At 41.1% G+C, this 72,089-nt stretch overlaps 1 long non-coding RNA gene across 4 annotated transcripts; it reads right to left on the bottom strand.

Moving 5' to 3' along the window:
* Window positions 1–28,737: 28,737 nt before the first annotated feature.
* On the bottom strand, window positions 28,738–71,586 carry LOC138105128 (uncharacterized). Of its 4 annotated transcripts, XR_011148393.1 has the most exons (6): window positions 71,320–71,586; window positions 70,234–70,313; window positions 67,531–68,656; window positions 41,409–47,806; window positions 39,414–39,635; window positions 28,738–32,493 (listed from the first exon to the last, which is right to left on the bottom strand). It is a non-coding gene; the product is annotated as an uncharacterized lncRNA (long non-coding RNA). The 4 variants fall into 4 exon arrangements; XR_011148392.1 differs by lacking the exons at window positions 67,531–68,656; window positions 70,234–70,313; window positions 71,320–71,586 and adding exons at window positions 58,950–59,096; window positions 60,125–60,220; XR_011148394.1 differs by lacking the exons at window positions 67,531–68,656; window positions 70,234–70,313; window positions 71,320–71,586 and adding exons at window positions 37,544–37,644; window positions 58,950–59,476.
* Window positions 71,587–72,089: the final 503 nt, after the last annotated feature.

The raw sequence follows: 72,089 nt of genomic DNA, 5'->3' as shown, positions 1-72,089 counted from the left end.
AGGTATGACTTGTCGTGTTGGAACCAGGAGCCATTTTTACTCAGAAGTCTCTTAAATAGATAAGAGATGGAAGGAAGGGATTGATAATGATAAATTGAGGAAAAAATCCACCCATCTAATTGAGTGTATGGTGGCTTGCAGGGATATGGAGACATGAAATGTGTAAGATTAGCAGAAAATTTACCTTCTCGGGAAAAAAAACCCACACTGTCAAGCCACAGTTCTAAAACCTTGGGAAAAACTCCACACTTGAAATAAAAGTCAAATGTAACTTTTTTAGGAAAGACAGAGAGGGTAGATAGGCAGAACAGTGTTATGTGGAGCCTTCAACACACCCTTGTTTGCCTCCGAGTTATTAGTAATTTGGGGAATATGGGACATGGAACATTCACAGATCACTTATGGTTCAATAACAAAACCAGTGGAATGAATGTTCTGTAAGATACAAACCAGAGCAATAAGCACTTCTCAGTAGTATATGGAAAAGAAATCATGTTATTAATGTCATCAGTCCAGGAAACCTTTCATGAAGGATTTGTGTCAGGCCCCATTGCTCTCCCATGATGTTTAAGAATGGAAATTACAAAGTAAGGAGAAAAAGTGCTTCTGCTAAAATTTAGGGGCCTTGAGAAACTGATAAACAATAATGCAGACAGGGAAGCTACACAACAAAAGCTCTCTTGATAGATGGGATATACCAACAGAATACAGTACTGTACCCTGGAAAGCAGAGGCTCTGTAAGGAATTAAAATTCACAGTGGGGGAAACAACCTAATTAATGCCTCTGAGTGACAAGTATTAGTGAAAAAGGACTGTTTTTACCCTGTAATCCATGAAGTAAAAGTAATTTTATCCCTCTGTGAAACACAGGTGAGGCTAATACTGAAATACAGCATGCAGTTTTGGTGGCTGCATTTATAGTGGGGTTTAGAAGCCCCAGGAGAGCTCCAATGATAACCACAGTACTTATTCTATTTTCTGGAGAAAACATCTTGCTATTAAAAGCTTAATGGTTAAATCTGGTTAGCTTATTAAAAGGGAAGATTGAGGAGTGATTTGATTACAAAGTATAATGCCTTCACAAGGAGAAAACAGAGGGGAGTACATGGCCTTTTATTTAGTGAGAAAGGTGTAAGAAAATCTAAGAAATTGAATCAGATAAATTCTAATAGGAAATAAAGTACTAAACACAGTAACACTCCAAAAGATTATTTCCTGAAGTAAACTGCTTAGAAAATCCATCATCTCCTAAACTCTCCTCATTCTTAAATCAAAACAGCACCATTTGCTTTGAAGATGTGCTGTCAAAAAACAAAGCCATTGGACCCAGTAGAGTAGTATGTAGTATGTGACGCAGGTGATCAGTCTAGCTGACTGAGGAATAACTAGGGCTTACACTACTGCTTGTTGGAAATCCTTTGAATTCAGCAAATCATCACTTTCTAAACCCCTCAGTTTATATCTGCTCGCTAGGTACTGAAAGAGCTTTAACAATTATCTGGCGGGAGCACCCCTCTGTCAGTGAGTAGGCTCCATCCACACACAATCCATGGGTGATATCCCATCCCTCACCCAGTTCTTGAGGAAGCCATTCCTTAGAACTGCAGAAGTGAAGTCCTTGAACAACTTTTCAAATTGCTTGCTGTCCTTGGAGAAAAACAAGGTGTGGGACAAGGCTGTAAAAGAATGTGGTCACACACTCTCCTGCACTGCAATGTGCAAATGCTTTAGCAGTGGAAAGCAGCAGGAATCAGCCCCTCTAGACTGTAGGGTCTTACATTTATGTGTGGTAAGAGACCAGGGTGGGTAGACAGGCAAACCTTGCAAAAGAGGCTGAAAATGTCAGAGGAATAAAGATTAAACCAAAGCTGAATGTGAATAGTAATAAATGCACTCTGTGAAAACAGAAAAGGGAGTCAGAAGGCACATTGCTGGAAAGCGAGGAGGTAGGACAGCTGCATACAGAAAAGGGGCCCTTTCCAAGCTGAGCATCCCAACCAATCCCAATGCCTACTGAAATTCTGAAATTCAGGGTTAGGAAGGTGGCAGGAAAATTGATAATCTGTACTAAAAGAGCCCACAGGAATTGGCATTAAAAGACAATGTCAGTAAAAGATAAAATTTTGATTTAAATATATGGAAACATAATTTTACCCAGAAATGCTAGACTTATGAATTGCCAAACACTGTGAATGAGAGCACAATTCCACACAAGGATGAAAAAGAAAGGGAAATGTTTCATAAAATATATTCTGTACATTCTGAAGGAATAGCCTCATTATTACTGGAGCATTGAATGCTGCAAGATAGGGGTTCATCCACACAGTCACAAAAATGAAGTTAGCAATGAGATTGCTATTGCCATGACTCCTATTGTTGTAGTAGTTACATGAGCAATAGCTCTGCTATTAAATCTCCAGAGCACAGAGGGAAGTTCTCGGCAGTGAGTAGTCAAGGGGGGCTGAATGTTGCATTCTGCCTGGTTCATTTTATATTTAGATTCACTGCAAGTTTATAGGGCAAAAGGATCATTCCATAAAAAGCCTGAAGCAAAGAGGAAATGAGAACAGAAAACCAGGTGCTGTGGAGACCCCTCCTGCCTCCTAAAACATCAGTGAGCAGTTTGAAATAATTCTCGTGAGGTAGTAAAAAAGTAAATAGTACGCATATCCCACCAAAATTTGCCCTGCTTATAGAAGCTAGGATAAATGCCCTTCCTAATGCACATAGAGCTTCTGTGTTCAATTTCCATCTCTCAGTCAGTGTTTTTTCCTCTGTTCCTCAGATCACTTTGCTTTCTGGTCCAAGCTGCAAGGCACACTTCAGACGTCTAAGGCAAAATGTCAGTAATTTTGTTTGAGAAGTCCTGGGTTGCTTGCAAAGGCAAGGGGCCTGTACTTTCTGTAAAGCTCTTCAGTGCATGCCTTTAAGGCTTTGCTAGCTTTTAGAGTAAGACTCCTAAAGCTGTCAGCCATCACAAAGCAGCTGTAAGAACCTTAGAGGCAGCTGGAAATCTGTAAAAAAATCAGTGAATCATTATCCATGATATTTGAGGAACTGAAATACCTGAAAATGTGACATGAATCATATTTCTCTTTGTCACCACCGTTACTCACTGTTTCCCACTTGAAATAAGATGTTCTTTAAATTTCTTTCTTTTATAAATCTGGCACATGGGAAATATCCCTCAGGTAACTGGGATGATTTTTCCTGAAAAGAGGCGATCATACCTACATAAGGAAAACTCACACAGAGGCAAGAAAAGTTCCAAGGTCAAGATTCCTGTAAGTATCAAGTTGCATATTAATTTTTAAACATAACTTGAAGCATAAGTGTATACAGCTTCACCTCAGGGGATGAGATGCATGTGGCTTCAGAAATTATAAGTAACAGGTGTGGAAAATCTCCTAAAAGTTTGTTGACAGCTCTGAAGAAACCACCCGCTTCCAGAAGCCAAAGACCTGACTGTCGCACCAACAATTTACAAACACTATACTGAAACTCCCTTTAGACATTAAAAGAGAGGGCAAAAGAGCACATTTAAAAACATCCAAGAGCTCCAGGATGGGAATTCTGATGAGGGTTGAAATATGTTGGGGATTCACCTAGAGATTACCACTGGAGGTAGAAGCAGGAGTCTGGATGCTCTAAAAAGCCTGTGTTTCTCAGTTCCAGGCAGTCTCCCTAGAAAAGTCTCCCTAGCTTGCACCCCAGTGCGACCATGCCATGCTCCACTCACTTCCTCTGTAGAAGTATTTTCTTTCCATGACTTCTTGTGAAAGGTGAGATTTATCTGGGAAAGAATTCAAGCAGAAATCTCAAGATAAAAACATCACAGAGTTCTATAGGTTACCATGTACTCTGATAAACTCACTTTCTAAAATATTTCTTTTCCAGCTTTGAAAGCTTTTCTCAGATATTGTCTCCAATGATCACTTTAAAGGCTTCTTCTCCTTCTTTGTATTTGCACTTCTCTTTGGTTTCCAGACAGGACTGTTTGAACACAGTATTTTTTCATTAAGCTCTGCTATCCGTTCCTGGATAGTGTTTTCATTGGTATCTTGCCCTCCTTTCAATTTTCTCAAAATGAAAGCACCTTTCTCTTTCACACTCTTGTATTTGATTTATAACATAATATTTCTGTATTTTCTCTTCAGAAAAGGTGTTTGCTGTTATCTAGGTCCCATATTACTTATTGGAGGACGTTATATCCCCAGAGGCCAAACAGAGCAACATCAATTTATCTAGCATTTTTTTCCCCAGAAACAAAATGAAGTCTGAAGTCTCTCCCAACAACCATAAGAAACATTTTCTTTCTTGGATGTCATCCTATCCATTAAGGGTATATTTAATTTAGCAATAGAAAGAAGTGCCATGTAAATAGAATTAGCAGTGAACTAATAACCTAATAAAGCATTTCTCAAAGCTTGTGTCCTGATTAACAGCACTGCTGTAGCAGGGTTGAATTATGAACTAAAATCTGGCACCAAGTGATATATTGTTAGTTCATCACTCAAGACCCAGGAACCCAGGGCAGGGGGATGATGCCAGTGGTCTTATTTGCTAGCAAGGATGAGAGTTACTTGGTATGTGGAGGCTGTTCCAGTACAGACAGATGTTACACTGTGTTCTTGAGGTTGCTATTGAGGAAGTCAGTAAGTGCTCCCCGGAACATGGCCATAAACCCCACATCCATCCTACCAGCAGGGAGGAGAGCAGCTCCAGATGCTCTCAGGACACTTCTTTGCAATTGCCATGGGACAGACTGGATAGACATTTAACTCAGATTACATAACACAGGGCTTTTGGGGTTTCTTCTGAATGTCAGCAGGCTTCTCCACTCACAGAACTCCCTATTTTTATTTTCTTTTTCAATTATGTCATTACATGTTATTTGATTAGGTTGTCATTCCATGTTATGAACTTCATATATCTATATCTGTTAGGAAACATTTTTAAAAATTCATTAAAAAATGAAAAGGTCTAGTAGAAATAGGAAACAAGAAGACCTTCTTGAATCCCAATTTACAAGATTTTTTAGTTAAATTTCAATGTTTCAATGACAAGATATGGACAAATGATAGGAGGTAGAACTTTTTCAGAAATCCTCATCTCCTTTGGGATGTTTGTTTATACATTTCTTTGAATGAACTTTTGGAAGATAATTTAACCTGACAGCCCTGTGTCAGATAAATTTGTAACATGAGCATTAGATGAAAGTATGTACCAACCTGGTTTATTGATTGAGAAAATACATCATTCGTATCAGCTTCCATTGCAAATGATGGGCTGTTTCTTTTGCCTTAATTGTAGACTACAAATAGGCACTGAAATGACAAATTTTGTGATACTTTAACAAGCTCAGTTTACCACGAGGAAGATATACAAAGTCTATATAGAAGACTTTTTTGGAAATAAATCTTATAAATGTCAAAGCAAATTAATTTTAAAAGTGTCAGTCACACAAAGACTAAAAAAATTGATCAGAGAGCCTGAAACTAAATGTCTGGATGCTCATTACCAGCTCAGATCTGCATATGGCAGACTAAGAATTCTTATTGTAAAATCTCAGAAAGTTTGTGAAATAGGTTTTCTGCCTTTATTTTAGGCTTTCACAATAGAAGTGATGATGTTATTATCCTCCCTCTGCAATTTAAATTTCATTTTTACTCATTTACTAAAACTGCTTGAACATTATCTCAACCTCTGCTGACATTTATGTCTTCTGAAAATAAAAGAACTTGAAAATAGACTTTTCTTCATCAGCGAGTAAGCACAATCTGACTATTTATGTGGAAGGTCGAGTTAAATAAGCCCCAGGAGGACCAGAAATGCAGTTTGGTTTCTTCCACAAGCCATCTGCTGTCCCGATTTCTACAGAAAGGAAAACAGACTTCACCTTATGGCTGCTTTACAAAGAACTGCAGGCAATGAAATGCTGAGTCACTGTGGAAAAGGTTGGGTCATGCAGCCTGAACTAACTCCTGCCAAATTTAACTTGAAGGCTGGGAGTGGGGAAGAAAGTTTCCTTTTGGGCAAATGGTTTCATAATTGTTCACAACAAGTTTTCTCTACACATTTTTTCTCTCCAGAATCCTATATCTGATCCACAGGTGATGCTATGTTGGAAGGGTCAGACAAAGCCAGGGATTCCTGGTGTAATTGGCAGATCTGGATCTGAGAATGATTTTGTCAGTGATATGTTTTCCTGTGAGTGGTCAGGGGCAATAAGATGGCTCAACTCATAAACAGAGATTAAAACTAGATTTAGTAGGGGAAGGGACTAGAATTCTAAACACTCTAGAGAAACCAGGGTCTGCTGAGGCATAAGGAAGCCACAGGGAAACACCTGGGGATTGCCTCAAGGGAATTAGGAAGAACTCCTCTAAAAAAGAGGAGTCTCACTTTCCTCCAACTGTTAGCAATTCCACAATTGCTTTCCTGATTTTTCAGTTGTCCAAGGAGAAAGTTTGACACATGATGGATGAGGTAGAGTGCTTCATAAAGAACTAAAGTGTTTCTTTCTTATTCCAGTCAAAGACTTTACCTCTTTTGTCCTCTAGTGTCAGTTGCTCTAGTCACCTTTTCATATTCTCTCTAGATTGATGCCTGGGAAACTGTCAATGCTCAGATGTTTTATCATTATTTTAAAAATAAACGTTTTAAGGCAGAACAGGATTTTGGCACCTTTCTGATATGCCTTGCTTTTCCCATGTATGTATGAAAGTTTTCATGCTGGAAAAGGAGAGGCCTTGTGTTGATGTCTTTCCTCCATATATCAGAATTGATTTTACTAGCATCACATGGAGATTTTGAGGTTCTTTTTTAGCAAACTTTCATGTTCAGCACCACAGCTTTAGAACTTTGCTTTTCCCTTTCTCTCCTAGATTCACAGCTTGCTGGGAGCATCCCAAATGAACGGTTCTTCTAACTGTGAGTGGGCAGTATATAATGACAGAATTAAAATTTATTATTTTGCAGTGCAGGAGATCCATGCAGTACCTGGCAAAAATGAGCTGAAATGGTGTGCTCTTGATTATTTATCCTTAAAATAAATCCTTGTTAAAATAAATCACATTAATTGTGGTTCAAGCATCAACATTAAGTTCTTTCTAACCATGTCAAGTTACCTCATCTTCAGAATGACTGATAATAAAGTGAGAGTAGTCTCAGCCATAGTTTCCTTGGCAAGCACATGAACATCTCACAGCCTTATCGTGAGGGCAGTGAGACACTGGAACAGGTGTCCCAGAGAAGTTTTGAATGCCCAACCCTTGCAAGTATTCAAGGCCAGGTTGAATAGGGCCCAGAGTAACCTGGTTTGGTGGATGGTGTTCCTGCCCATGGGAGAGTCAGAAGTGTGCCCTAGCAGCCAGGAGGGCCAGCCATGTCCTGGGGTGCATCAGTCACAGCATGGCCAGCCAGGCAAGGGAAGTGACTCTCCTGGTCTCCTCTACGCTGCTGCGGCCTCACTTTGAGTGCTGTGTGCAATTTGGGCACCGCAATATTAGAAGGTTGCAAAGCTATTAGAGAATAGCTTTACAAAGTTATGGTGTTCAAAGGAGGGCTATAAAAATGGTGAAGAACCTTGAGGGGAAACCTTATGAGGAATGGCTGAAGTCACGTGGTCTGTTCAGCTTGGAGGAGATGAGGAGACCTCACTGCAGTCTACAGCTTCCTTATGAGGGGAAGAGGAGGGGCAAGCCCTGATCTCTTTTCTCTGCTGGCCAGTGACAGGACCCAAGGGAATGGCTTGGAGCTGTGTCAAGGGAGGTTTAGATCAGATATTCGGAAAAGATTCTTCACTCAGAGGGCGGTTGGGCACTGGAACAGGCTCCCCAGGGAAGTGGTCACAGCACCAAACCTGACAGAGTTCAAGAAGTGTTTGGGCAGGGCTCTCAGGCACATGGTGTGACTCCAGGGGATGTCCTGGGCAGGGCCAGGAGCTGGACGTCCATGATCCTTGTGGGTGCCTTCTAACTCAGGATATTCTGTGATTCTACAATTCTAAGTAGATGATCTTGAAAATCTCTTTGAACCCAAACCATTCTGTGATGATCTTGCTCATTACCCTGCCAAAAGTGTTTTCAATGGGCAGCTGAGGTGATCTCCTCATCATCATTACAATGTGCAGAATCTAAATGAAGTCCACATTGTCACTTCAGGTAAAATAAGGAATGGTTCTGGAGATCTTCCTTCAAGCCTGAGCTTTTGCTACCTGGAGAATGAAACATCATCAGCCATGTACTCTACAGCCAGCTCTGCAAAGGTACAGAGAAACGCAGTTACCACATAGGAGTGGGGAAGATGCTAAATAGAAAAATGGTGAAACAGCTTCTCCTTGCTCAGAAAGCCTGCCATTGTTTTTTTTAGAAGTGGAACAAGGCAGATGTGATACATCTCAGCCCATGCACCTCAGCCAGTTACTTTCACTTCCCAATTCCCTCTTATACCTATTAGAGGGCTTTCAAGCAATAGAGGCAGTATTTTGTGAGATGGGAACAGCCACTTAGGTCCCATTGGAACTTCTGCAATCATGAGTAGAAGAAGTATAATCCAGGTACCAAACAGGATTTGAACCCAATATGGTCTAATGTCTCTTGTCCCAGGACCGCAGGTGGCAAGTCCCCAGAACTTTGCCTCTGTTTATAATGCACATGATACTTCGTAGTTGCTATTGTAATAATTCAGTATGTTGTCTGAGCACACCAAAAATATGCATGATGCAATCATGTATGTTACATTTTTAAATAAAGTAGCTGTAACAATCTTTAGAAAAAAGAGAGTGCATGTTGGTGGCAAATAAGGAAACCAAGGCATGACTTTTTCTGGGCAGGAAGGGTTTCTTGTCTGCCCTGCAGTGTATCTCATTTTTCAGTTTACTTTAAGGACATTTGCAGGGCCTGTGTGTCTCTATCTTTTCTCACTGTCTCTAGAAACTTTAATATCCTGGCCTGAGGATATAGCGCTGGATGAAACCAGAAACCTTAGGGAGCTAGTTGAAAACAGACTAAACAGGGAAATAGGTTCCCCAAGCACACACTTCCTTTTATTTAGCCACGAAAACTTCACTTCTAGTAGCTTCTCTGAATGCACATATAACCCTCTCTTCATTTAGGCTGGACATATGAACCCATAATCTGATTTGTTTAACTAACATTTGTAACCTTCATTCCCTGTGGCTTGCTATAGGACAAGCTATAAACACCACCTCCTAGCCAGGGGAGGGATGAGCTCCAGTAACTGAAGGAAGGAATTGGTTGAATAACATGCTGCCTCCAGGGAAAAAGAGAGATAGGAACGTTCATGGTCCACTCCTCCAAGGGGAACAAAGTATAACATCCCTGTTATAGTAGGTTTCCTGAGTCAGGCTCTTGGGATAAAGCTGAAAGATTAACCCCCCACCCACCTGCCACCTGAGAAACTGCTCTGAAGTGCAAATTATGTGCTACCCAGCCTCATTGCACAGTTATATTGTGTTAAATTAATCATTCAGGGAAAAGACTAGAATCCAGCTTTCCTGAGCTTCAGCTGATGTCTCTAATTTGTAAGCCAAAAGTTTTCTCTTTCCTCTATAGTGAATATTTTTTCTCATTACTAGTAAGCAGAGTGATGAGAGTGCACCTGAGGATGCAGACCTATCCTGGCACTTAAAACTATTGTCAGGGGATGGAGCATGGATTGCTGGGGTTCTGTGCAAGAGGATTACTTATGCCAAAGGTGGTGCCAAAGGTGGACAAGAACCCTCTCCTTCCCTTTTGAAGGGATAGGAAGTATTTTCTCTCTCTGAAAAAAAAAGGATACCTGAGCATTTAGTTTGGGTCTGAGGTCTAAGCAGTGAACCCTGAGCAGTGGTAAGTACATCTCTATCTCAGAATAAAGTACACAGATTTATAGGAAGAAACTCCTCTGGTTTATGTAGCTTTAGCTCCCATTTCTGTCTCTCTGTTATTTACTGTGTACCTCACAGGAGGCCTTCACATTTGACTCTGAGCCCCATGCAATGCCAAAGGCACTTTTATGGTCTCCTCCATGTCAAATGCAAATATTCAAACCCTCAAGACGACCAGTTAGGGAGTTTCTCCCCCCTTGCAGAAGAGCTCCCCCATCTGTGGTGAACATGTACATTCATCTACAGATCCAATACGGAAGATTGTGTTCTATTACAAACCAGCAAGCACAATATGTGTATTCCACAGGACGCACATCAGTGTTTCTGATAGCAGTATTAGGTCCAAAGGGCTTTACATCATTTTCCTTGCAACTGGGAAACCATAAAAATTAAATAAAATTACATATGTGCATATGAGAATGCAGAGGCAGCAAACATTCATGCATTGGAAAGTGGTCAAAAGAGCTTGTCCTTATTTTCTTCACACATGCCATTTCCAACACAATTTCAAGTACTGAAGTCCTTGCTGTAAAGACCCTGGCACAAGCTGAAGTCAGATAAATGAGAAGACATTAGATTGTTCCTTTTTCTCCTCCACCTACAATAGTAAAACCTAAGTGATGCTCAGGTCCTTCAGGCACAACCCTAATACTGTTTTCAATTGCATTATCAGATATGACATAAGCATAATGATACTGAATCTTCCTGTCTAAAGTATTTGCACTCCATTAATGGCTGAACATGCAGCAGTTTCAGTCAAGTAAAAGAGACCCTGCCTGAGAAATTTGCAGTCTAAATAAGCAAAGATGGAGGAGCTATTTCAAGAGACCTCACTGAGGGATTAAGGGATGTCAGACTTTCTGGCAGGAAGCCTGTGGGAGGTCAGGGAACTGAACTGAGGGCTGCAAACCCCCAGCAGCATCAGTCTCCAAATTGTTCTTTACCTGGCAGTTGCCTGCCAGAGAGACGTGGTGGTTGCTAAATGAAAAGCAGATGGAGTTAAGTTTAGTTAAAGTAGACAGTCATAACAACAAAGAGTTCTCATCTAATCACCCAGCGGTAGTAGGGCTGAAAATGTAATCAAGTTGTTTTCTATAAATCATTTTCACAAGATAAGAGGCCTGGTTATACAGCATGCCTCACTAAGTATTTACACTGTAAACTTTCCTGCCCTCAGCACCACCCCTTTGCTCTGAATTATTGCTTTAATGAATTTAATCATGAAATGTAACAGTTGGATAATAAGAACCCTGTAAACTTCCCCCTCCTTTCCTTTTAAATTAAATTATATACTGGTAGTAAAAGCATGATTATTTGAAGGTTGTGTTTATGAGAATTCTTGCCATCTGAGGAGGTTGGTGTGGAAAAAAAAAAGAATTGAAGTTTTTACTTACAAGAGAAAACAGCTTGTGGAAATAATTACACAACTTGTGAGCCCTGCACAGCATCTGTATTTAACAACATTATACTGAAGCCTTTAGAAACAGGCAAGTAGTCTGTCTTTCAGACAGTTGAATATATAAAGTGTCTCAGTTATGTACTAATTTACTAATATATTGCCAAGAAAAGGTGATTGAATCTTCCGAAGAGGAGGGGGAGGACGCTGATAATGTCTATTGTAATGAGGAACAATAATGGGCATAAAAGTTTATTAACAAACTCCACAGGTCACTGAGCAGCAACAGCAGAGAAGCAGTAAAAAGGAAATTCAATCATGTTCTGATGGAGCTTGCAGCATGCACTGAACCTCCTCATTAGGTGGGTTCACAGCCCTCCAAATGGGAAAGGTCGCTAGCGGATGGGAGAGTCGGGGAACAGAGCTTTGCTGCTTCAGCTGCACCTCAGCCTGTTTCCAGCTTGCATTCAGACAGCCCTGCTAGTTTCCTCTGACTGGGGTTTTCAAAGACTTTCAAGATTAATATGGTTTGGTTTACAGTCCATGTTCCCATTTACTTCTAGGTTCTTACAGGCTGGCCACACCAACATCTTTTCCTGCAGCCCCAATCCCACATGCTGAAGTCGATTGAAAAGAATGATTCACTACAATATTAAATAAACTCCTGTCCACTCAGGTCACTGCTGTGGCCTCTGGAGGTTTTAAAGTAAATAAAGGAGTTGGATGATAGTGCATTTTTTACTTTCTTTGTTTAAAGTTGTGCATTGTTTTTCTGAAAAGACAAAGCACTTTCCCTTATTTTGAATTCTTGCATTTCAATGATGCTGGGAAACGGTGATGTTTGCCAGACTGGCCTGTTTCCTGCTGCCAACATCTTCCTGACAATGTTTGAATGACTACAGGGATGCACATGGCCCAGAGCTGCCCTGCAAGCTCAGTTCTATCAGAAGACAGATACAGGGCTGGTACTTACATGAGCTCTCTCAGATGAGTTTTTCTTTCTAACTCAGACACTAATTTTAATTGTACAACTTGCTGCATGGAGCCCTTCAAGCATTGGCAGCAGAACCAGAACAGCAAAAGAAAGAGAGCTACTTTAAGAGTGTATTTTCTTAAGATTTAGATGCCTCATTAGGTATCTAGCATCTTGTGCCTGCTTAAATAGTTGACTTGACAATAATATCTAAAAAGTCACTGTTAAGCCCATTAAAAACTCCCTGCAATAGTGAAATTCAGCTGTTCAATAATGAATACATCCTCATTTGGTGCAGTAGTTTCTATTTTCCTCTCCTACAGTTTGTAACCTGACAATGCTGCAGCAAACAGCAGATGGGATTGTAACAGGGCTTTTAAAATAATGAATATCCGTAATTTTGCACTAAGACTCAGCTTCTGCCCTTGGACAGCATCTAGGGTGCTGGTAAGGCCACTAACAAAATAAGGCAGGTTGCTGTTTTTCTCACCTACAAGTGAAATACTATCAGCATGGTGTGCAGGAGTGTGCTGAGGCTGTATATCAAGAGCAGGCGTTTGAGACGGAGGAGAGGGGGAGAAAGGGAAGCTGCATGAAGACATCAGCACAGTGCTGGGCCAGAGCTGTAAATCCTGGGGACGGGGTTTATGAGCTGTGGGGCTCTGTGGTGTGTTACACACTCCCAAGGCTCTGGGGCAGCCCATGGAGGGGCCTGAGAGAAGTCTGGATTTAGCTTTGAGCACAGAAAGAGTGAGCCTGCCTCTGTCCAAAATCTAATGAGTCTCTGTCATCCCGCCAAGACGAAAGGAAGGAAATGTTAATAGATGCATCAAAGTCCAGTTCACACAAGCATCCCCCTGGGATGTCAGACCAGCTCTGAGAAACACTTCCCGCAATCAGTCGAGTAGGGCTTTGCTCCTACCTCACAGGGCTGCTTGTAGATTTTATCCCAGCAAGATTTCATATGAAAGGTGCATTGTTCAAGCCAGCCAAAGCCAGGGTCTTCTCCCTAGTCCTCCAGGCCCATAATAACCTGGTGAGTCTCCCCCAGGCACCCTCTGAGTGACCTCCTGGGTCTTGCCCTCTTGCTGCTTTTGTGTTTTAACTTCCCAGCTGCCTGAACCTCAGCAGCACAGAGCACCGGTGCCTGGGCCTCCAGCAGCCCTTGGGACACAGGGTCAGGCCCCTTCAAGCCTCTACCTCCAGGGATGAGCCCATGGTGGGGTCTATGGGGCTGTTTTCCCAGGACCAGAAAACTGTCTGAATAAACAAGGGAAACAACAAACTGTCCAAGGTGACTTTGCAGGTTTGCAGACATACCTGCCTTCCCCCAGGAGAAATTTTAACTATTACACTCAGCAAACTGGGTTGCTCAGCTAAAAATTGTCTGTGACCGTGTTAAGGCTGGCAGATAAAATAGAGGGAATGTATCTCCCTGCATTATTAGAGGTAACAGACTACTTTGGATTTTTTTTAAATTTACTTTTACTATTTCCTTTGCAAATTGCTAGGCACTTCTAAACACATACCAGTTTTGCCCTTTCAACTTTCCTCACATTACTGCCCAGCTAACTCCATTAGCAAATAAAGTAAATAGCCAGAGCACTCATGAAAGTCTAAATTCCCCGAAGGTAATAACTGTATAAAACACATGGGAGTTGTTATTTCAAGGCAAGGAAATGGAAAGCTTTTAGTTTATCATTAAGCCGGCTTAGTATTTTGGTAGACCTTGGCACTATTTATTAACAATTTATAAAGTCAGATTGCGGTGAGTCTACGTAAGTGATACATATTTCTGTACTGAGATGCAGTACTTGTGCTATTTGTCCTGAACTCCATGTAAACAGTGCTTAATAAGCTCTGACTGGGCTTTTCCCATTAAACAGTTTGCCTGTGTAGGGTGAACTCAAGTCACTGCAAGTTCCTGCAAGAATTACCCTTCAATGAAGTACTGATGTCAGGAAGCATCTTTCCAGGCTGCCATTAGTTCAGAATTCAATATTTAGAAACAATACCAGCATGAGGAGCCTTTAAGCTCTCACAAAAGGATTGGAAGGTGTTATATCCTTATGCAGGAAGGGGCAGGGATGAATGAGTAAGGATGGAAAACACCCCACAAAGGAGAAGAATTAGATACTGTCACAGATGTGATCCTATGGGAACCTAAGCCCATCAGCTTGCAGTGCAAGGCCATGCAGGTTCCATCTTTTTCTAGCTCTAGCCTGACTTTTCTGTCCCATCTTTTAGTCTTTACAGTCTTTGTTCGCCTGAATGCTCTTTCCTTCTGCCAGTTCCAGTGTTGCAATGGTTAGACCAAGCCCATATTAGTTCTTTTAAGGTATTTGCAGTGCTCAGCAAAACTGTGAAAGTGTAGTAATATAAACCCCGGGTACTAACTTCTGGCACCAGTTAGTAAGACTGGTGCTCTCATTTAGAAAAGCTCTGCTCATGAGATGCCCACCTGAGGCCTCATTCACTTTGTTGTATACGTGTGCCACCTCAGGGGAGGACACTGGGCAGACACCAAGATGTGCACAGTGGTTTTCTTTTGATATTCCTGCAGAGCTCATGAGCTTTCTATAAGCAGCCACAAATTGACTGGCATTGCTTAAAAATCCACCAATTTGCAAATGCTGACGACACCAAGTTTCTAGCAGTGTACACCGTTACATTAATGTTATTTAAGGTACAACCAGACTGTCATTTTTTAAGGTAGATTCTTAATAGCTCACTGCTTGCTACTCACTAAACTCCTCTGACAGTCTAAGGGCATCGTAGCTCCTTGATACTTTGGGCTTTCACCCATTTGTGGTATCATGCAGCATCAGAGGCCCTGGGCTTAATTCTGTGGGCAGCCTTTGTCAGTTTTCCTGTCTGCAATACACGCTGCTGAGACCGATGCCATTCTCCAGAGAATGTGGGGTGGAATTAACTCTTTGCAGAAGCTTTTTTTGTGTGTGTTGTCAATTTGCTGAGGATTGCATCTTAATTTTGGAGGAACCAGAGCTCTAGGAATGGATGCATTGATAGTGGGCCTGAGAGACAATACGTAAAGTTTTTGTGGGATTACACAGAGATTAAACTGAAACAAGGCAAATCAACAGCCCATAAATTTCTTGTTTCAGATTATTTAATTTCTTATGCTTTCCACTCTGTGGGTCGTGGGACTGTTCAAGCCTGAGATTACAATTATGAACAGCAATTAGTGGAATATACTGCCTGTTAACTTTGACACAACCCCTGTTATGAAGCACACTCTTCATATATGAGGAAAAAGTAATGATTTAATATCATTTGTGTGCCAGCATTTCTGCAGTAATCCATTTCAGAAGCAAAAATGGAAGTGGCATAAGTAGAGAGAGGAAAAACCCAACCCTGTTTGTTCTTGCCTTCCAATGGAGCACCAGAAAGGCAGGGGTTCTCACTATAGATATGTTTAGGTGTAACACAAAAAATCTCTTTCTATTAGAAATTTCTGTTTTAAAAATCTATTTTTAGAAATGCATTGAAAATTTGAATTGCAGGTAGAATTAAAAATTTTTAATATTGAAGTTTCATTATATCACTCATTGCCCATTTCTCTCTGATGACTGCTCAAGGAACCAGGATGATTAATTCAGATGTAGAGACGTGCATTGTAACTCACAGGCTTTCCACCTTCCAGTGAAATGGAAAAGACTGGACTGAGTTTACCGAAAGCAGACTTTCTTCTGCTGTTCTCTGTTACTGACTGAACCAAGACTGTTCCACCAGGGCCTTCTGCTCACCCCAAGAACTGGTGTGGTTGTGTTGATTTTTCTGCCTTTTTAAGAATCCAATTTGTAAAGTAAGTCTCAGTTTGCCTGTAAACATGTTTATTTATGTTTTTATTGATGCCTTCTATCAGATTGTACTCTCCTTAGAGAACAGAAATATAATTTCTTTTCCAAACTGCTGTGCTAAACAGACTTTTTCCTTTCCTTTACTCATTCAAGGTCAGGTCTAGATCCAGACATCTGTTTTCAACATCATATTTTGTATGATGCTTCTCAGATTACACTCTGTGGCAGCAAGAGTGGGTGGGACATGAACACTCTACAGAGTATTTAAAGAATCAGTTGCATCTTTCTTGCATGTTGCTACAGCCAAGTTCCCAGAAATCTGTCCTTTTCCAACTTAATGACCAGAAACCACTTCCTTTGGAAATGTTTGAAATATGGGTTACTTTGGCACTTTGCTCTTTACTGCAAATGTTTTCCTGATAAAATGTCACAGGCTTTCCATGAATGCACACAGACTAATGAATTCAAAGCTTTCTTTAGTTCAGGAGCTCTATTATCATGGTTGCTTGATGGTTTTACATCTTTGGACTAAAAAATATCTAATTTAGTGTTCACAGGAGATAAATAGATGTGGATCTGTGTCTGATTGTGTTGTCAGCCCGTATGACATGCATACTTTTGGGTACAGATATGGCACACAAAATAGGCCATCACCTTCCTCTTTGCTCCCTCTCTACTAGTAAGTACAAGAGTGACAAGCTAAACCACATAAATACTGAGTTCTTTACAGTGCTCTGGTGTTTGGGGATAATACTCTGGTATTCTGAACTCCATCAGAAAGAATATTAACCTCACATTAAAAGCCTGAAAAGGAATTCAATCTGGATAAATAATTCATCCCAAATTTGACTTGATATCTTTATTATACAAATTATACCATTTTCTCTTCACCTGCAGTCTTCTCTCCTGGTCTTCAGAGCAGCCACCTGCAGTTCTGCCTCCAGCCTGCCTTCCTACTCTGTGGGGCTGGGCGTGATCCCCTAACCACAGCCCCTCTGCAGCAGAGCACTGCACACTGTCCTGCGCTCATTTGGCATTCATAAACCGCAATTCTCCTACTGTGAGGGTCACATCACATCACATAATGATATTTCTAAGGATAAAGGACAAGGTAATGCTTCTGAAGTTTGTTGCACAAAAGAGGGAAAAGATACAAGCCCAGTGCAGTTTAGCAACACAAGTATCCTACAGTGCCTTTATCAGGACTTAGAAACCCTGCAAGGCAGACTCTGACTTACAATCCCCCTTTCCCACCCTGACATTTCTAGCTTGGCCAGAACAGTCACGAGATAACTATGAAGGGCAGAAGGATTGCTGTAAGAATTGATCTATATTTACATGAAATTCTGTTGCAGAAGAGGAGGTTTTTCAGATTAGAAATCAACTTTACTTACAGTGAAACAAAATCATTTATTATATAATCCTGGGATGGCAGAGGGGAAGAAAGTTAAAAGTTATTATTTAGCTCTAAGCTAAGAAAAATATGTATTAATATTGGATTTATTTTCTCTTCTGCTACATCTTCCCCTACTGACTACTTTTTTTTGCCCTGCCTGTTCTGATGTCAAATCTTTTTTCTTCCTGTCCTATAATATCATTAACAAGAACTTAATCAGAAAACCCCACTTGCTGCACTCTATGCATTAATATATTATATATACACTTTACAATAATACATTATATAGGCATTATATGCAATAATAATTGAGTGGTCTTCAAGGTTTATAAAAATTCCATGTCCTTATTGGTAACAGTATCTTCTCTATAAAATGTTATGATGCTGTTTTGCAGCATCTATTTGGTCCTGGGAAGGAAGAAGGAGGGGAGGAGAAATGGACACTCAACAGCTTTTCAGGCAGAGTCTCCAGCTGCTAATGATACAAGACATCATCACTTTTGGGACGGTAAAGAACATGAAAATATCCTCTCTGTGGTGCTTGTGGGCGGTTGTGCAGATGTCTGACTGCTCTGTTCTGCTTCAGTCTCAGGTAGATAACTTTCACACTCTCCACTAATCAATACTAATCACAAATGCCATCTGCCAGATGCACAGATTACACAGCAGGAAGGGCACTTTCATCAGTGCTGGCTGAAGTGACACACACTACTTGTGCCTCTGGAAATCAGGCTGCTCAACACCCAATGCTTCCCCCGAGCACAGTGAAGCCCTGGGACTTGCTACAGTAGCTGCCATGTGGGTGTTCTGGGTTTCTTGCCAGCATCAAAGGAGTGACCTGGCTTCCCAGAAGCTTTCCAAGCTTTTATAGCAGAGGTGTCCTCTGATAGTATCTGGTGCTGCTCAGGTATGCCACTGACAGAAATACAAACAGGTATAATGGCATTTTTGGGACAGGTCTCTGTTTCCATTAATGAGGTGCAGAAGAGCTATCTGCAAACAGAATATTCAAAGCTCCTAAACCTGCAACCTGACCTAAGAATAACCTGTGTGACATCCTCTCTTAAAGAATTGCTTATTCCTTAAAACAAGAAATATCATTTATGAATATGCTTGAGAGCAGAATTCATAAAGTTCCTCCAATGTCCTTTCAACCTTCAGCTTTTATTTTTACCAATTTTACAAGACATTTATATTCCTGCACATTCTGCAGAGAGATAAGAATTTTTTGTTACGTGCTGTAATTTACAGGATCATTGTTCAACACACCAGTGTTTCCATAATTGTGAGAGTCCAGAATTTCTTGTTTAAAGGTTTAATAACTTCATTTACTATGATACTCAAATTTTACAGTGCACATTATATGCAACTTTGAAGCACTGCATAAAATATTTATACCATGCCTAGATGTGGCAGCTACATTTGTGATTACATTTTTATTCCTGTTAATTATAAATCAAACATGCAGGGGTGATTGCTTTTTTTGTTCCCTTGGCAAGAATATTTGCAATAAAACTATCTTTGTGCAGAGTCCTTCTGACAGCTCACCAGCACATCAAACTCCAAATTATGAAGAAAATTCCCATATAAAATGCACAAGATATTATTCTGTGGAAGTTTTCAAGGTCTCCTTCAGGCCTACCACTTGACTTTGGCTTTGCATAAATTGTAAACCTCCAACTGAGTGGTGTTCGTGACAGATAATGGCATCATAACTCTTTATCAGTGCTCTTCTAGATCACCCCATTTTCCTGCTAGAGGCTGTCTGCAGCTCAGCCACCAGCAATACTGCCTGTGCTCATGCCATGATTCAGTGACACAGGCAGAAAACTTTTGGGTGAAGGCTATGATGGTATTCCACTGAAAACTAACCTACTTGCTTTGCTAAATAAAGTAGGGATTGCGAAACCCTCATATTGAATCCTTACTGTCATTCTGCCCTCCCTGACAGCTCAAATCCAGCCATTTCATCTCTTTCTGAAAGTATCTGAGGGACATTTAGCCCTGTTAACACACATAAATAATTTTGTTTTGCAGTCCTATAAGTTAAGAGCGGTACACTCATGTAACTTTACAGTCTGTTCTCTAGCTATGACTGATTCAACCTAACAGAACAGCAAACTGCACTATAAATTATAGAGAATGACATCTGTGGTAAGGCTGGTGTACTTGTTATAAGTAAGTCATCTAAATTCTTCTGAACTGGCTTCAGTCCTATTTCTCCTTGCTCTAACTACATGCTCTCCATCTTCACACTTGTACAGCTGCAGAAGAAATTGTTCAGTCAGATATATTTTTTTTAATAAACTTGTACAAATGGTTCCCCCTCTACTCACTGGTGCTGAATAGCAAATACATAATTAATGTAACAGTGTTGCAAGTCTTGACTGTACACTAATGTAGGAACGGATGTCATAGTTTTAATAACACAAACTGTTTCATATGTCATTAACACTTCAGCTGAAATTCTCATGTCTTAGAGGCCAGCTTAAAATTGTGTTCTTTGTGAGGTTGAATGTCCTATTATTTTAGGACATAATTCTATTCAAAAAATAAACTCCTAAGATGATTTTTAATGAGAGTTTCCATTTAATTACATGAATTTTATTCCTAATTGGAATTTTTTAGTAACTCATTTAATCACTGATAGAGATCTCATTTCTTTCTTTTTTTTTCCAGTAGCAAATTCGACAAACATATTGATTAAAAAAATTCAATTAATGATTTTTACACACAAATTGTTCATCAGCAATTCATTATAGGTGTTTGCTACTCCAAAATCAAGATGGCAGTTGCTTTGATTAGAAACATGAGCTTCTGTACCATTCAACATTTCTGAGCTTTGATAGGATAAGCCACATTCCTAATTTCATGTGTCATAAACAGATAGTAAATAAAAAGCTCATAGTGTTGAAGTGAGACCTTAATGGATTTTTCCCCCCAAATACTATTTTAGTGTTACTATAGGCAAGAGAAGGGGCAGTAAATATGTGCCTGATACAGGGACACTCCTTTCTGTATTCAAATACACTCAAAAAGATGAAATTCCACTTTTTATTCTTTTATGGCTAAAGAAAAAAGGCCTTGCACAGCAGACATCATCACTAACAAAAACCCAAAAAAACGCCAACTCCAGCCAACATTGATACAGTGAGAACTATCTAGACAATCCAAGGAGCAGTCACTAGTGAAACCAGCTCATGATGTAACTACAGTCTCTCCCCTCCATTACAGTTTTAGGCTGAGATTTCTAGAGTCCTAAATAACTGTGCAAATGGGAACACCAGACTCACTGCAAGCATTTGGCCAAAATTCCCTAATGCAAATCAATGATCGAGGCTGTGCTGCTTTTTAGCTTGTTTTAGGAATGGGTTTTAGTCAGGCTCTGAAATAGGATGTATTGACAAAATTCATTGAACCAACTTTGTTCTTCTCAGTCTCTGAAATAATGAGTTGGTGTTGGACTGCAGATTTATGAGCAAGTAGCTATTAGGCAGATATGGCTGCAACAGAGTAGAAGTATTCATTCCTTTAGAGAAAAAAAAACCCAAAACCCAACGACAAACAGTCTATATAAAAAGACTATATAAAAGTCTATATAAAAAGAAAGGGAAGGATAAATAACCATGAATTAAAATCGTCCTCAAACTCCCCTTTAAAAGCATGATGTGTGGTAATGTTTGATCATCAATAAAGGTAACAAAATGCAGCATTAGCAGCGGTTTGAGTCCTCAATCCCAAATTCAATATTAAAGATTTATTTTTATGGAGAAATCTAGGTGTTAATTTTTGATTTGCTAAGTCAATATTTTTACAGACAGAACTACTCAGGAAAAAAAATAGAGATGAATGAAAAACTCATGCTTGAAAGGTTATTTTGAAGTGCCAAACCAAGGAAACCTTACCTTGCAGGTGAGGTAATCCCACCTATCTGTGCAAGGAATGCACTACGCAATCAGAATGGAAAGGGTCTCGGAGGACCACAGGGTGCTTGTTCCTGTCCCATAGCGATGGTTTTCATTAGGTCTCCCTACCCAGACAGGCTGGGAGACAGACCTCCAAGCCTTTCCCAAGACTTTCCCCTTCCCTTTCCTACCCCTGTCTATGCTGAGCAGTGCCATGGCCCAGGAAAGCATCTTAATAACATGGATTTTACTGGGGAAGGGGTACAGAAGTGTTTTAGAAAAAAAATAAAGTTAGCATCATCCAGGAGGTGTTTCCTAGCTGTTGTGCTGTTGCTCAGCACGGGCAGAGCTCACCTCCAGAAAGCTGAAACTGCTGTCTCCACTTCGGTCAGAGTTCTGCAGTTAAGTAGAGCAATTAATCAAGAATGTGTTCTGTACCTGGCAAACACAAAGACCCTGAAAACTGAGTTCACTGCTGTTAAAAAGGTTCTTTACAGTGTGGAATTGTCTTTGCATTTATCTCAGTTGGGAGTTTCTGCAGCTATGCTGTGAAAGGTCAGAATAATGACAACAGCGTGGGCCTTTACCCTCTGCTCATGTTTCCAGCTACTGCCTTTCCCTATCTGTGGCATTTATAATGCTGAGAAAAGGTGAAAGTGTTCTTACACAGCTGAGGGAAGAGTGTTAGCTACAGAAAATGAGGCACTTTGCACGGTGGTTGCATATTACCTTGAGGATTAAATGCTTGAAGGGAAATTTGTACCCCAGGTGACTCTGGGTGGGTAGAGAAATGACAATCACAGTTGTACTGGGTTCCAAGCGGATGTCATTCTAAGAAAACAGACATGAGTATTGTGACAGCTGTGATGCCTTAACAGGCCTCCTAGAAACAGAGACTAGACAGGAGTAAGGGAATAAAAGTAGGTATTTATTTGCAAGGCCTTCAGAGGTACCCCCTGGGGAGCCAGAGGCTTTTGCCAAGATGGACCCCAAGATGGACGCAAGTCACGAGTTCTTCACACTTTTATAGGTTTGGTTCATTTGCATACCAATTTAATTCTCCAATTAAAGCTTCAGTTTAATGATGTAATTCCCCTCACTTGCACCTCTTAGAGGCTCTTTGGTTTATACTTTTCGGGCCTAGGATGGTCTGGGTGTCCTTGAAGAGCAGGCCCAGAGAGGCTTTGATATGTCTACCTAGCACGAGAGAGCAGAAGTTAACAGGCTACAAGAAACCTCAGAGTTACACACTGAGCAGTACAGGACTTGAAAACCTAAGGCATCAGCTGCAGCACTGGAAAGCAAGGAAATCTTACAGTCAGGGTGACAAATGGAACTTCTACTTTCCCTTGCAGAGAAGAAAGTCTGTTCCTACGACAATTAATTCCTGGATTTCTAAATAATAACTATATTATAGAAGAGAACAAAAAAAGTCTCTTCAATGATTAAGTAATTAACATTTAAATTATTGAAGGAAACAATAGAAGAATAGATTTCTGAATAAGTTTTGATAGCAATTATTCTAGTGGGAAAAGGAGGTGGATTCTCAGCTTTCAGACAGCCTCCACTTGGGATTTCAGTGTGACTGCTCCTGGTCCTGCACAATGGACAGCAGAAGACATGGTTCCAACAAAGCCCTCCTCAGGAATGGCAAGCAGGCTTTGATTTTAATTGTAAATTCATATATTTAAGTTTCTTCTTTTAGGAAGGCAAGATGTATAATCAAAAATACTTTGTGCTATCTGGAAAAGGGTGAATTCCCTAAAGGAGGCTAATGTTAGTGAGGAGAGGACTCACCAGCACAGTTCTGAGCTATGTCCTTGCTCTGCCCCCACCCCAGGCCTCCATGGGTGTTTTCCACAGGACAGCTCTGGGACACAGTGTCCATTGCCGGCACAGAAGGGAAAAGTGGAGTCCAGGCAGGGAAGGATTTGAAGACCATCTGTTCTGCTAAGACTTGAATAAAAGGATGACAGAGAACAACCACCAAAAAACTGCAAACTAAGTAAATCAAAGTCTCTTGACCTTGTAAGAGGTGAGGTACGGGTAAAGGGATAAAATCAGAGCTTACTGGTACTTACCATCTACCAATTTCTTTGCCAGCGGGGTAATTTTGCCAGCGATTTGTAAATTTATCATGAGCGTAAAGTGCTGGACCATATTCCTTTCATGGGGACATTTTGCTCTCCCCAGCTATGACTGTCAGTCACATTTTGGCTAAGCTGTGTCTCCTAACTCCCTTTCAGAAAGCTAAAGCCCTAGCAACAGCCATTAAAGAAATGTGTGTTAGCACTTGAGAAAGGGAGGACACCTGAGCTCTTTGGCTCATATTTAGAAATGGCTTCAGCCCCCAAAAGCCTCTTGTTATCCTACCCAGTGAGTCTGACCTCCTGCCCCCCCGGTCAGCGCACCGTGTCCTTTCCTCCAGTGCATCCATCCTCTTTCACATGAAACAAGGATCTGCAGTGCCAGTGCTCTGCAGCACTACAGGGACTGTACAGACAAAGCTGCTCATCTCTGCAGCCCCCCATGCACCTCTTGGAGTCTTACAGACCCACTGAAAAGGAGGCTAAGAGATAAAACAATGCCTGTGAGAACAGGCAGCACGTAGAGGCTGATGCAGTTTGTATGACTGTAAACACAGGAGTTTATTTATCACACATTGCACAGAACAAATCCCTGAAAGGCAATGAAAACAAACACCTCCAAGTAATACTTTTGTTCTCTGTGGAAACATCTCTATAGCAGCCAATTTGATATATGAAACTATCAGCAATAAATATTTTTTTTTTCAAAGGAAGAACTTTTCAGGTTAATGTGGTTTTGTCCACAAACTCAGAAAAAGGAGGCAGAGACCACCTGATATTTTCCCCAGCACAGTATTCAGTGCTTATTAGCAAACCAAAATTAGTTGCCCTATGATTTTGCCATTTCCATTATTTCACCTCAGAGGAAAGCACCCCCTGGATTTTTCTGTAGCACCTTGTTTTCCTATGGTATTGATAAATCAGACAGCAGTGATGAAGACTGGACAGAGGATAAACTGGAATGCCTGTCCTTACAAGGACCTTGACACTCCCATTAAAAGCAGTGGCCTGCTCTGATATATGACATACCACCATACTCTTCTGAGTTTTACATCTGCTGTCCATGCCTGCTTCTCCATCTACAAATAAAATTCATTTTCCACTGCAAAGTCTGAGAAGCAGACATGGATATCAGAGCTTTGCAATGGAAAGGGAATCTTATTCATAGGTTATTGAATTATCCAAGTAAAATCCCAAGTTATTGTTTGGTAATCTACCTGAAATTATCTAGCCAATACCATTCCTAGTGCCAGCCTACATGAAGCAGAGGATCTGAGAGGGCAGCAGCAGACTGGCACTAGGGAAGAAACAACCTTTGTTGTCTGATGCATGGCACCTTGTTACACAGAGGAATAACATCCTTTCTGGGAAGGGACTTTCTAATAAAGGTGATGGCCTATTTCAACTTGCCTTTATAAAGAAGATGCGTTGCTGGAATGGAAGGTACTAGTCAACTCCAGTTTACCCTCTGGAAATTTACCCCAGGCAACAAGTTTCCTTGATGCTTATCATGAGCTTCCCTTTCATAGCACAGTACAAGTTATTGGCACCCATAATCCTAACACAGTAGTTTCAGAATTACTCCAGGCCTATAAATTTTTTTGTAATGAAGAATGCAGTATATAAAAAAATTTTACAACACTAGAATTTGAAAGTTCTGATCCAACCCACTCAAAGTTAATTGAAAAAAACACAGAAACTGAGTAGGAACAGGCTGGGCCATCAAATCTTCTACTGTCACTGTCTAGACTCAAGAATTGCTGTCTACTGCATGTTACCGGAGTGTAAATTGTATATCTAGAAAAGTAAATGAAGTCTCAAAATACGTGAGTTTCCAAAAGATGCCATGAGAAAAACTGAAGGAAACTGATTAACTGCAGAAGTCTCAAAATGCAAAGCTCTCCTCTAATGAAAGAAAAAAAAAATCAGTTCTTTTTGTCCTTTTATACTGTATGGCTTTAATAAACTGCAGAAAGCTGTTGGGAAGGGGGAACTATCTACATGCACACACAGCTTCAAGCTTATCTTTCTGTAAGATAATGAATTGCTTTAAATCCATCCCCTACAGCATGACCCCGCTACCCGGTAACAAGGTAGGGGACTGAGTGGGTTTCCAGTTCTTGATTGCTTCTTAATCATATTCTGTGCAAAAAATGCCTTCAGAAATCTATTTTACTTTGTATTGTAGTCTCTGTTCAGAATGAGAATTCATTCAGCACCAAATTAGTACCTGAGCAAATCAGAGTCACAAAGGCCCCTGTATATAGCAGTGCAGACACACAAAGCAAAAAACCCAATCAACATATTTTGAATGTTAAGTCCTCCATATGAATCTGGAACAAAAAGTCATTCAGTACGTTGTTTCAGAAGAACAAGTAGAAACTTACCTTTTCAGGTTACTATTTCTTTGAAAAAAGTAAGAAAAAATCCAAGTGTATTGCCTTATATATCCTCTGTTTGTATGGTTACAGTTTTAGCTCTTAATCTGTGGCTTTTCCAGTTGTATTTCAATAACAAAAATGAAGCATCAATCATCTGGCAGTTAGCTATGGAAATCTTCCCCAAATTCAACACTAAGATAGATACATCTCATCTGTGTAAATGCATGCAGGACACCAGCTGATTTAGGAGTGCTGCTTTCCACAATATATCCATTCAAACAGTATTTCTTAGGTATTATTGAGTGGCATTAATTCACTTAAGAACTTGACTTCCCTCAAGATTATCATAAAAAACATCATTTCTGCAGCAAATGGCATAGCACACCATTTTCTTTTGCCTTGCTAGTTGAAGTAAACTGACTGGTGTTCTACAATTATTTTACTTCTGCTGCTATTTAATTTTTTTCTCAAGCTTCAATCAGATTTGCCTTGCTTGCACTGAAGATGCTGGTAACAGCTCACAGACTGGAAGAAATAGACAGTCTCATGTCAGGCACACAAATTCCATTCTAAACAAAGTACAGCCCATCCCAGGGTGACAGGATGTGGGTTATATCACTATGCCATCTCCACTCAGACAGAAAAATTGAAAGGTATAAGCTGTGCCTGGCATCATAAAACCTGACTCTCAGAATGTTACAAGATTTTGGTCAAAAGTTATATACCAGAGAGAGAGATTCACAAAAGCCTGAGCTGTCAGTAGAATCCTAGGAGTTTTCTCTATAAAACCACTTCATCCCACTGCTTTTCCCAGCAGGAACCCAGCAGAAACAAGAGTAGACAGGTCACCTCTTGCCCCAGGGCTGCTGTTCTTCCTTCCTTATGACAAACACCTGAGGGCCCCCAGTGACCATCCTGACAGGGGCAGCACTTTAACAACAAATCATGTCACTCTGCTTAAGGGAGATCAAAAGATTAAGAAGGAATAAGAGTTAGAGGACAGAAGGGAAGAAAACGTTTTCAAGAGGGAAATACCTGGCTGGGTGCAGAGGAGGGCAAGGGAGCAGTTTCTGAGACACTCCTATACAGCTCTGGTTTGGAGGATATTCATGGTTATGGGAGGAATGTACATGGCACAGATGCTTTACATGTTTGCATTTCCATTTCTTAAAAGCCAGAATTCAGGCAATTGCTGAGTGTCTTTCAGGTTCACAGTATATTTTCTTTAACTTCTCTTTTTCCCTTGAGACTATAAACAGCTTATAGGCGTTTTAAACTGAGTCAAACAGGACTTAGATGTAGAGAAAGTATGAAATTAACCAAAATTTGAGCAAAAGAAAAGATTACACTCTAGCTGGAGGATAAAAGTGTCATAAAAATGTGTGTGTGTATGGTGCATGTGTGGATATCTATATGTACAGATATATGCACAACCACATTCATTTTATGAGCCTCTACAGTGAGTCTGGGAGATTAACAACACTTTGATCTCATCCCAAAAAGCAGTCCAGGAGTTGTGGATGTCATTTACCCATCCTACTTAATATGAACTCAGTGATGATATCTGTGTTTATCAACATAAAACAGTAGCATGCAAGATTAAAATAAACAAAAAATTAACAAAAGAAAGTGAGATTAAAGAAAAGAAAAAGAAACAACCTAACCTACTGAATGATTATTTTCTGGAAGGAATGGAGGCAAACCTACTGCAAGGAGCATGCCTGACTATAACAAAAACACTTGCCAGGTTTCCCCATGGATTTTATTTTAATAATAAATTTAAGAATTTGTAGCCTCTAATTTCTCATGTTAACTTCCTTATTGTCCTAAGGAATTCCTGCACACAATTGACCCATCTCATTATCTTTGTATCAGCTGTCTGATCTCACTCACTGAGATGGCAAGGGCCAACTTAAACTTACAAGTCCTCGGTACTGCCATTATCTGTGGCCACCTTCTTCTGCCCAAACGCTGTGGTTTGTTGTCCCTTTGATTGTCAGGTTACAGTCCAGCTTCTCAAACATTCACTAAACACAATAAAAGCAGCACTTCACAGAAATGGGAAAGAAATAAGTGATTGCACATGGGGAGGAGGTAACCTTTGAAATCAAGGTCAATATATATAACTGAATGTTCTCAGTTGCCATAGAAAATGCATGTTAAACATGTCAATTATTAACTAAAGTGCAACGCTCATGTTGAAACATTCCCTCCTCACACCATGCTTTAAAAATAAGCATAACCGCATACAGTACAAAGTGTTCAAGACATACACTGATTCCTAGTTACTATAAATATGCAAAATTTGGCAATCAAGTATGGCCAAGGAGTCTAAAGGTCTTAAACCCTCTTACATATTCAACAGAGACACTTCTGCTAAATTGCTGCACGGACTGGAAACCAGATTTTCTGCTTGTGGTGCCCTCTCACTGTGCTAGGCAGTTAAGTGGGCACTCCTCTCAGGAGGATTTCTGCCTGCGGTTTCTGAGGTCCCTCTTGTACTACAAATTCCCACCAGCGTTCAGTCTAGAGAGCTTCTTCTTCCTGACCTTCTCTGCTCTACGTCTGCCTTAAAAACACCGTGGTGGAAAAGGCAAAGTGATTTGCAAAGCGAGTGAGTGCAGAGGGCTGGGTGGGGGCAGCTGGAGTGCACGGAGGCTTCAGCCAGGCAGAGGCTGTTCCCTGATGGCTGTAAGGTGTTTTGGGGAGTGCTGTAAAGCAGACCTCACAACATCTGATGCTCAGTCTTGTGAGAAAGGTGTAATGGGGTTTCGTGGGATTTTAAAACCCTTGTTGGTTTTCATAGATTTTATATAGTCTCAATAAATACATCCACTAATGGTGTTGTACCTTTATTTCATATCTTAATACAAAAGCACAGCAAATTAAAAATTTTATTAGACAATATATCCTTTACTCCTGAATTACCAAAAAAAATATAAGGACACTATGGAATGTTGAGTTTAAATGAGATGATAACAAATATTCAAGTTGTATTAGCCATTCCAATATTATAGCAATGAAAGCCAAACAACCTCCACTAACTTTTATATAATGTATCAGGTGATATGCAGCCAAAATACCTGCAGAAGACTGGTTTTTAAAGATTGCACACTCAGACTGAACCCTTGATGAACACTTTAACAGTGTCACTCAGAAGAAACCAAAGGAATAGTGTTAAAACTTACAAAAACATTCCCACTACATTTTCTGCAAGTCTGTATTTATTACTGAAACCCTTCCACATTTAAATATTCAAACACCCCCTCTGAAATATTGTCAAATCCATAGAAATCACATTGTGACCCTTTCTTACAAACCTTTGCTGATGAGGAGGGACAGCACAGGAGCCTCTGGCCGTCATGAAAATGGCATCGGTCTGGTTCTGTGGGACGCGACCATTTGCTAAAGGCAACAGATAGCTGAACTCAAAGTAGCATTCACATGTGTACAGCAGTGGCTTCCTGGGGCTAGAACCAGTCATGTAACTGGGCCTGGCACAAAGGAAATCTTATGGTCCTCTTGAGGCAACCAGCCACTTACAAACCGCTGCTGAGCAGTACAACATTGGAAACCAACACTTCAGCTCTGCAGGTGCTTCCAAGAGGTGAAAATGTGGGAGTTTAAGACTTGTTTTTCCATCCTTCTAAGACAATAGATGTTCAAACTGTAAAATATTTTTCTGCAGAGAAAAGCTTTTAGGATCTGGGACTGAATGGAACCTGCTGTTGTCCTTGGAGAAGTGCATTATGGAGTGGAGGAGGAGAAAAAGGTTTCCTGTTTGGAGGAGAAAACCTGTATCTATTCATCTGCAGCTCACTTGCTCACAGAACTAGACTACCTGCCAATACAATAAATTTATGACTGGGGTGCTGAGAGAAAAGGCAGTAGTGCAAAATCCAAGATAAAAGCATGATATTAAAAGCATGATATTATAAAGAAATTGCTGTAAATGACATGGCTCTGAAATCTGCTGTGTTTGGAAGCACAGCCACACTTTTCTGTAGGAACTGCAGTCCACCCTTTCAACGCTCCATGAATAGGAGCAAGATGAAGAGGCCTCAGCCTGGTGATGGGGTACATGGCCTGGTTTCAGCTGAGATAGAGGTAGTTTTCTTCCTAGTAGTTGGTATAGCGTTGTGGTTTTGGATTTAGTATGAGAATGATGTTGATACCACACTGATGGTTTAAGTTGTTGCTAAATGTGCTTATCCTAAGTCAAGAAATCATTATTTTTATTATTACCAGCTTTATTTCAAAAATTAAGCTGTTCTTTTCTCAGTCCATGGCTTTAACCTCTTTCTGATTCTCCTCCATATCGCACTGGGGGGTGGGTGGGGAGCTGAGCAAGCGGGTGTCAGGGGCTTAGTTGCTGGCTGCGGTTAAACCACAGCAATATAGATTTAAAATTCTGGGGAAAGAGTCAGTCAAACAAGCTGGGGTATACAGGCTCCACTCAGGCAGCAGTAAACCTTTGTTAGTCTTAAATTCTGTATAAAATATTATCCTTTAAGGGATCTAAACTCCACAGCAGCCTCTGTCATGTTTTGTCATGTTCTCGTGTTAACAATGAGAGCTACACAATTCCACTCAACCACCCATTTCACTGAAGTGCTGGATAATATATTAAAAATTATAAAAAAGCTGCACTGTTGTGAAGGTGGAGGAAGAGCAGATCCTTCAGTAAACGCTAATTGTCCCAAAGAAACTCCTTCTAGTGTCTCAAGACAGGAAAGTTTACGAGCAGGTATAGTAAAAGCTGGCAGGAGGCACTTTATTTCATGTTTCCATCTGCCAGTTATATTTCATGAAATGGAAGATTGTCCTTTCACTCCATAAATTCACCTTTTTTACTGCAGAAATTTTACATTAAATACTAATAACATTGTTTCAGGGGATCAACCAAAGGACATAACCGGCAATTAAAGAGCTCCAATTATATAATAATTTTCTGTTATGACTTATTTCAACAGATTACTGAATTTCTATTGAAATGGCATTCCGAAGGGGCTTAGAAATGTTTTAAGCATATGTTCCAGGGCTACAGTCTCAGCACTGAATACTAATATCCCAGTTTGAGATGTGTGCTCTCACGTGTCACAGATATAATAGTTTCTGTTCATTTTCCATGAATTATTGAAATGAATAATTATTTCCTGTTTTCTTTATCAAATATTTTACTACCAGCAGAGCTGGAATGAGTAAAATCCAGGAAATGTGCTGCAGTAGATAAGAATTGAAAGCAGTGTGTTGGGGATGGTACCTGTATTTACATATTTGTATTTTATTAAGTAATTGAAAGAGCCTGCCCATGTTGTATAATTCATGCATCATAAATAAACACAAACCAAATAACTGGAAGCAAAGGCTCCAACAGTAGCAACAATCCACACCTCTCCTGCAGTGATTGTCTGGGCAATTCTCCACTTTGTCTTGCAAGATTCCCACCACCCAATCCTTTTAAGGATTGTTTAAGCTCACTAAGAAATAGTATGCAAGGTCTTCTTAGGGTCAAGAAGTGAAAACAAGAGGTATGAGAGTGTGCACAAATTCAAAAGTTAAATTTAATCTTAGGAGTTTGATTTGTGCACTTCACGGATTTCTGAAAAGCAGGAATATGAGGAAAAAAGTGGTGAATAATGTCGGTTTAATAAGCAGTGTAAATCAGATTGTACACAGTTCTAGGGGCATTATGTAGCTATTTAAAGGTGTTCATGGTTTTAAATCATCTGTCTGTGACTTAAAAAGGCAGCCCAAAGCTAAGCGTCTCAAGCAACATGTAGCAATGTAAATCGGTGCTTTTCCCAGCTTAAGGCAAGCTGCTCTTGTAGGGGTGTCCCGGTTTGAGACAGATTAAGGGAAACACTCTGAGAGGAACATCTCCTCCAAAGAAGGCAGGTTAAAGCCACCACTCCTCCACCAGGTTCGGGACAAAATTCCTCAGAGGAAAGTGAAAAATGGGAAAAAACCCTATTTATTTAACAAACACAATGCACAATGGGAAAACAATAATGCTAAATAATAAAACCTCTCACTGTGGAGAGAACCTGGGTAGATCTCAGAGTCCTTTGTGAGTGTGGGCTTCTCCTCTCCAAAGCTGGACTTCCGTGGGGGGAACCCTCCGGGCCTAGGTGTGAAGTCTCCCGCTGTGTTCTGGTGTTGTTGAACAGAAGAGAAGAAGAAGAAACCAAAGTCACGGAGAAGCAAAGGATTTTAACTCTCCATCTCTCTTTTCCAGAAAAGGAGCCAAGAGCCGGGAAAAGCAGGAAGGTGCTTGCCTCCACTCCACAGCAGCAGCAGCAGCAGCAATCTCTGTGTCCTTGAACGCAAAACTGCTTTGAAAAGTTCACCTGGCTTTGTTCTTCTTTCTCTTGGGCCCAGTTTTAAAGGCACAGAAAGGCACAGGATTCATGTCTGGGCATAGAGCAGGCAATAGGGGATACACATCATAAAGTCACCCCAAGACAAGGAGACAGCATGGACGGTGCCAAGAGGTAGCAGTTAAGTTGTCCAGCACTTGCTTGGGACATGATGAGCTCAGCAGGGGGGTTTGGATGGGGCTGGACTTATATCAGTCTGGAGCATTCCACAGCTCTCTCCAATATGCATCACAGTTTTTGAGCTCTCCATGCTGTCAATACCTAGGCAAAATAAATTAAAATATGTTTTCAATTAAAAAACCCAAACAAAACAAAACCTCACTTTTGACTTTAACACAGATTTAATGCAAATTAGTTTTGATGTTACACATGAGCTGTCTAGGACAGACTGCACATGCTTAGAGAAAAATTATATTGAAAATATCCAAATCTTCAGTAAAAATTTCAGAAGGCATCAAAGTGGTGAAGGGCCAAGCTTAGAACCTTAAACCAAAACATATTAAGGTGATACAGTGTTTTTCAACAACAGCTTTTCTTTCCAACAGTTATTTCAATTATTTAGTTTAGATCAGTGCTGTAGCTACACCACACGACATCCAGACAAAAAAGGGCAAAGACAATTTTCTTTACTCTCCCAATCTATCAATGAAAACAAGATACTAGAAGGTGAGATACACTACCTCTAAAATTCTGAAAGATGTGTCAACAGGGACTAAAGGCCTCAGTTCACTAAACATCAGTAAAATCTATTTAATAAACAAAAATCATTAACTGTAAAATGCAGCCTGATATATAGAAAAATTGATTTATCCCATATATTTATTGTACTTATGTCAATTATTTAGGTATATTTTTAGAAATTTTATTTATATCCATACTTTTTTGCTAACTTTATGGCCTTAGTGTATAACAACTTTCAACTGCGCCAATCATTTTCAAATTACAAAACAAAATAAGACTTTTTTTTTTTTTTTTTTTTTTCCGTGAGTATGGACAGCTAAACATCCCAGATCACAATCTAATTCAGATGAAGTAATTTTTAACATCTGCTCCAGACTGCAATTAAACTATGCATGTTGATGAGAGAGAACAACTTTTAATGCTCTCTGGAGGCAAGAAGTATTTTTTCCAGGCTGATCTACACCACGATAAGAAAGCTTCCTCTCAGACTTTCAGTTTTGTAGGCCTGACATGCAGAATCTGGGCTCCCTTCATTTTTTCAACAGCCAGTATTTTTGAAAGCAGGTTTGTTTCAAATGGTCTCTATGTCTCAGTTTTCTCTTTTTCTAAAAATACAATTCCCATTTTTCTCACCCCTCATTTACAAAATCTGACTCACCATTTTGCATTCGTTCATAACACAGCATGACAAAGAACTGCCAGCAGGAAACAAGGATTAAGGGCTTGACTTTTCTCAAGTTAGCTAAAAGTGAATATTTTATTCTCTCACTCCAAAAAACCCCAAGTGTGTGCTACATATTTTCCAAGGACACCAAAATATTTCATTGTGTATTTTAGACAGCTATAAATTTATTTTATTTTTCAAAACCAGGGGATGTCTCTTCTCCTAAAACCATTCTGGGCTCTTGGTTAAGTCTATATTCAGGTATTCTTCAAAGAACTAATTTGATTCCCTTTTTTAAAAAAGAAAACTTATTACAGAGTAAATGTTTGTCCAAGTCTCTATATTTAAGTGAGAATTGTGTTTGAGTACAAGAATCCATTCTGATGCAACCTAGTGATTTGTGTTTCAGGGGATATTTTTTGAATGTTTTTATTACATTTGCATAAAGAAGCTGGGCCAACTTTACAGACCCTGGGGCTCAGAAAGGCAAAAATAAATATGACTAGTAGAGACAGAAAATGCGTTTCTCTGAAAAACTAGAGAACACCTAAAGTTTGACTCATATCTCATAATACAGGGGTGCACAGAAGAAACTTCAGTTAAACCTTCCCCTTGCTAACACAAGGGTGACACCACAGGTAATCCAGCACATGGTCTGGTACTACTAGCAAAGACAGCTGCCACGGGCAGACTGGTTAACTGGGAAAAGTCTATGTTGCACCAGTAAACCCCAGGGGCTTTGCTGTAGACTGGGGAGCATCACACAGAATCTTAGCCCAGTGAAACAGCTCAATGAAATGATAGCTTAGACTCAATGCTCTCAAGCATTTTGCCATTTCTGTGCAACAGGAACAAATAAAGCCAGATTTTGGATAATACAAAGCCAGTAATGAACAAATCTTGAAGGTTTTCTCACAAAAGCCCAATTTATGTGAGAGCTTTCTGTGTAAAAATAGTTATTTATTAATATACTACAGCAGGGACTTTGAGGTATATGCAATCTTTGCAAACAGAACTCATTTATTTTTCACAGAGTGAAGAGAAATCTTAAGAAATTCTCCAGTGACTCCACTGGGCTTGGCTGGAAATACAGAATTGACTTTACCAAGTATGTTTCTGGAATAGAACTAAAGACAACCTTTGAAATTAAACTGATGCCAAAAACCTGATCTCGGATAGCCTGTAAGTCTTTCCTTGCAAAGTCTAATATTTCTCCTGTCTCTTTTTAATACAGCTTTTGTGTGTGGATTCAAATTGTCTCCTGAGCACAAGGAGCAACATTCAATTTGTAGCACCTGAATATTCACTTCTCCATATCCCAAATACCTGTGCAACTCAAATCTTCATCATTTCTCACAGGGATGTGAGAGAGGGGTGTCTTGACAGAGTTTGTGGGACAAATGAGTACTTGAACACATTGCACCAGTGTTGTTAAGATCTTGACTTTCTAAGTGCTGAGCTAACACAAACTGATAACACTGCCACTTTATCACTTGGCAGCATTGCACGCTTAAAGTTCCACAATGCCATAAATGATAAATACCTGCTACCAAAAATAATATTCACACAACCAGCCATGAAGACAACACATTTCTACACCATGCTCGTGACAATCCGAATGTGGTTTTGAACATTTCCCAATCTTGGAACCAAGTCCTGCTGTACAACCCTCTTTCTGTTTGGCATTATCAGCCAGAGCCAAGCCAGAGGTCTCTGCTGATCTAATGTGCTATTTGATTGGTGAAATGTGGTGATTCTGGGCAATCCCTTAGGATGTGCCATTGCAGGCTACCAGGGTTCTCAGAGAGCTTTAATATGTGAAATTACTTCATTTCCTGACCTGGATACCCAGACTGCTGCTGCCACCGACCCAGACAGTTCTTTGGATACACAGCTTCCCTGAGGTCCAAGATTGATAAGAGAGAGACATCTCAGCAGCACAGCAAACCTGGATTTGCAGCTCAACAGCATTTTGTTCTTTTCATTTTCCAGGGTCAAGTTTCAACGTCAGTTGGCTCAGACTCCCAGATCTAACCCACAGCATCAGGAAGCCAGCAGGCTTGAAAACTGACTCTGTCTCAGTCTCAGGAACCTTGGACTTTTTCCTCCTTTCCTAGCTCTCACAGATGGACACACTCTATTTGCATACCCAACAGGGCTTCGTAATCCAGGAAGCGTTAAGTCATTCCTACTTCACCTTCAAGATGTAGAAGCTTGGCCCAAAGTTTTTGGTCTAGTTTTATTTTTTCATGTATTTTAAGAGCTACCCAATTCTGCATGTGAGCTTTAGAGCATCTCATTATTAGAGGTACATAGAAGTAATACATCCATAAACACAATTTTTATATATCATCATCAAACCACAGGCAGCTTTGTAGTCTGTCTTACAAAAAAACCAAAAAGCTAGGTGCCAGTGTTACATTGTTAATAAGATAATCACTTCCCCTCTTCCAATTTTTCTCTTTTTGAAGGATTAATATACTAGAATGAACTAACTGAAACACCTCTCTAGGTAGCTAGCAGATTGTGAAACAACAAAAAAGCATTATGAAAACATTAGCTTAAGTAAATAATATTTATAACACAGATGAAGAGATGTTTTAATTTCCTATACCCAGGAATAATATTGCTCGTCCTCATATTTGGACAGAAAATAGAAACACGTGGCTTCTCAGGATGGAAAGAAAAAAGGACACTTCCAAATAGAGTATTCATTTCAGTTCTAGCCATACCAAATAATAGTTAGTGATTTACTGTCAGTTTGATTTATGGCATGAGCAAGGTCCTGCCAAATTACCAGTTCCTCGAACTGCAGTTTCCATTCAGCTCCTCCACAGCTCACAGGAAAGTACAGCTCAAAAGATGTGATATGGTGCCTAAAGGGACTTGGTGTAAGAGAAACCAGGAGATAGCAGAGAGCAATCTGCTAAGGAAGAAAAAATGTAGCTTGGCAGGAAATGCCCGGAAAATGTGAGGCAAAGGAAGACTGAATCAGACTGGAAGCCAAGGCTGTTATTTATGAAATCAAGCCTAAATTACTGCATAATATTGTGTCTTCCAAACCAAAGGAACAGCCCAAGCAAGGAAACTTGCTCAAAATAACCTTGCTGCTCTGTCAGTGACTTCCTCTCCTGAATCACCTACTATCCTGAGCTAGTGGCTAACCTGAGGTCTTAAACACACACCCATGCATCACAATTTAGAGCTATAGTTACATTCCTTTGAAGATTTATTGATGTTTGCTGGGAGAAGGATCTGCAATTAAAATCTATGACAACAAGCAGAAGTCAAATGCAAGGATAAGGTCACACAGATAGAGGAAAACATCTGCTCTATACACTTTACAGAACATAATGACAAAATGCCTTGGAGAAACAACAAATTCACTTTAATTTTATAAAATCAAAGAAGTAATGATAATTGCAAAGATGTAGCATGATTTATAATGCAAAGGCAGGAAAGAAGAAATTGTTTCTAAGGCAGTATTAGAACAATACTTTGCCTGAAGCCCATGCTCACAAACTTGCTGTTTTGAGAACGTATTTAAAAGTAAATAAATGTTTATGTGGTGTTCAGAATCTGAGCAGACAAAAGCTGATAAACAAAGACTATATTACCAATATTTAAATCTTGATAAATCTTACAATCAAGATGCTGGGGGTCCTAATTATAAGTAAATGGTGGGGTCTTAATTATAAGCAATTTTAGTTCCCCATCACGTAGCAGCCAGGAACAAACTGCAGGCAAATACAGTTTCTAGTTGCTCAAGCACATTTTTGTTGTTGTGCTGCTTGAAGTCAGCAGTGGGGTTATGAGGACAATTGGCAGTTGTAAGGAACCTGTTCCTGCAAGAGTGAAGAAAGGCGGCAGAAGTCACTCAGCACAAGTGACAAGGGCAGCAGATTGGAAGCCCTGTTGGAGTGGGTCCAGAGGAGGGCCATGAAGATAAACTGAGGGCTGAAATACCTCTTCTGTGAGGACAGGCTGAGAGTGCTAGGGCTGTTCAGCCTGGAGAAGAGATGGTGCTGGGGACAGTTTGTAACAGCCTTCCAGTACCTAAATAAGACCTATAAAAGAGGAAAGAGGGACTTTTTACACAGGCAAATAGGGCTAAGATAAATAAAGATAAATAAGAAAACTCAAAGAGGGTAAGTTTAGATAGATATTAGGAAGAAATTCTTTACTGTGAGGGTAGTGAGGCACCAGAAGAGCTTGCCCAGACAAGGTGTGGGTACCTGGAAGCATTCAAGGGCCTCTGAATAACCTGGTCTAGTGGAAGGTGTCTCTGACCATGGCAGGGGGGGTGGAACTAGATGATCTTTAAGGTCCCTTTCAATCCAAACCATTCCATGATTATATGAACCCAAAACCAGGAACAAAACCAGACACAACTCTCTGAAAAGCTAATAGCCCAATGTAGACTTACCCATGGTTCAGCAGGAGTTGAACAAACAGCACTTCCCTGATAGATAATGTAAACTGGCAAAGGATCTGACAGAAAGTGCAACAGCAGCATCTGCCTTGAATGAAATTTACAAATGGATTTCCCATTTCCTCCCTGTACATGTAATTTACAACCCCAACAGCTTTGTCCCTCTTACCCTACTTGTTTTTTTGGTTTTGTTTTTTGGGGTTTTTTTTCTGCAGGTAAGGAATGCGTTGTCCATTTCCTCTTTCGGTTTTCTTTTTTCCCTCATGTCCTTCTTGCAACATAATTTAGCTAAGATTTATTTTGCAATCCTGTTCCAAACAGGTGTTTGTTTTCTGGCTGCCCCTGAAAATGCAGTTCCAGAGACCAGATGGTAATAGTTAGCTGCCTTCTGCACCTGCATGGATGAGAGCAGATCTGAAGAACCTCTGCTGTATGTTGAGTAGCTCAGAGCAATATTTAGATGACCCTGTGGTTAACAATAACTAGCCAACTGTATCTGGCTTGGCACTGAAACTGTGGTGATCATTAGTGGAGCTGAATTTAAGACAGAAAATGGGTTTGGGAAACTAGGATAAAGGCAGGACAATCTGGCACATCATCAGCCAAAAAGGCACCTCAGGAACACCAGCATGAATGAACAATACCTGCCCACATCTTTTCTGTCATGTTACAGGATCTCTTACTGCAATCACACAAATAAATTCATTTACTTATGTTTTGGACCAAGTCCAGCTGTCAGGATTCAGCCAAGGGTTTGGGGACTTCTTAATCAAGTACAGTAAAGCAGTGTTAATTTTCCAACCATGCAAACAGCTTCAATTGGTTACTGGACCAATCTAATGTATAATGGTCTGACACAGGGTAAGGAAGGTGTGGGAGAGAGATTTGAAGCCTCAGTTTTTTGAAGGAGATAATCAGCCTGAGAACCAATGAGCTAAAAAGAGAGGGAGAGAGAGAAAAGAGAGAGAAAGAGAGGTGGGGATTAAAAAGAGAACTAAGGACGATTCTGCAAATTCATGCAGCATAAATATGGGAGACAATTACTGAAAGAAACAACTAGGAGGTTGGATGGGGAGCCATGTAAAAAAACCCCAAACAACAAACCAAAAAACCCAAATCAGTGAAGAGTAAGAATAATCTGGAAATAATCATTAGAAATTCCCTCCAGGGAAAAGCTTTTTTCCTTACACAGGAAAAAAAGGTTCATTCATTCAAAAGCTGTTTCTAGACATGTTTTGAGACACAACCTGAAGCAAGATGTGTGTCTCTGATTGCTGCAGATCAACAGCAGTTCTAGGCACCAGGTCAAGCATTCAGCTGCACAGCAGAAGAGTCAGGCTCAGGGAGTTGGGAAACTCCCATTTCTAAACCAGATCAACAGGGTTCACAGGAGAAGACTCCTACCTCCACAGGCACTTATTGCTCCATGGAAGCCTTTGCCAGCTCTTCTGTGCTGAGCATTCAGGGAGTTGACTTCTTGGTGGGATCCAGGGGGTTAAATTCTTGGTGGGATTTCTACTCCTGGGTTTTTTTCACCACACTGTAGAACTTGCTGGGAGCTAGCAGCAATATTGGGTACCTCACTGGGTTCTCAAAGTCAATGATTAGAGGCTTCAGGTACTTTTCCTGGAGGAGTAATAAGACATCAGCATGTCAGCAGCTCTCTGCACGGCATGAAGGACATGTCCTCTCTGGAACGTATTTTTTGTAATTAAAAAGAAGAATGCAGCATAAAGAAAACCCAAAACTGTCAAGTAAATCGAAATATATGATTCTTCTAAGACACTACAAAACACCAGTAGCATACACTGGCAAAAGTGTGCACAGATTCATTAATGCAGGGTTGGACTTTATATTTCAAAGGGCACTTCCATAAAAGCAGGTACTTTCTCCTGACTGCTACACTTTAGAAATTCACTGCAAAAGTAATCACCCTTTAGATTTGAGACTCATATTATACAGTGGGAGAAAATAAATCTCTCTAAGAGTCCTGTTAGCAGAGAGGAATTATACCTCTTTAGAGGTATTACTGATTTCAATATTAATAACACTATTCTGCAAATCTATTTTTCTAGTAATTTTCTGAATCTGTGATCAAAATTTTAAGTCAAGTATTTCTTTTCAGAGCCCATAGTTTTCTAATTCCAGGGAGAGAAGATTTTAATAACATTTCTTCAAATCCCTTTTAAGAATCACTTCACGTACAGAAAAAACAAGTGCCTTGTAAAAACAGATAGGCTTAAGTAGTTTTTCCTCTATTAGAGTTGAATAATATTTAAGACTTTCTTATCTTGAAATTACTCTATATCATAGAAAATCTGAAAACTTATCACTGCAATTCTATTTTGGTGGAAACAAGCAACTTCACTCAAAATTTTCTCACACACTCTAAAACCTATACATTTTTTCCACTTTTGTTATAAGTAAAATGAATGGTCATTTTTAACCTGCCATTCACTTTGTTGGCACATTTGCATTATAAGACTCTTGCTTTGGGTTTTTTTTTAAATGCTATTTTTATGCCAGAAAGCATGGCTTGAGGGTAGATACTGCCCAAGAGTGATTTGATCCTCATGGAATTTATGAAAAATGTTATTGGAAAGGGCGGGATACTAATACAGTGTAAAAATATGTATAGACTGGAAATAGAACTGGTAAATATGTTATGTCCCAGACTCTTGGGAAAGGACCAAGGGCAAAACAATTTATTCCTTTGAATTATTAAGAAACTACTTCAAAGATTTTTTTTTCTCATTTGCCTTGTGCTGCCAAGAAAACTTGGGATGTTATACAGTAAACTAAATCTGAGGATTCTTGTTTTCATGGGAAATACACCACTATGAGCAAGACCACACATTTGGTCATGGGTTAAACCGAAGGGCTATTTTGCCAAGTGCCTCTTGGAAATTGTCAGCAGAAGCTTTTGGAAGGACTGGTAGGGGTGAGTGAAATGGCCTGTCATGCATCTTCAATATAAGCATTCAACAGGAATCTGAAAATATCTCTTTAAGAGCCACCCTTATTAACATGACTAATTACATGAACCTTTGAATTAACTGGTATACAGTGTAGAGTAGCTTTTTATCATGCATTGTGGGAAATATTAAATAATAATATCATGCAAGATAACACTTGTTATATATCTGTGACAACTCCACTTATCTCTAGCTCTGTACTGTCCACCTTCTCTGTGTGTGACTGACATACAATGATCAAACGCAATTTTTGGCTTTGCGGCATTTGTTTCCATTTTGGATTAGCAGGTGGTGTAAAAGTGTGTGTGATTGTCCCTCTTTTGCAGGGCTACTCATAAAGAGAAGAACAGATCATCAATAATTGCCAAAAGAGGTGAAGGGTAGAGGCAAATAAAGTTGTAATGAAGATTGGAAGAGTCCTTACCCTTCAGACAGAAGTTCTTCCAAGGACTATTTTCTTCCTCTCGCTCATCATTATTGACTCCTTCCCCCTCTTCCACATCACAATCATGAAGATCCATATAGCAAGGATTCAACATTCACAAGAAAGAAGGATAAAGCAGAAGAAGTTATTTATTCCTCTTATTTCAAGGTGCAGAGGGGAGCAGAAGGGAGCAAAAGCCGGAGGCACACCTGCCCGAGTTATCTTAGGCCAATGCTTTAAGGAGCCATTAGAGACAGCGGCACAGGTCCCTATCCCTTCCCTCCCCACAGGCTTCTCCTGGCCAGGGGACACTTCCCCACCTGTTGCAGATGAGATCTTACTAGCCATCAGTTTTTTCCCCTCAGCCAATGGGCTCCTGAATCCCATCTACCCCTACTCCTCACCCCAGTTATCACCATGTTTCTGCTATGAGGGAAACCATTCCTCTGAAAAACAAGGCACTAGAGGTGGGGAAGAGCACTTAAAGTGCTACAAAGTGTTTGGACACAACACAGACCGAAGTGCACTTTTCCCATGGTGCTTTCAGCCCAGAGACTACTTTTGGCTGAACCAATATCAAAGGAGATCAATTCAGCTCATATCCACAGATCTGCTCCAGGCTGACACTGGTAGGACCAGAAGCAAAATTCAGGGCTATATTGTTTACTTTTTCTGGCTGAAATTATTAATTATTCAGAAACAAGTCTGTCATAGGCAGAGCATTTCAGGAACAGGTCTATCAGAGGCAGAGCATTTCCTTCAATTAACTCAAATTAACATTTTGTTTATAGCACAGAGTAAGCTTTCCTTTTCATAGTTCAAAGTGAACCCTGGGGGTTCTAAATATGCCTCCTGGTGATTTAATTAAAAGATAAATATTAATTCAAAAAAAGAAAAGAAAAAGTACAGAAAGAAGGAAAAGCTACAATTAAAAAGGTGGTTGCTATGAGGAAAAGGGATCCACGGTATAAGAAGTGAAAACGAAAGCAGAAGTGACTAACAAAAGTGTATGAATTAGGGCAAAGAAGAAATGAAAGAAAAGAGGTTCTGAATGTGAAGAGGAGTTAAAGAGTAAACAATGCACAGGGAATACACTGTTTTGAATGCACAGGTGACATGACCAAGTGAGGGACAGATCCACCAGGGCTTGGTTGGCTTTGTAGGGTGAAGGAGAAGAGCTGTGGTTCCCCAAACGGTTGCTGTTCCCCACAATACAAGATTTCAGCATAATGCAACTCCCACCCTATTCTGGGGTAAAAAGCTAACCAAAGCAAGGTTCATTACCAGAGTCAGGATCCTGGCTGATGAGCCTTTGGAAGCCAGTGCCAGACCCTGATGGGGAGTAGGTAAGCAGCCAAGTCTGATGCATGTTGTGTGCATGAAAGCCATATGTATTGCTGGTCTCTCCCACACTGTGATAGCAGTAGAAGTGGAGTATGAAGTGAGGTAGAAGTGGATGTAGATCGCCAAAGACAAGAGAGAGGATGGAATCTTATCTGAGTGAAAGTTACAGTGTATGTCCTGATGCCAAAGTCTGTCCCTCAGGCACTGCACATGGCACAGGTTAATCAAAGACCACCACAGTGCTTCACAACCTACCTGCTGAGCTCCATATGCTTGTGAGGAAGCAGGGATGATGAGCAGCGCCAGCCTCACACTGGTGTGATGAGATAAAGCTGCTGTTTTTCTGCCTGCAAAGCTTGCCCACCCCACAGCCTGTACCGGCAGCAGCATGTGGGGAGAATCCCTCTGCTTCTGCCTCCGTTCCCTGGAGAGCTTCAGGTACTCCATCATGGTGCATTTTCCTGCTGTCAGAGCTCCACCACTACAGTGATGCTGCTGCTGAGCCAGCCAGCCTTCAGTTCTCTCTGGCATGTAATTATAATTGCCTGTAATTTCAAATGACTACAGAAAATTGTGTTTTTGCTGACAATACAGTTAAGAAGTAAGTGTTCTCCTAGCTCACATTCTTTTAACTGCTTAATTTAAAGATTTTCATCTCTTTAAAACCACATCTGAAGTTCTATTATTTCATATTGACCATTGAGTGTTCACAAAAACCTGTTCCATTTCACAGCTTCCTGATGATACAACTCCCTGATATCCTGTGTCTCCTTTTTTTTGTCTCCAGATCCTAAACAATCTTTTCAACTTTAACATAGAGAAATGATACTGGCCCAAAATGGAAAATTTTCAAGCACCAGTGGTAGTAACAACTATACACTCAGTGCAAGAAACTATGATAGAAATATATTTTGTTTTTCTGTATGGTATTTGCTACTGGTTGAATTAAATAATGAATTGCAATTAAAAAAACAGCAAATGGAAGAGAATGGATTTACTGTCAATATTAAATTGCAGCAGTGAACCTGAAATTTAAGTCCCTGCCACTGGATTAATCTCTTTAATACAATCACTGATTTTTAAGGATGGGGGGATCCATCACCATGTCTATGGCTGTCACTGAACAGATCCAGAGCATGATGTTGAGCTCTGCTGTGCATGCTCTCTTTTAAGATTAGCTATGTTAAATAGTGTGAGTAAAACAAATGGGTCCCATGGATTTAGAAAGCTGAGGTGTTTCTGGTCCCGTCCAGTGACTCTGCAGTCTGCAACTGGTTTTGGTTTAGTCATCAAGCAAGTTGATCTTACTCATTGTTTCTCACAATAAGAAAGGTTTCTTCTAGAAATGCAATAAAAGTGTTAACAGGACGACCCCACCTAGCACAATATTCCCTTCTTTAAAACATTCTTCCACAAGGACACTTCCACATACTTTCCATTAACATCAGGGGAAGATAAGCACATATGGAGACATACAACTCTACAGCCTGAAGAATTTTAACATACATATACACTTACACAAGAATATACACTCTTCACACCTCCACCCAGAAAGCTGAAATTTAGCAGAAGAAGGATATTAAAAATCATAACTGATCTTGTCAGGAACTCCAGACATTATTTAATTCTCCATCTCTTGGAAGACAGGATTAGGAAACAGTTTTATAACCTGGGTGGGGAGAAACTGTTGGATTGCAATAAAGATTCTGGGCTGATGAAAGAGCTCAGCGTTTCTGAGTTCCTGTCTCGCTGGTTACGATGTGGTTCTGCTCACCAGTATCCCAGCTGAAGTTCAGGAAGGCAGCAATAAGTTTCACAGCCTTAGGGTCGTTGTCAAGGAAGTGGAGTGTTCTTAGACAGAAAATGAGAGAACGTAGCTGTCTCTAGTGTTCATATGCTCAGTCTCACTGCTGTGACTGCAGGAGCTGGTGGTATGGCTGTACCTGAGAAAGTCAAAGGCTGGGCCCACTTTGAAAAGATTGGTTTGGGCATGAGGGATTAATACAAATGTAAGGCTCAGACGTATCTGATAAAAAAATTAGTCCCTGAACAGCCTAAACCTGAGTTTCCAATAAAATAAATTTTTCTGAATTTTTTTTTAATAGAAAATGTCACTATTTCATCCAATAAACAAAATCTAAAAAACTGGATATTCCAATAGAAAATGAAATTTAATCCAAGAAAATGGCAGCTTCAGTGATTCAAGCTTTCATTTACCTAAATGAGTCCAAATCTTCCTATGAGATTGTCTTGAAACATATGCTCCTTTTCCCTCTAAACAAGACAATGTTGCATCAAAAAATTTTTGTCTAAAATTTTGACCTGTGGGAGTAGAGTAAGGTTTTAGGCATCTGAAACAGAACTCTGATAAGCCCCATCAAAATCTTTTATCTTTCCACCAGGATGCTGGATGATCAGCTACACAGCACCTTGGAACTGTTCAAAGGCTTTTGCTAACTGGTAATATAAAGATCAGAGCCAGTTTGCCTACAATCATATTCAAAAGAGAAGATACACATCAAATCCAGACAGCTGGAAAAAAATCTCTAGGCTGTATAAGTGGAAGCCACAATGCCTGAAGCAGCTTTTCACATCTTTCACCTCTACAAAATTTTCTTGTCTTCAAAACTCTCATATGCTGCAGCCCCATGAAAACCTTTATTTTCAAATACATATTTATTTATCTACCCTGCCAAGGCTAATGTTAGGACTCCAAAAGAAACGGATAATCATGCAAGTTGAATTCATTGCTAGTCTGTTGCAAGCATGAAGAAGAAGCTTTCTGGTTTTTTGCCATTGGTTGTTGTGCTGGTTTTGTCTGGGTAGAGATAACTTTCTTCACAGTGGCTGTATGGAGCTATCTTTTGGGTTTGTGTTGATGTAATAGAGGGGGATGTTTGTAATTGCTAAGCAGGGCTTGCACAGAGCCAAGGCCTTTTCAGCTCCTCACCCCACCACAGAGTGGGCTGGGGCTGCACAAGGACTTGGGAGGGGACACAGCTGGGACAGGTGACCCCAGGGATATCCCAAATGAAATCATGTTCAGCATGAGGGCAAAGAAGGATAAAGGGGGGGCACTCAGAGTGTCGGCATTTCTCTTCCCAAGTCACCTGTACATGTGATGGAGCCCAGGTCTCCTGGGGATGGCTGAACACCTGCCTACCCATGGGAAGTGGTGAATGCATTCCTTGTTTTGTTTAGCTTGTGTGCAAGCATTTTGCTTTCCATATTCATCTCAGCTCAGGAGCTGTCTCACTTTTACCCTTCTGATTTTCTCCCCCATCCCACAGAGAGGGGAGTGAGCCAGTGGCTGTATGGAGCTTAGTTGCCAGCTGGGGTTAAACCACAACAATTGTGTAGATTTTATCAGAACAATAGTATTTATCCTGAAGAATCAAGGTATCACAAAATACTGCCCGTGCCTTCCTTCCACATTCACTTCCCTGAAAAAGATATGGGATTAGACACAAGGAAAAGTACAAGGAATCTTGGTAATATGTCAGTGATTTAAAATGCCTATCATGTACTTTTGATGGTAGAAATGAATGTTGCTAAAAATTGCATGCACATGATGTGTGGGGATACTGCTGAGTTTTGCTCGTCTGTGACGGCAATGCAAAGTATTCAAACTGCCTGACTCCTCTCAAAACTATTCACTCTATTTAACTGAGTCTGAAAGAAATTGTGTGGCAGTACATGCATAATAGATATTTGTGCATTCAAAAAAATCATGCATATACATTACCTAAAAGGCAAACACACATCAGCCAAGCAAGACTAGCAATGATTAATCATATTCTCTTTCCCATCTATCTTCCAAGTTAATATGGTGGCAACATTGCTATTATCTGAAACTGAGCTAAGTCCACAGCACTGCCTGCCGTGATTGTTGATGGGCTGTGGCTTGATAAATATTTTAACTCTTGATAAAACCCAGTGCACCCTGAAATTTAATAACACTCAACCTTTCCCAAATCTTCATGAAAAAAAAAAAATCCTCATATGAGCAAGAAACTGCAGCTTATGAGACTATGCACAATGTCTAATTCACTGCTCAGACACAGCCAAAGCAGCACAGGGCAGAAATCTGCTTGGTAGAAATGCCACTGTGGTCCTCCAAAGATGATGTACTTGATAGCACCTTGAAGAAGACTGCTTTGATCACTATGCAAATCTTTGTCTAAGTGCTTTGGAAACATTTTAATGCTTTCCCCTACCTTCCCATTACCTGAATGGACAAACAATGAAATATTCTCCCACTTCACTGGCAGCTATGATTACACCCCAGCACAGTGAGGAGCACATTTCCTTGGTCTGAGTAGCTGTAACTCTGCCCTGCTCTTTTAATTACTTTGTGAACATCCTGGTAGCTGTCTGCAGATTGCCAGCCAAGGACCATATTGCCAGCACTGGCATTGACCTCATGGACCACTCAGAAGCCTGAGGAAATCCCTTGCTGGAGCTCCATTTTGAGTCATCCCTGCAGAGTGGTAAAAAACAAACTGAGCAGCTCTGAGGAAGTTTGGAAACATGTTTATGCCTAGTTGTGGCAGATACTGCTGACCAGGTCTCTTTTCAGACTCCTACAGCTCTTGAGTAACACATTTTGTGCTGACCACATAACATGCTGCAGGCACCTCCTTCCCCTACAAGTTTCCCTGTGAAATAATTTGCAAATTTCAGAATTCCCTTCTTTACTTCCTTCTCTGCAAGCAATGTCAGAGGCCATGAAAATGTGCCATGGGTCAGGGACCATGACTTTACACAGTGAGGACATAGCCAGTCTGAATACTTAAATAAGAATTAACAGCAGCCTATGTACATGCCCAAGATGCATCAGACCACAGCAGATTTCCAGAGGGAATTGCCCTGAGGCAACACAGGTTACTTCTGGAACTCAAAGTATTCTGGGAAAGTATTCTATCCTTCCCATGGTTTTGCATTTTTTTCTGAGGCCTTTCTAAAGGATGGGACATTGAGTAAAACTTGCCTGATGCAGCTCTTCATCCACGCCTGTTGTGCAGGCTGGGGACAGGTGATCACCTCTGGCTCTCCTGTAAGAAAGAATTAGATGATCGATGTAGATCCCTTCCAGCTGAAATAGTTCTATTCTATTCTATGCTATTCTACTCTATTCCAGAAAGGTGCCTAGGCTGCAAATTGATGCTTGTTTGTGGTTCACCTGGCTCATTTCCTCACAGTCCCTGATCCTCCAAACTCTGTCACCACGTACCAGGGCACTATTCATGCCTCTTCTTTCTCCTGGACAAGGAACTCATTCTACAAATTAATGTGTTTTCAGGCCAGAGTCCCTCAATTTCAGAACCTCCATCAAAAATGAAAATGTGGAGATGCAACGATCCTACATAGTATGCAGCCCCATGATCAGATGGCAGCTTTGAACACCCATTCACAGCACATCAGTTTTGCAGTATCAACCAGAACTCATAAGAAACATTCCAAATTGCCATAACTCTTCTCTCTCTTTTTTTTTTTTCCCCAGGGAGTTTAAGAGTTACACCCCACTAAAGAGCTTAGCTTGTAATACTTCAAAGTATTTTATCTTCCCCACTTTATAGGAACAAACTGAGTATGCCACATTTCCCAGCAATATAAACTAACTCCACCCAGCAAAATGAAGTATGTCTTTAGTAAAAATAGGAATTTCCTTTTGCTCTTCATTAATTATCTGAATCCTAACCACAGAATCCAGTGGTTTGTGTAAGATGGGGTGATGATTGTGATTTGAACTCTATTTCCACATAGCTGGAGAACATCTCTTTTCCTCATACAAAAAAATAAAAGAAATATCAGAAATGCCATCTCTGTTCTCCTGCTGTTTGTTTCATCAATCATTCCCATTTGTGATAATGCTAGCTGACTTCTTCAGCAGGGTTCAAACAACACAGCTACGGCTAATTTCATTATTCAAAACGCACTTATAAACTCCACTTTATTCAGATGACAGGATGGGGTTGTTACAAAGTATTTATTTAGCCTTTTAACATCTATAATGCCATGATGGCATAGGACCAGCATGGATAAATCTTTGTGACCCCAGTTCCTGGCACAAGAGTAAAAACTGTCAGGGGGGTGGAAAAAAGTGTTGCCAGAGTGCGCTGCTGCCCAATAAAGAGACCTAGTCAGCAGGTTTTTTTGTAGAAGTGTCTCTGAAGAGAAAATATATTTCTGAAAATGACTGGAGAGCAGAGGCAATATTAATCTTTCTATAACTTTTTGATCTACCACTGAGAAGGTATTTCATGCCTAAGTTGTCATTTGTGCTCAGCATTGTGGTTTAGACCGATTAAAAAATAGCATGTACCTATGGGCTACTGTGGTACATAACAGGGACAGCAGTCTAGATCCTCTTCTATTCCCCTTTTCTCAAAAGTACAGTGTTCAGGGGAGGATATAGTCTGGATTGCTTGGTCCACCAAGAGTGGAACGGGCATGAAGAACCTGACCTACTGTTCCTATGCCAAAAATCAGGTGCAAGTATTTAAAAAATGGTCCAAACTCAAAGCAGATGTTTAAATACCATTTTTATACATTTTGTTGAGACAACTGCCTCTCTAGAATTTTTTTTCTTACAGAATTTTTTACTCCACTGATGTTTTTAGAAAAAATTTTTGCATTTTTCACAATTTAAGGTTACATAGGTATGTTAAAGTATTAGAGCTTTCTGTTTTTTCATAGAAAAATCCAACTTGCAGATCTGTTGGAAAACCTCAGCTTCCTTATAGGCACTAAAGAGGATTGTGTTTTTCTTAAGTCACAAACTGTATTCCTTCAACAGCTGTTGAAATTAGGAGATCATCTAAGTCAGTTAAAGATATCCTCCTAAGGTGGCTTTTCTGTTCTGAGCAGAACTGAATAGAATTTTAATGTTGAGTGTAATGTAAAATGAAAAAAAATAAATTCTAATGACTTCCCCCCCCCTCAAATATGCATACGATAGTGGCACATTTCTCCCAGTCTAGCTGTCTTCCAAAAATAAACAAACAGTTTCACACAGAATCTGTTTTGAATTTCAAAGGCAGTGATGGAAAAGAGAGGAGAGGACTAGATACCATATGGTTTTGTATGGAATTGGTTGAACACTCTCTAAGAAAAATAAAGCTATGTCATTAAGGATTTCTGCCCTTGAAAAAGGTATAAGTTTCCAGCCATTTCTAAATTTTGCTTGTGTCCCAGACATCTCCAAGCCTTAAAGTGCTGATTTTGCAGGACAATGAGTTTTTTAAACACATTTTAACAGTGCCATTCAGTAGGCAAATAAAGCTACAGGAGCAAAACCATAGACTGATAAAGCAAGAGTTTTGTACCTGAGCAGATATTTCCACACAACTAAATCATTTAATCCATCAGAATTCAAATTTCCCCTGTCTCCAGAACAGCTAATGATGTGGTTAACTCAAAATAATTTTCACTAACCATAGCAACACTTTGATTTGGCTTCAGAATAACTTGAGATAGTTATGTGCGAGGGTCCAAAAGGTACTCTTTTATTACTATAAAACCATATTCTCACGAGGCAATTGACTTGAGTTGAACTGAATACAGTCATCATATAAGGTATTAGGAAAAACACAGCTGAAAGTAATGATGTTAATATGAATTGAAACAATAAACCTGACATTTGACTGACATCGTACCATTTAAACTTATTTTCTTTCCTGCAAGATAACAATGCCACAAGACAATGCAAGATTTTTTCACTGAGGTGACATTAGTGGGATGTGGGAGTTCGGATTTCAGACTTCTCATCATAACTTTCCTAGATTTGTTTACATCATGGGAAAATTCAGGACCACTGAAGGTCACCTACTTCAATTTCCTCCTCGAGTAGTGTCAGTCATTAATTAACAGGCCAGGTCACTCATGGGTTTATCTTGTTCAACATTGTTCTACAATGATTAAATAGAGAGTATAAGCTTAAAGAAAAAAAAAAATTAATCTAATTGAAAAATCAGATTCTAACAAACTAAAAGAACCTCAAACCCAGCAAATCATGCCAAAAACTTTAAATCATCAATTTATGTTAAAAGGGATGTTCTTTAATGGCTGCTGCCTCTGAAATAGTTTTGTGGTGATGCCAATTGCCATTACTTTACTGGTAGTGATGGCAGATCCTTTTCTGTCTGGGGCCTGAGGTGAAGAGTTAAGCTACTTTTTTCCATGCTGTCCAGGATCAACCACAAATAAGATGCAGTCGAGCGGTGTTTCTTGGGAAAACAGCTTGAATGATTCTTATGGAACAAGAATGAAAGGAAAAAATTACATCAGAAATGCAGCACTCAGAAATCTTCGAGCAGCATTAATTCAGTGTATGTCAGTCCTGACACTATTCAAATCCATGCTAACTAGGAATGGACCAGATGCAAAAGACAGAATCCCCACCAAGCTCATTTTGTTGAGCATGGGGATCTGAACTACAAACTTGTGCTGATGTGGGACTTGGGGGGTTTCTAGGAGGTGCCCCCTCTTCTACTTTTATCAGAACTGACCAGGATTGGCCAATATTGCAAAGTCAACAACAACATAAATGTTTAACTTCTGGCACTGTGCTCTGAGAAGTTACCAGGCTTAGTTATGGGATATCAGAAAACCATTTCAAAACCTGGATTTCCAGTTTTAGCTCTCATTTGTCCTCAGCTTAAAGTGAAATTCCTGTCCAACTGTAATCCAGCTGAAAATTTTAGCTCTCTTCCAAACCTTTCAGTATTCTATCCACTCATGAAATACAAGTTCTAGCTTCCTCAACTTGTAGCAATGATGTTGGTTAAAATGTGTGTTAGGAATTTGCCATTTGATCCTTCAGGGTAAGCAGATCCTACAGCATTCACCCTGAGTTTTGCAAACACAGCCTTCCTTTGTCTGCCCTTAATGCAGTTCTGCAGCTTTTTGAAGCTCCAACAAGAATGTAGCATGTGACAGCTCCCCTTTCCCATGCATTTGGGAAATATGTAAGTCTCCTTACTGAAAATGTTGTGTTGTACTGTCACAGGGGATAGAAGTAAGACTCACTTCAGCCTGAAGCATTTTCTTTTTGACATAATAAGGCATCTAAAATTCAGGCTTTCAGAGTGGGGCAAAAAGCACCTTTGTGCTTACCACTGCTGTCTCACAGTAGCTACAGATGTGTAGTTAGTCCTGACCATCCACACACCAGGCATTAAAATGCCACCCTGTGTGCAGGTGTTTGCCTTGGGGAAGCCGTGTGCATCACCCAGCCTGGATTCTGCCAGTGAATCTGACCAGTGGGAACCACGGCACTGTCACTGAGCCAAGAGAGAGAACCTCATGCTGTCTCTCTTTGCCCTGTCCTCCTGAGTAGGGGCACCCAGACCTGGGAAGCTCAGCAGAAGGTCTCAGCAGAGATGACAACATTAGCAGAGAGTGGTTCTTGAGCCATCCAGCTATGCACTTTCTGAAGCATCAAGCACTTCTGCAGTGAGAGGTGAGAAGAACAAGTGCCATACTTTGCTGCACACTGGTATGATAGAGGAAGAGACTTTTCTGTCAGCTCTCTCTTCACTTTCTTGACAGGCTGTAGCAATGAGTTCATTTCAATGTGAAAGAGGTGTCTAAGAGCTTTTAAAAGATTCAGTGAACTCTTATCTGCCTACCCTTAAAAATGTGGCCCAAGGTCATGGGGCCACCAAGCTAGCAGACTTCCTCTGGGGGTCACCCCTGACCCACACTCATCAGGCACCTTTTCTGGGGAGGTACATGAGTAAGTGTTATGCACTGTTAGGGTGAAACCATGGTGATCCTGGAAAAAGCTCTGTCCTACAGCAACTGCCAGCTCCTCAACTCACTTTGTGTTAGAAAACACATATTCTTCTAGCTGGGGAAAATAGTTCTAAAGTAGTGTGGTAGTAGAAATGAGCAATAAATTGTGTGCATTTGTCAAAAAGCAGAGCTTTCAGTTTCCTTGGAAACTGAACATTTTGTGGGTTTATGGTACTGTACTCAGCAGAGACTGGCTGAGTCCTGTGTGAGTATATACACGGCCACAAAGGCCAGACTCTCTTGGCTGAAGGTTTCAGTATCTATTATATGTTTGGTAAAATACAGCTAAAAGGACTTCTCTGACTGAGCAACTCAGAAACCATAATGATGGGAAATACTTTTTTCATCAAAAATAAGTGCAGTTAGAGGAAGAGAACATTATTTGAAATCTTCTCTCCTTAGTCACCTATGAACTTTGTATTTTATTGCAGAATGAAACTGTGGTCAGAATCCAGGTTTGATAGTTCTGTGATCCTCCTCTAAGCAGCCAAAATACCAGCCAAACCTGCTCCTTTCATCTCTGGACAGAAACAAAAACGAATACTTAGTAATTACAGCATAACCGTACCTTAAGTAAGACAAAAAGTTATTCTCATTAAAACAGTATTTAAGAAACTAGCAAATAGTAAAGTCTTCAAAGTCAGGGACAGGACCCCAAAGACTCAGAGAAATAACATCCTGCCACTCCTCATCTCCTCAAGGCCTCCAGACTCATAACATTTTTCCTTATAAATCCACTTCACTTCCATTAATCCAACAAGATGGATCTCGCCCGTGGTTTAAGCATTTGCACCCTCTTAGGCTGTAACACCTAAAAGCTGTCAGCAACACTTGTCACCAAATATTCACTCTACTCAGAGCCAGAAATACATTCAATTTTAACAAGGGCCAGCAGCAGCTTGGGAACATTTCTCTGGGCACAGGAGCACTTTTCCGCAGCAGCTGTGAAGCACGTGGTATCAAATAGTTTTTCCAGGCACCATGTTAAAGCCTAAGAAATACAATTTTCTTTTTCCATTTGTCTTGGTCCATTGGTCTGCCATGCAGTGTTTCAGCCCAGTCTGTAGGAAAACTGTGAACTGGACTTTTCAGTGAAATTAAGATTTTTAAGCCTGAGGAACAAAGCACATAGTTAAAGGGTGTGACAAGGGAATCATATCACAGAATCACAGAATATGCTGAGTTGCAAGGGATCCACAAGGATCACTGAATGCAACTCCTGGCCCTGCACAGCACCATCTTCAAGAGTCACACCATGTGCCTGAGAGCATTGTCCAAATGCTTCTTGAACTCTGTCAGGCTGGTGCTGTGACCACTTCCCTGGGGAGCCTGTTCCAGTGCCCAATCACCCTCTGGGTGAAAAACTTTTCCTAATTGTCTTGGTTTGAAAGACAGGTGTCTGTTAAGGAAGGCAGGAGCCTCCCTTGGAATGAAAAATGTAACCCCCTTCCCTCCAAATTATTATAATTTGGAAATTAAGGGGCCTTCAGGCAATTATATGAGAAATAGGAATAACAGTTCTTCACTAGTATATAGAACAAGACAATAATACAGAAACACTGGCTTAACTTGACAGAGTCAGGATACAGCCTGACACTCTGCTGATCAGGGTGGTGGCTGCAGTGCTCTTTGAAGTGGTTCTGTTGAAGCAGCAATCCTGTAGAAACATCTGGTCCTCCTCTGAAGGTCCAGTGGTAGTTATATAGCTCTTGTCCTCTGGAGATGCAGTAGGTAAGAGCTGCTTGTGCAGTTCCAAATCCCAGATTATATCCAGGTGGGAATGCTTGGTTCCTCCCCCTGGGCAGAGCATCTCCCCATGGGCTGATGTGATTCTATGGGTCCTGCAGTGGGTCCTTGATGGCCCATTAAACAGAGACAGCCCTCCCGGAGGGAGTTATCAGGGATGAGTCATGGTAGGAGATAACGAACACTGCCCCACCTGCTTTAACAGCTTGTGAAGATGATAATAGAATACATGCTTTTCCATACATCTTACACTGTAACCTACCACACTAATACAACACAAACTTCCCTTGACACAAACTTCAGGCCTTTCCCTCAGGTTCTGTCACTGGACACCCCAGACTCAACAAAGAGGAAAAAGGCCAAAACAAAATTAATTTCTGTTCTCCTTTTCACTAAAATACAGATGTCTCAATCCTTAGCACATTATTTCTAGTTTTGGCAGTATGTCACTGCTCCATCAGGAGTAGATTGGATATCTGTTCATGATGGCCACAACAGCCCTGAAGTAAAGATATTAAAGGAAAAATAATGAGAATTCTCTCAGACCCAATCCAAACATGCATGACACCTTTAGCACTACATTTAGGAGAGAGAGAGAGGGACTCCAGCTTGCAACTGCAAAGCTGGAGAACAGATGTTTCAGCTGCAGTGTGGACACAGGTGCGAGGACTTACAACTGGAAAACAATAAAGTTTACAGGGAACATTTGTCCAGGTGAATTGGGGGTGTGGTGATTGGTCGACAACAGATTTCTGACATCCTGGAATATGCTTGCAAATGATACTGTCTCTATCAGGGCTTTAAGATTATTGCTAGCTTATGCTAGCTAACATAGAAGTACCGCATGATGTACTGAAAGCTGCTGCCGGGGGCAGTGCTCTGGGATGATTGCACAGCTCGGCCTGTTCAGCCAAACCCGTCAGGTTCATACAGTCACAATTCCCCTCCTTCTGGGCAGAAGTCATGGGAGTGGTGTCATCAGGTGTCAGGAGCTTGTGTGAGAGAGAGGACTTGGTGACAGCTCTTATGCCTGAAAATAAGAAATCCATGAACCTTTTCGCACCATCCTCACTTCCACCAAAAACCAGTCAGACCACAGCTGGGAGGAACTGTGACTTTATTTAAGGGAAAAGCAATTGCTTTCAGCTGTGTTTCATTTCTAAGGCTGTCCTCTCAAGGGACTTAACTAGAAAAATGAAAGAAAATCAAAGTGAAGAGTCTTGTGTGAGTACATATAATGACAGGGAAGGTGTTTGTCACCCAGCCCCAGAGGTGGAGCAGTGCTTGGAGGTGCTCCTCACATGGTAGGAACAGTGATGGCACCAGTAGCACCCACCAGAAACTATTCACCGCTCTCCTAGTCATTCTCTCACCAGCAAGCATTGCCAGAGCAAGGGAGGCTCTACCACACACTGCCACAGACACAGGAAGAGGCTTCCCTGGGCATTTCACAGTGCTCCAAACTGAAAAAGGCACAGGAAAAAATATCCTACAAAGTTTTTTTAAACAAATAAATTGACCAAGATCTGAAGAAAAGGTGGGCTTGCTTGCTTTTTTTCTCCAGGAGAGCATTCAAAAGACCCATTGGGCCAAGTAACTTAATATCCCTCTCCTCTAAATGCAGCACTGAATTTCATGATACAAAGATTCACATTTTTCCTTCCTGTGGCTAAATCTGTATGGCATTAAATTGGTTAACAGTCCCTGCCAGCAATCCTTGCACTGCAGGTGGCACAGAAATGTCAATTTTAATTCAACATTTTAAATTCTAAGCTCATGTATGGGAGAAATTTTTTCTTGTGGAAAGAATCAGCAAAACCTGTATGTGGAGGGATGATGTCAAGATGTGTAATATGGCCCTGAAAATTAGTCTCTGCTGTATATGTTTATTATGTATGTATAAATATTACATATGTTTATACATGCACACACAAAATTTATTTCAAACATTAAGGTCATCGTGTTACAGACATTTACACTTCCAAGACTGATATAATCCTCTTGATGCTGTTTTCGTGAAGCCTCACAATGTACTTCAGAAGCTGTCAGTGCCAGCTGAATGATGCTGTTGAACCAGTTTCCAAGATGAATTCAAATATTCATGCGCGAGAGGAAAACTGAGATTCAAAGTCACTTCCTAAATTACAAGATGATAGATATTTCTTCTCATGAATAGTCTGAACATTACTGCCAGAGAAGAAAACCAAAGGGAAACTGATAACCTCTGTTAACATTTTGGACCTTCCCTTGATGCCACATTTGGCTGAGGATGATTATCAGAATTGCGAGGTGGATTGAGTCAAGTTTCCACTACATAGGCAGTCTTTCTCCTAAAGCACTGCAGGTCAGAAGCCTCTTTAGGAGGTGGTTTTAGGCCAACTCAGGGTTGTAATGCAGAGCACTACAGAAAATCCAACTCAACACTTGACCTCAGGAATCCAAACCTGGGTGCTCCTCAGCACCTCCAGGTGCTGGTGTGACTGGAATAAGTAATGAGTTTCTTTAATGCACGGAACAGGACTTTTCCCATCAACTTAAGTGGTTTATTCATATGCATTAGGCATTTTGTCTACCAGTGCATCAAAACCAATAATACTGAAGTGTGGTGCCTGTTGTGTGAAATGATGTGGTTTGAGCCTTGCCTGCCACCACATGCTTACCTGAGCTCTGGGCTGTCAGGAGCATCCCTTTCAATCCTGCCTTTTCTATTCCTAGCATTTGATTTTCTTTTCTCAGCTTGTCTAAAAGAGCAAATGGGTTTTCTTCCTCTTCACACTGCTCCTTCTTACCTGATGTCTCCTCTCTTGGCTCAAGGGCCTCCCATGAGCGCTGACAGAAACTCACATATAATAAGAATTATTGTCCCAACTCTTCTGCCTCCTCAGTCTTCAAGGGTGCAGTGGGCAGGGTGTATGGCATGAGGCTGTGTGGGTGCTGTAGTCAGTATACCCAGAGCACTGGGTGGAAGTTCTCAAGATCCCTGTCTTCCCTCTTTTACTGGGCAAACAGGCAACATCTCCAGCCCTGGTTTTAGCTTCATGTGACTGAATAACACAATCTATGTGAAGGCTATTGTCAGTCTTGCACATCTCTTCCCTTTCTCCTCCCAACTATAAACCCAAGAGGACACAGTTTGGAGTGTCTTTCTTTTGAGCAATAAATTAACAAAAGCTCTTTTCTTTTTCCTGACAGTGACTCAGCCCTAGGGAAGTAAAATAGTGCAAGTAAAAATCAAAAATTAATTTTCCAAGATCCCTAAAAACATGATGTGCAGCAGATTTCTGGCAAATTTTTGTCGTTCATTGCATGCTTCTCTGCTGTTGTCTTTACAGGGTAAAAGACTTGATTTGCAAGTGAGATACATGTCTGTAAACTTTGCATGCTCAGGTGGGAAACTTCCAAACATGAGTCTTGGGGCTGCTCCAGGAGGCCCATTTTTGAATGTTCTACTCAGCTTGGAAGGCTTCATAGCCTGTTAGAAATGTTAAATAATGAAGAGCTCACTTATGCTTTGCTGAAGGCATCTCTGCCTTACAATGTGCAATGAGGCTGGCAGAGTTTATTGAGTCATTGTGTTAACTGTGTAGGCATCCTGATTTAGCTTTTCTGTTTGGTTGCTTCTGAATGGGTAGAAAAAGTCAGGTGGATCAGGAAGTGGAAAAAAAAATTCACATGCCCTCCTGCAATTTAAGTGGAGGCAGTGTCTGATGACAAAGATTACAGCTTAATATAACATTTGTCATGCAGTCATATCTGTGAGTTCTTCATCTTAGGGCTTGAGCACCAAACCAGTGACTCAAAATCACACAAACCAACAGACTGTACTTATAAACATGGTTGTAATCCCATTGTGTAAAATGATTACTACATTACACAGAAGACCAGATGCTTTCATGAGTGAGCATCCCACATGAGACAATTCCCATCCCCACAGTGCAAACTGACAGGCCTAATTCTGAGCTCAGGTTAGTTTAGATGAATATTTTTCAGTGCATGTCCCAATCAATGTCACTGACACCAGAATGAAGGTCTGGATTATTTTCTTTCTAATGCTTTTAAAAGTTTTGTATAAAGTGATTGTAGAATTAGCAGGCAATTATGCTTTGGGAATAATTAAAAGCCTGTACCCCAGTTCTGCTTCTCCAGGGAGACTGTGCACGGACCACCAAACTTAACTTGGTTTGTAAGCCACTGTGAAACAGGGTGATACAGAGTGGTCACAGGAAGAAATAACCAGCTTTCACTCTCATATTCACTTTATTTAAAAGAGCAGTAAGACCTAGAAGGCCTGTTTGTCAAAAGCCGAACCAGGGTGTCTGTTTTCCAACTGGTACATTTCAAAATCAAGATTTTCATCACTGAATGAATGAACCCTGAAGCAGCCTGAACTCTAAAATACGTTATTGGGTGCCTGGGGAGAAATGTTCATTCCCTGCTGGAATAAGTTGGTCTAACTCTAGCAAAGCAGCAAACATGAAAAAAGGAAAAACCTTTTTCCCTCTGAAATTGCAGCCTGAACACCAAACAAAAATCCACTTGCAGTCAAAGCTCTGAGGAAAATGGGCTTCATGTGGACTTTAACAAAAACTCTTTCTGCACACAACAAAATGAACATCACAATACTAGCAGTAACTGTTCCTTTAAGGACTTTACCTTAAGCAAGGACCAAGAAAGTCAGCTGGTTAAACACGTTCTGGAGAACTGCTGCCATCATTTACACAATGCTGTGCTTAAGATGGTTGTTAAAAAAGAGCAGCAGTAGGAAGAGTCAGATAGACACACGGAGCAGATTTTCATGCACTGGAAAGCAAAAAATGCAACTGCTGTGACATTACATTTGATGTTTATGCTTTATAGACTTTTTTTTGTTTTAATACTGCCTTGTTTTACAACGCACATTTTACTACTTCGCCACGCACGGACACACCTGTACCGTAACACGGGACTGCTTGGGCAATACGCTTTCTAAAAGGCGTGTTTGGCCCCTGTCTCCCACGCTGATGGCCTCCGGAACGAAGCGCGGCCGGCGCAGCGCGGAGCCTCACGCCGAGCATCCCTCGGGCTCCTCCTCGCGGGCGCCGCCAGCGCCGGCCGGGAGCCGCCGGAGCTCGCTCACCGCCCCGGCCCGCTCACCGCCCCGGCCCGCTCACCGCCGGAGCCCGCTCACCGCCCCGGCTCGCTCACCGCCGGAGCCCGCTCACCGCCCCGGCCCGCTCACCGCCCCGGCCCGCTCACCGCCGGAGCCCGCTCACCGCCCCGGCCCGCTCACCGCCCCGGCCCGCTCACCGCCCCGGCCCGCTCACCGCCGGAGCCCGCTCACCGCCCCGGCCCGCTCACCGCCCCGGCCCGCTCACCGCCGGAGCTCGCTCACCGCCCCGGCCCGCTCATCGCCGGAGCCCGCTCACCGCCCCGGCCCGCTCACCGCCCCGGCCCGCTCACCGCCGGAGCCCGCTCACCGCCCCGGCCCGCTCACCGCCCCGGCCCGCTCACCGCCCCGGCCCGCTCACCGCCGGAGCTCGCTCACCGCCCCGGCCCGCTCATCGCCGGAGCCCGCTCACCGCCCCGGCCCGCTCATCGCCGGAGCCCGCTCACCGCCCCGGCCCGCTCACCGCCCCAGCCCGCTCACCACCCCGGCCCGCTCACCGCCCCGGCCCGCTCACCGCCGGAGCTCGCTCACCGCCCCGGCCCGCTCATCGCCGGAGCCCGCTCACCGCCCCAGCCCGCTCACCGCCGCGGCACACACAGCCCCGCACCGGCCCTCCTGACCGGCACCGGCACCCCGATCGCGGCAGGAGGGCTCTCCTGTGATCAACCCCTGCCTTTCTTACATGTTTTTGGCTTTTATAAGCAAAGAATCGTAGAATAGTTTGGAAGGGACCTTTAAAGGCCATCTAGTCCAACCCACTGCAATGACCAGGGACATCTTCAACTCGATCAAGTTGCTCAGGCCCCACCCAGCCTGGCCTTGGATGTTTTCAGGGATGGGCCACCGACCATCTCTCTGGGTAACCTGTGCCAGGATTTTGCCACCCTCACTGAAAACAAAACTTCCTTCTATCTTCTCTCTTAGGGTTTCAGTAAGGGCTGGAATTAGGTAGTGAGCAGACCTGTATTAGTAATAGACTCGTGCCACTGCTGTGCTGACAAGGACTTGGGGATGAAAGTGTCACTTTACAGGCATAAACAGAGGTGGGAAAAGGTGGTAGGTAGGTAGGTGCAGGTATGGCTGGTTTCCTTTCCCTCATCTCCCGGGGGTGTCCCCAGGGATCTGTGTTGGAGGGTTGCAGAGCTGGGTCATTCTTTGTGGGGGGTAGAGAACTGATCTTTCACCCCAGGAGCTGCAGTAATTCACAAGAGTTATTTAAAATTTAAAGTTGCTTTTAACTTTTTTTAGCAGAGTTCTCAGAAGATTTGGCTAAGAATGTGAAATTCAGCACTGGAAATAGGGAGATACATTGATTTTTTCAGAGGTGAAAGGTTCAAAAACAGAATTCAGACAGGTTCACTGGCAATTCTGGGGGCACAAAGGATTTTATTCTCTCCACGCTGGAAATTTATGGAGAATAAATGGGTGATCTATGCAACTGGAACAACCCCCCTCCATACACACACTCTGTTGAATGTACAAACCCCTGGTCCTGTGTTTGAAAGGGGATTTGCATTTTTAACTGTAACCATTGGTGAAACACAATATTCTTCCTTCCCGTTACAATTCTTGATTTGTTTATACCTCTGGGCTATATCAGCTACCTGAACACCGATTCTATGTAAATAACATCAAACAAGTTGCCAGTCACCTGAAGACACAAGTTCTACCAAGGTTTAAGCTTCGGCAGATCTTTATGCCTTGGCTGATTAAACACTTGAATGCAGTGCCAGTGGCCAGTGCATGATGCCAAGCTTAAGCATAAGTCTTTATTAGAGTGGGACCTAGGATGGTCAGGAACATTATATAAATGTACTAAATAACCTTTTAGTCCACTGAGATAGAAATTTAACAGCACTGTTTGACTGAACACGTACAGAGTGCTTTGCAATAGAGAGATGACAATTGCATACTGGTGAAAAAGAGGAAGGCATTGACCTTAAGTGTCTGTGAGAATCTGTAGATAAGTCCATGATCTGCAGCTTCTGAAGAAAACAGTATTTCAAACACAGGGCAAAATAAGCTGAACTCTGGCATCAGCAAAACAGAGATTAAATGTTTGAAAAGACAAAAAGCCTGTGCTGGCAGTTCAAAGGAAATAAGCTGGACAATAATCAAAATTCAGCTTGTCTGAATACAGAAAAGCATTACTGCAGTCTGGTACAACCTCTAAGAGACAAGTTTTCCAGTTTCCTTTTTTAACAATTAGAGCGATCCAGGAGTCATATAACAGCTGATCAGATTTTTTTCAGATGAGGCCAATAGAGAAATGTTAGCATTCACATTTTTTGCAGCTTCATTGCTAAGTGGGTAGTTAATAAAGCAGTGAACTTCTGCAAATTCAAGCTGCTACTGTGCTAACTAGATAGTATTTTCCAAATTGCTTAACTGCATGAGTGACTCCAAAGCAAGCTTGTGTTAAAGAGAATCACCTGGATTTTTTTTTCCATAGACCGTGCTAGACATTCATATCAATTCATTTGGTGGTGCTCAGTCGATGTCTCATTCCTGCTTTATGAGCACAGCTCCTGGCCCAAACTTGTTCATGTTCCCTGTGAGACTTATGTAACTACAGATAAAAGCCCTTCCTCACCAAAGTCACTATGGACAAAAATAAAGTTGTGCACCATCAGCATAAAGTGCTAAGTACTAACAAGTGAAAGGAGACAGCTCAGAAGAAGAATAGTGTTTAAAGAGTCATCAAATAGATGCTCATGGAAACCACATTGAATCAGTGAGGCAAAGGATGTCTCCACAGTTATGGACTTCAGGGCATTTGTTTAGATGAGAGAAGAAATCGCCCAAGGCCCCCCCGGCATCCTTAGGCTGAGATGCTTGTGGTCCATTTCACAATGCAGTACAATTACCCTGCTTAAATAAGCCAAACAGACATAAATATTTCTGATCTATTAAGGGAATTTACAGTCCTGAAGATCTTCCCTTCAAACAGCCATGCCTCACTCTCTCTTTCACACTGGCTGGTTTCTTCCTCTGGACAGCAGAGGTAAAAAATGTTTCTGGACATGATTTTAATGATTATGGTAGTCTTGTTATTGTAAGTACTCAAATGTAATCTCAGATACTCTTCAGCTTCACACGATTAGCAATAGCTGTTCAAGAGTACAGGCTGGCATAGTAAGGTAATCCATGACAACAAGAAGAAAAGAAATTTCCACCCGGAACAGAGAGAACTGAACTCTCTAGATGGTCACTGAAGCTACAGCCATCTGAAAGCTTCACCTAAGGGAACACAGACAGAAATACATGGAAAGATATTCGGGTCATGCTTAGCTGATGAAGTAAGCTTTGCTTTGTAACATGATGAAAAGGTCACTATCCGGTCTGAGTTATGCACTCTTTTACTTCACATGGCAAGTACAGGTAGTTTTCACTACAATATATACTACCTGCCTTCTCCAATGTTCCCCATAATGGGAAGAGCCTTACTAGCCTTTGAAAAAAACAGATTTCTGATGCTATTTATAACTATTCATAACTACATTTATGAGCTATTTATAACTCAAGTGTAGACTTCTGCTTTTCCATTCTAGACACAGATGTGATTCTGCTGAGTGCCACTGCATGAGAAGTTGGTTGGGAAAAGGGATTATCAGAGACTGAGCACTCTGTGAGGATTTAATGAAAGCATAGTAAAAATGAATAAATATCACTTAATGGCTGTCTCATTTCCTGGCACTCTGTCAGTTACATCTAGAACTGGTCAAGGAAATGTGTTAGCCCAACTGGTTTGGTGGGTGGGAGTGGGAAGGAAGATAGAGACTGCTACTGAATGAAGCAAAAATACAGCAGAGTATCTTGTTTTCCTTTTCAAGTTGCCACATACCAAAAAGAACAACAAATCCCAATTCCAGATAAACTTTTTTAGGCCAGTCTTCAAAGTTCTTCTCAGGCAAAAGAAAAATCAATGTTTCAGTTTTGTTGTTCTCTTGTTACCATTGCTTTTAGAGGCAGATCAGTTTTAAATGAAAACAGCACTCTCTTGAAATGAAAGTGAGAAACTTTTTCTCTAGAATATGTCAAGCTCAATAGGATGATATTTTTAATTATTCAAATGTCTAAATGAAAGCTTCTGCTTTTTGGTATCTTCCCCCATTTATTTTCTTTTTTTCAACTGCAGTTATTGACTCCAGTTCAGAAATAACTGGTGCCTATGATACATCTACAATATGTGCACTTTTTTTTGCCAGAACAAAAAGGGTACATGACAGAGCCTGAGGGCCAGAAGAGCCTCATAGCCAGCTGCTGAGGCCACCCCCAGCTAATGGGGGCTGCCCACCAGCAGACATCTGTGCACAAGAAGCCACTGTGACCCTCAAGCTTGGTGAGAAAAAAGACAGTGAGTGTGGGAAACACAACACAGCTGCTTTTGAGCCCTCTTTGTCTTTGCAAAGCTTTCAGTAAGCGGAAGGAGGGAATGGAAAAATCCCTAGCTTTGACTACAGAGTTGTTAAAATAACTTTGCTTTGGCTAATAAGCTGTTAGGATCAGAATGAACAGACCTTTTTTTTTAAAATTCTCTCTTTTGCTTAACTCTTCATTTCAGCTGCCATAATACCCACAGTAAGATTTTCTCTCAGTGTCACATCGATAGTGCCCCTTCTCCCTGTGCGCTGAGGAACCCAAAGCAGCATGTGCAGGTCAAATCACCTGCCCTGGATCATCATCACATCACAGGGCCCTTTCTAACCAATGGAATTACTGTCCATCTCCCGACTCCTACAGGATTAGGAGCTTCCTCACGGAGGCAACAAAGCAAAAAGCATGGTGAGAAGGGGAAGGAGGCTTGGCAGGACAGACTTCTGCTACTTCTGTAAGCAACCTGAGGGATTGTTCTTTTAACTCACAAGTGCACTAAACTCCTCAAGCTCCTTTCCCACTCTCTTCACTGCCTAAACTCAACATCTCAAACCCTTTCTGTTGACTTTGGTAGGAATGACTCCATTTTGCACCAATAAGGGATGAATACATCTCTACATAGACTCTTGGACCAGGCACCCCACTTGTGAATCTGTGCAACTTTATTTCTTCACTTAAAAAAAAGAAGGTTCAAATCACAGACTTGCACACTAACTGAGCATTGAAGCTGCCTTTAATTCTGACATTCACTTAACGCTGACTAATTAGTTGAATTCTTGCAATTTACATGAGGTTTCATCAGAATATAGTTCAATATTCAATTAGGAACTTCTTTTTGGGGAGGAGGCATCATGCAGAACTTTGAACACTGTGATCAATATATTAAAGAATAAGGAGCCTTTGAAGCAGAGCTGCTCTAATTAATCAACTTTATTTTGCATTTTGCTTGACTCAGAAAAATATTCTTTCACTTCCAGTCTGTTCCCAGTAGTGATAACTGATCCTGCTCCGGCATGGGGGGACTGGATAAGCAACTCTCCTAGATGATACTCAACCCTCCATTTCTGAGATACTCTAATGAATGTGCTAACCTTTGAGCAGCAACCTGCAAACAAAACCAAAACATATTTATCTCTTTTGCAAATGCATCCTGATTATTCTACATTCATAGGCATAAGCAGCCCTTAGATTTGTCTGCTTTCTTTAAAGCACTTACTGATGTTGTACCAGCCAGGCCTTGATCTACTATGATACGTCAGGCTGGGAATCTGTTACAACACAATCACTAAATATGTGCTACTAGCAGATGTGCTTAGTGGCTTGGGAGATGTTATATTTAATTACGTGACATAGTAAAACAAAGCAGAAACAAAATCACATGTGCAATTAATGAAGAGCAGGAAACTTAGATTATTAGATTAATTTATTAATTATTATAGATTTATTTATTAATTATTAGATTTAAGAACATTATACTAAGCACATATTTTGCTCAGATTAGACAATTTGCTGAATTCAAGTAACTGTTAAACCTGAACAGTCTGTCTGGATCCTACACTTCTTAATACTTAGAATCAGAGTCTAGAACATTAGGGTCAGAGTGTCTGAGGTCAGATTCAAATACCTCCTGAGTGGAGTATAAATAAATGGTTTAAACTTGCAGCCATCTGTGGTGAGGGTTATCATCCCTTGACTCTAAAGAGAGAGCAATTACCAGTAGCCCTCAGCAATTATGAAATGTAGGGTAATGTTTCTTTACCACTGCAGGCTTCAGATGCCATTACATAAACCTACACAACACTACAATTATTAGATCCCCAAATTGTGTCCTGTGCTGCACTGGCAGCCCTCAAACTCTTCCTGTGCAGCCTGCAAAAGGATGTCAGTGTATGAGGGATGGCAGGAAGGCAGCACACACAGCACCAGCACTTTCCCAAGGAAGACTCACTTTCTCCCTCCTCTTCCTACTCTCTGTAGGGGCTGGGCACACCAGCAATGCTCAGGTCACAATTGTGAGGACAAGAAATGGTGGAAAAATAATGGGTTGTCATTGCTTTTTCTGTACAAAGCCAAGGGATGCTTGTCCAGGGCATCAGTTCAGGCAGGACACTGCAGTACTGAGTAAGTGAAATGGGCACACCAGCATTTCTGCCTCCCCATCACATAGATGGCAGAGGGTTTGTCCTGGTTCAAACGCCACAGAGGCATACTGTGCTTTGTGTGGGCCCTAGTATACAAATGAAATGGTATTCCCCATCCATCTCCCTCACCATTTTCTCCACCTTTCCCTGATTTTCCCTGGTCTGCATGTTTGAGAGCTATGCAACTGGATACAAAGCTAAGGGGGGAAAAATGTTGAATACCACTTTGACCTCAGAGCACAAACAGTTTTGTCCTTCTTGATAAGACTGGGAGCTCTGAGAGAAAACCAGAGTGTGGCTATGCCATTATTTGAAAGACCTTAGTGCACCCTCACAAATACAAAATGCAAACCTTCGATTGTACAGGCAAATTTACCTTTGGCACTACATACAAGTGCTTTACCTTGCAGCTCTACCACTCATTCAATGGAGGTTTTGATTAAATCCTATTTAACATGAAAAATTTTTGGTACCTGAGGACAGATAGCTCAACAAATATTAATGAGTAAAAGTAAATAAAAAGAACTATTAGTAAGAATAATACCCTTAGGCCCACTGTCCTTCACCTGTCTGGGCTTTAGGGCATCATTGCATTTACTATATTTGCAGCCTAGTACTCAGTTGCAAGATTTTGCTAAAAATTGACAACAGATAATACAATAAAAAAATCATCTGTAAGATTTATGGAGACTGTAAGTCTTTAAACAGAAGTCATCTTGAACCGAAGCAAAATTCCCAGGACACCAGAGTAAGCCATAGTTACAGTGGAATTTCAGCTAGCTCTCATTGTAATTTAAAAACATAAACAGAAGTGGATAGTGTATATTCTATGGTAATAATTTACTTTTAGAGATATCCAGCACTAAACAATTGGCCAGAAGCACTGTAATGCATCAATAATGAATAATCTTTGAGCAGCACTTTGCAGCTAAATGACACCAGTGTACTTTCTAGATTAAATACCTGGCTGTTGTAACTCCACCACAGTCGGAGTGATTTCAGACAATCCGCACTTTTACACTTGACTGAAGGATGCAATGATATTTTTCTTTTTATGCACGTTGACATTCAGCCATTGGTGAACAGCTGTCTACTAGCTAACAACACTGCTACGTGTGACTTCAGATAATACTGGTACCAATGAAGCCTGGTGGGAAATGAGACAGACACAAATCATGGCTGAGAGGTTTGCATCTGAATAAAGCTGCCAGGGACCAATTAGTAGGACTATTATTGATTCACATGCTGGAACATGAGGCAATTATTCACCTCTTGATTTTTCCCCTATAAATCTGTCCAAGAATAGACATTTTTGTATACAGACTTTTTGAGTCCTTTTGATACCTTATCACTACCAGTCCTTTCACCAAACACTTCATGGTGGCGGTGAGATTCCCCCCATGTAGTTTCTTTGCACATCATAGTCCTTATACTCCTTTCACATGTGGCAGAAATCTTACAAGAAGTCAGGTAAAAACGAAAATAAAAGTGACTCAGAACCTTGTGATTAATCTTCAAGCAATTTATCTAGGATTGATCAGCTAAATCAAGTCAAATATTAATTACTCACATCTGTTTCTGAGGTAGCTAGGCCTGCCAGAGCCCACCAACAGTTGGATGCAGAAGGCAGCTTTCCCATGTTCATGGGTCCTTGGCTCCAGGGTGTTGGTGCGGGTTTTGCCATCTCTCCTTTCTCTGACAGAATGCTGTGGTATTATAAATAGAAAACTCCATCTGCTGTATGGGAAACCGAATTGCAGCTAATGTCGATTTCTCTTGCCCGTGCTCAGGGAGGGGACTGCCATTCAGGCAGTACTGTCACAGGGCTGTACAGATCCAGACAGGCTGTTTGTGTGTCTCAGACTCCTTTCCACTAATATGTAGTAACAACAGAAGAAAAATAGTTGGTCCTGCCATGGGCTCCATGAAGGTGGAGCTGCTTCCACACAGGTAACCCACTGGGATCACCCCAGGGCTCTGTGGCCAAGCAGGGCTGTGGAGGGACTCCCATTGAATTCAGTAAGCTCTGGATCGGGTCTGAGTGCTCTGGACCACTTTTCCAGTGACCTCAGTTTTCCACAGTGCTTGGTACAGCTCAGCGCTCCCACAGATCCACCTGTGGGCTCACAGCCTGCAGCACGCTCTGCAGCACGCTCCTGCAAAGCCTCAAGCAGAGGTGAGGCCATTCCTGCAGGAAGGCACAGGGCTCCTGAACAGTGACTGAAGGAGATAAACAGACCACTGCAGAAAATAACTAGGGTGTTTAAGAGATGGCACTACAAAAGCTTAGAGATTTGCACTTCAAATAGCCAGTTCCCTGGTGCAACACAGTTCTTACCCCATGACAGCGTCTCATAGCAACTCCTCATTAATTTGTCTAAATATTTTTCCTTTAATGGACTCTCAGCCTCTCTGACTCCTCTCACTTGTATACACCTACCCAGACCCTTTCCTGCAGAGGCAGGCAATGATGGTGCTGTCAGCTGGCAAGGCTGGTGGCAAGGAGCAAGGTGAACATGACCACACAACAGAGCAGGACAGCCTGTCCCCTGCCCCAGGCAGCCGGGGGTGCCTGGCACAGGGGGCCAAGGAACCAGGAGGAGGTGATACATTAGGAGTACTTGAGATGTCAACAGCATGCTGGAGCATCAGGAACAAAATCCTAATGTTGCAGGCATCATATTCCCTCAATAAATCTGTTAATAAAAAAGAACAAACACTAGAATTTTGGTATTAAAATACAGAATTACAGAAAGACACCACAGTAGCAATTCCAGATGAAACGAAAGAAATCAGTAATTCCAGATGAGATCGACTGGGAAAAAGACCTTAATACATGATGAAGAGGGCACCTGAAGCTCACATCTTATTCTTTTGCTCTGGCATTTCAGAAACCTACCTGACATTTGAAACATGCAAAACTTAAGAGATTTCAGAAACAGCAAAATACAATCAATGAATTTTTACAGTTGTCAAGATGTCAAAGTTGTTTTTTAATGAATTCCCAACACTTGAGCATTGTCCCCAACCTTCTAGTGGCTTAATATCTACTCCTTATACTTTTCTTCTGGTACATATCAAGGAGGGGATTGGGATAATTGTGTTTGCATCACCAGGTTTGGAATATTGTGATCCCAAATTAAAAAGCATCAATTATTGTACTGAGTTCAGAAAGGCTGTTCTCATACTTTACATATGTCTGAATGCTGTCACTTGACGTCAGTGTATGCAGCCTGTAATCTGATCAAACTCATGGTAAAGGATCACAGTGTGACACCTTCAGAGCCATCATGGCAACCCACTGAGCCACTGTGAACTCACTACTTTCAGAAGTCTACCTAAATATCCAGCTAAAAGGCTGTGAGACACACTCATCGAGCACTTTTTATTTTTCTGGGGCAGCTCAAATGCCACTCAAGATGCATGGCTTTTTGTTAGTCACTCTTCCAGAATTCATTATCAAGAGACAGCACTTGAGAATTCAGAGTTTCCAAAGATTTACAAAGCAACCTGGAAAAACCCCCCACAGAACTAACTAATAAAAGCATTTAAAATAGATTTCAGAAAAAAAAAATACTGCCCTGCTACAAGAATAGCATCTCCAGATTATTTTTATACACAGGATCCATTCTTTCCAGTTAGACTGTGTTAGATAATCTGGAGAAGAAAATTGGTTTGTGATCATTTAAGATTAGTATTTTATACAGAGCTATGCTCTTATGCCTGCTCTTATGTCAAGCTGTCAGATAAAGTGCTAAAGTAGAATAAAACAAATACCAGATTTCCTTTTTTGTCTGCCTTTAAGAAAACTATACTGAGTGTCCCAAATAAATGCTCATTATGTTACTTTGCTTAAAATAAGATTAGTGAGAAAATAGTTTAGCACATAAAAATTTCCTCTGCCATCTTAGATTAGTTGGAAGGCCCTGACAAAGAGACTAGAGACATTCCTTTTATCTGATGGAAAAACATCTTTCCTCCTGGACTGAGCTATGGCAGCTTTATTCATTAGTATTTTTTTTTTCTGTAGAAAAATGCTCGTGGGTGAGGGAAGCAGACTATCTTTGGTAGGACATTATTAACCTAGACTTTGGGAAGCTGCAGTTTGCTGCTCCCTGCAGGCTGGGAAAATCACTGAAATCCACACTTTCACTGAAATAAGTTCCCTGAAGGAGCTGGGACGTATCTCTCCATGCCACTGTTCACAATCTGGAAAATAAGGGTATTTTGTCACTTTAAAGGAGACATGAAAGAATGACACTGCTTGACTTACAGGTAGTCTGGATGCATTAGCAAATTATAACACAGGATTTATCTCTGAATTTCCTCTCTTCAGTCAAACAAAAGTGTCACCTGTAATAAGTAGAACATTTACCAGCTTGTACTGAAAAATATTTTAGCGCATGCATAGTGAGACATAAGGAGACAGAAACCTGTGCTTGGAGGGTAAACTTCTCCAGGATGAAAGGAGGTGGGTGCCTTTGTGATCTATGGGATTTGAAGTCACAGACCACCTTCCTGTTTGGGGTTTGTACAGTCATTAGTGCAAAAAGTGTCCTGATCAGCAACAGGTGCTCACAAGCTTTGTAGTGCCACAAACAACACGGACAAAGAACAGGCTCACAAACAATTTCAGCAAACACTTATCTTCTGCAGGTTCAGAGAGATCTGAGATTTAGGGATGTGATCATAATATACTGCCAGGTTAGGGAATGTCAGTCCCTGAGCCTTTAAAAGTATGATCAAAATAAGCAAACAGATAAGAGGAATGCAGAACATTTGTCCAGTGAGGTATCATGATGCGTCCAGAAAGACACTTCTGTCAGTTGTGGCAGCTTCTTGAACACTGGTAGCGTAGTTTAATGAGAAATATCACCCACTATAGGAGGAAAAAATACTTAAAATTGGGACCAAAACTGTTAACTGAACTTTTGGAATTTAATGCCCTCTACAAGCCAAGCAACACAGGTTTGTCCATTGCCAAGCAAGGCTGATTCACAAAACAAGGCATCAAAAATTATGTAATCTTATAGCAAATGTCACTTCTGACTACTATATTGAGAAACTGTGGAGAAAGAGTTTTCTTTGGCAAGGCAAATCAATGCCTACTCTCAGCTACAGCCTACCTCAGTGTTCAATGATAGACGTTAGCACCTTCTTCCTTTGGTTTCTGCGCTAGTGATGAGTGATATCCCACATTGTGTAGTTCTCACTACCAACACCTTCCCACCAAGAGCAAGACCGTGGCAGATTCTCCCAACAGTTATTCCTTGCACCACCCTCATATCTTTTTCAATAGCTTTTGATCAAAACAGCCTGGAAATTCTGGACACAGTGCAAGTTGTCAACGCACACATACCTTGAATGGTAACCATGGCATTGCTCTGCCACCACTGTGCTTTTAAGCATCCAGCCTGGGCAAAACACGTGTGAAATCTCCAGATGTGCTCTGATGAGCTTCATGACCAAAACTGCCAAATTATTGCCCTGTTAATGATTTAATCTGGCACTTGCACACTGAACTGAAATTGCATATCTTATGATGAAAACTAGATCAAGATTAATGTCTCAAATTTCTTATTTAGGAAAACTTCCAAAATTTTTCAGATAATAGGTTGAAAATTTCTTTCTTTTTTCCATGTGAGGAGAGGCTGAAAGAGACAGGACTCCTCAGCTAAGAGAAGAATTAAAGGCACCTGATCAATGTGTATTGATTAGAAACACCTGATGGGAGTGAATGGAGGTGAGGAAGCCAGATTATTCTTAGTAGTGACCACTGATGGGACAAGAGGTAACAGACACAAATTAGAACACATGATATTCCAGCTGCACACAAGAAAACAATTTTTCACCACAAGGGTTGTCAAAATCTGACACAGGTTACCCAAGGAAGTTTTTGAGTCTCCATCCTTGGAGATATGGTTGGATATGGTTGGACATGGTCCTGGGCAACCTGCTTCTAGGTGACCCTGTTTGAACTGGGGAGTTGAACTAGAGGACTGGTATCAAGCTGAGGATGAACAGGTCGAGAGCAGCCCTGCTGAGAAGGACTTGGGGGTGCTGGTGGATGAGAGGCTGGACATGACCCAGCCACGTGCACTCACAGCTCAGAAAGCGAAACCTGTCCTG

Source organism: Aphelocoma coerulescens, chromosome 2, assembly GCF_041296385.1.
Source record: "Aphelocoma coerulescens isolate FSJ_1873_10779 chromosome 2, UR_Acoe_1.0, whole genome shotgun sequence".
Lineage (NCBI taxonomy): Eukaryota > Metazoa > Chordata > Aves > Passeriformes > Corvidae > Aphelocoma > Aphelocoma coerulescens.
The sequence above is the reverse complement of the archived record's forward strand: the minus strand, read 5'-3'. Positions and strand labels throughout refer to the sequence as shown.